Raw genomic sequence first — 60,948 nt, 5'->3', positions numbered from 1 at the left:
AAACAACATAACTAACAGAAAGCTTAATTATTTGACAAATATTGTGAAAGATTAGAATAAGGAAATGAACAATAGATAGAACACAGAAAGTGTTAAAACTTATGGAATCTAAAATAAATAAATAATAAAACAATCTGTAAAATTTTCAAAAGTCTTACTATATGGAACTAAAAACTCTAATGTAAAAATTCATGAGTGAATGTATAATTATTTTTAAGGCAGTAATCAGTTTTTGTTTTACACACTAAACAGATAGCTGAATACAATGATAGATTTAAAAACTGGTTTATAGAAATATAAAATGTTTATTACACTAAGGTAATTTAGAAATGAAATAAGAAAATTTTTAAAGTTTATTTTAAAGCTCCAAAAAAATCTTTTATTCTATAATGTAACAATAGTTTTAAATTTTATATAAGGAGTTATCAGTTTGATTAAAAAAAATAAGATTGAAATGGGGAGAGAAAAATGTAAAAGATAATTATTTTAAATCTAACTTGTTTTGCACAAGCTATGTGTAATATTTTAAATTATTTTAATAGTTAGTGTTTTACCAAGTATTCAAAAAAAAAGTTAATATTATGATTATATAGTATTTATGAAATCTTACATTAATCTTTTAGTTCCACAGTTATCAATGCTTATCTATAATATTTTTTACACCTTTGTTCAAAAACCACTTACTAAAAACCATATTTTAACTATTAAGCTTCTTAATGTTGTGTTTTGGATAAGTAAAAAAATATTATAGATAGACATTGATAATTGTGGAATTAGAAGATTAGTTGTAAGGTTTTATAAATACAAAAACAAGATATTTTTTTGATAGTAAATATTTATTTTCACTTTTTAAAATTCCAGTTTGTGAAACCTTGAAAACTTTTAAAGAAATTATTTCTTGAATTATAATTATCTCTACTTGAAATTAAAACTGATCGATCTTAAGAGGGAAGTAGCCACTTTACTTGGAAAAACCTGGAATTTGACAATTTAGGTTAAATAACCTAGAATTTGATAAATTTTGAAAAAAACCTAGAAAAATCTGCAACTTTAAACAAAATCACCAAAAAAACCTGGAATTTTTACAATTTTTCACATGTTCAGTTATAGAATTTTGATATGACTCAAAAAATCCTTCATATAAATAAAAAATTTATGTTATCATCGAAATTATTTTTTATTAAAAAACATATTAAAAGTAGCTTTCTGTATCTTTTCAATTTTTTATACTAGTTAACACAGTTTCTTACCTTAAACTTAACTTTAAACTAAAAATAAACCCAAAAATGTGTATTTTTTAAAACCTGGATGAAAGTTGTAAAATATGAAAAAAAAAAAAAACAAATGGCAACCATGTCTTAAGCAAAATTTTATTGCAGAGCTAATTCATAAACAAAAAGTGTTTTTAATTTTTATTATTTTAGGGAAACAATTATAAAAATAACATAATTTAGTATTTTATTAGGGTTCTTATGCTCTATAGCAGTGCTTCTGAACCTTTTTTTAGTGGCGGAACCCTTTTCCAAAGTTCAACTTTTCCGCGGAACCCCTAATTTAATTTAACATAAAATGTTTAATATAATATTTCCTGCAAAAAACAAAAGAATTTCAGTGAAAAACGAATTTTTTTGCAAAACTATATCATTGTTAGAAATCATACCAATTGTAATAGTATTAAGTCGAGTCAAACTCAAAGTGCGCCAGAGGCAATATGTTTTTTATGATTCTATAATAAATAAACTAAAACAAACATGATTAATCTCAACGTCATATAAATATTTCCTTGCATAATAAAAACAAAATGAGAGCTACAAACAATAACGAAATGAACATGAACCTAATCGAATTCACAGATTACTTTAAAAAACGGGTAAGATGCCTAACGAAAAATAAATAAAAAACATTTAGTGCGAAACTTGAACTTGTCTCTTAGCAACAAGCATGTCAATGCGCGGCTGGATTTTGGATAAACTGTGACGGAGACAGGCAGATAAGGTTGGAGTCAGCATACAGTCAGTCCCTTTGCTACGTTTTAATGTTTGTTACATGCGAAAAGCTGGACTCGATAAGTGGTGGTGAATGGTAAAGAAATTTTACTGCACGCTTTGCTAAGACGGGGTACTCAGAAATTGCACATATCCAAAAACCTAAAAGCTCCTTTCCTTTGAAACTCAATTTTAAATTACTATCTTAAGATAGTTGCAGCAATCCGTTTTCTGTATCTGTAGGAAGATTCACTTCTTCTGAAGCAATATCACACATAAAAGGAATCAAAATCCATAAATTTCCGATGCAAACATCTTCAGGAAAATATTGTTTAAATTTTATAGACAAAAGTTCAAGGTGGTTGTATATTTCGTCAGAGAAGTTGAATTCTATGCATTTTTCATGGGCCTCATCAAACCGCTGAAACATCGCAAAACTACCATTGCCAACCTTTTTCTTCCAAAAGTTAATTCCATTTTTAAACGCCTCAATCTTGTCTGTCATGACAAAAATGGAATTTTGCTTCCCTTGCATGCTTAAGTTCAAAGCGTTCAATTCTTCGATAATATCGGTGAGATAAGCTAGTCTGGCCAAAAAAACATCATCTTCAAATAACTTCACTAATTCTGAGCCTTCATCTTTAAGAAAGGTGAACACCTGCTTCTTTAATTCAACGACACGAACCAGTGTCCGCCCCTTCGACAGCCAGCAAACTTCGTTGTGATAAAGAAGTCGCAGATGGTCAGCATCTAAACTTTCACAAAGTTCTTTGAATCATCTGGCCTTTGTGTTACTTTTCTTTATAAAATTAACAGTTTTAATCGACGCTGAGAGAACTTCTTGTAAACAAGAAGGAAGATGTTTTGTTGCCAAATTTTCTCTATGTAAAAAACTATGTATCCATTTAGCTTCAACTGCTTTATCCTTCATTTTCCTCACTACACCATTTTTGGACCCAGTCATAGACGCTGCACCGTCAGTGCAAATGCCGACACATTTATTCAACTCTAAACCCTTGCTGATGAAATAATTTTCGACACATTTCATTACTTCAACAGAAGTTGTTTTTGTGGGTAATTCTCCACAAAATAATATATCTTCGTTGAATCCTTCCTGCCCACAATATCTAACAAAAACGAGTAACAAGGCTTTGCCGCTTACGTCAGTAGACTCGTCTAGTTGCTCAGCATAAAATAGGTTTATGACAACTTTTATGTGTTTTATTTTTTTGAAGTTTGATGATTTATGTTTTTTTTTTCTTTCAAATTTATTTCTTAAATTTCGAAAGGCTTTGCGGAACCCCTGAGAGGCGTCGCGGAACCCTAGGGTTCCGCGGAACCCCATTTCAGAAGCACTGCTCTATAGAGACTAGCTTATAGTTCTTTCCAAAAGCCTCTATGAGAGACTATGTAAAATATTGTACATAAATCCTAGCATCCCCTATGGCCATAATAGTATTGAATATTTTTTGTAGTGTAAAAGTAAAAATTTTTAATTGTACATTATCATATTTTTTAGTTGTAATTGCAGTAATTTTTTGATCAGATTCTACGCTTATGAGTAGAACGTGTAAAACAACTTGATAAACCCCCTAATGGACTTGAACTTTTTATATTCAATTTCTCTATATAACTCACTATATAAATCACTAGTTCAACTTAAAAAAATTGTTATATCAGATTTTAATATAATATTTTTTATTGATTATTTAAATATTTGTTATTAAAATAGATTAGCTTAAAAATTTTTTATTTAGTTTTTATTAAAAATGTTACAGCAAACTTACAAAATAAAAGTTGGGTGAACAAGTAAAAAAAAAAACATATTTTTTTAAATAATGCATACGTTAGGTATGTAAGACTTCTAAGTATAAAACCACTAGCAATTTTCATTTAATTAATGATGAAAAGTAAGGTTTAACAACTTGTAGTTCAAGTTTAAAGCAAAAATTTCCTGTCTGCAAGTTTAAACTAAAAACTCTAAACTTTTTAGCTAAAAATCACTTAATGTATGTTGTAAAAGAAACCAGTTTAATCCTTTTAATAGTAAATAATATTCCTTATTTTTTTTTCTTGCGAGTAAACTGTGATGCATGCTTTTTTTGTTTTTTCTTTTTCAATAAATATTTATCCTACTTGATAATTTTTAATTTAAAAATACTTAATCCTGTGATGGTTTTTTTTATTTTTTTATGGCTTGCTTTTTTTTAAAGGGGATCTGAACTGTTCCTCATAGTAGAGTTGTCCTACTCTTGATATCAAAAATAAATAGTTGAGTTTAAAATTTTTTTATTGTTATTTATGAATTGAATTTTTTAATAAGTGTCTTTAAAAAAAACTCAGTTAAAAATTAGCTGCTGCATATAATTTTATGTACTTAAAAACTGTAACATGTTGATTTTTTTACATCTTATAAATAAATGTTTTCTTTTTTGCTTAATTTAACCCTTTTTAGTTAAAAATCATTATTTTTTCTTGTAATTTTATTTCTTTTATTTTGTTTTCAAAGTAAATCCTTAAAAGTTGCTAAAAATATAAGCATACAGAACTCAATATTTTTTTTAATAAAAAAATTAATGATTCTTTGAAATAAAATACATTACAAATGCACTACTATGAATTATATACATATGAAAAGTTTATATTATGTGAGCATATAATTTTTTAGTTGCATAATAAATAATTAACTTGCCATCAAACTTGAAAAATTTTATGGGTTTCATGTGTAATTAAGAAAAAGATCTACATACAAATAGAGTAAATATAATTTTGCACAAGTAAAAAATTTTTGTAAATTAGAAATCAGTATTTTTTTAATTAAATGTAAATTATAGCAAAACACTATTAAACTAATTTTTAATGTTTTCATAGATTTAAAAGCAAGTTATTTTAATTTTTTTATGAGTTTGATAATGCTAAAAGGAAATATGCAGCACATGTTTATTAAATTTTAAATCATGATATAATGTAATGTAAGTTATTTAAAAAGTATTTATTGTTCTAACAGATTTAAAGCAATTTATTGTTATTTGTGTAATGGTGTGGAGCTTTGCAATGACTAACACAAACAAAAATCAAAAACAAATGACAAGGTCCAACCCCCCTGGAACTAAATCTGAAGTAAGTAGATTTTGATGTTTCTTTTTATTTAATATATGCTTTTTGTAATAATATTGTATTATTTAAGTTTCTGAAATCTTCCTTTTGGTTTGTGAATTATTATTTGTCTTTATCTTGTTTGCTTCATATAAAAAGTTATTACGCTTCACATTAACTATAAAGTTTAGAAGTAACATTCATTTTTGTAAAAAATATTCAGTATATGCTTATTGAAAAAAGCAAAGTTTATAGATTGTATAAGATAATAAAAATCATATATTGAGAGAAATATTTTTCTTGAAAAATTTATATTTAATAAGTTTTTATTATTATTTTTGAAACATGTGATGAGATCCTAACCCCTAGCACTAAATCTAAAGTTTGTTATTTTCTAGTTTGTGAGTATATATATATTACGCTTATATAAAAAAATTATTTACAAGTTATAAAAAGTGTTTCAGTGTTTACAAAAGTATGTTAAATATATAGTTTGTTAAGGGCATAGGGGTGGTCCAACATTTTTTTACAAAAATTTACTAAGGCTTTTATATAAAAGCTTAAAGTACAAACTACAAGCCAGTTTTAATAGATTTCTATAATATCATTTAACTTTTGAGATGTTTTAATTTTTGTAAAAAGTTTCCGATACAAATGTAACCTCAAATTTTTGGAGTCAAAATTTTGTAAATTTTAAAAATCACTAAAAATCTATCTCCTCCTTCATTTTTCAAGCAATCTTCTACAAAATTTAAGGAAATGTTCCTTATATTATAAGTAAACAGCATTACTTTTGAATTTTAATAATTAAGAAAAATTATGACAAAAATAATAAAAAAAAAAAAATTCCAAAAAAAAGTGTTCTTAACTAAAATTTTTAAATGTTAAAGTAACGTTTTTTTTATTGTATAAAGATTAGACTATGAAAATTTGAAAAAGATTACTTGAAGAATGTAGGAGGAGATAGATTTTAAATGAAATAGTCTTTTTTGCTATTTATTTTTCCAACTTCATAGGGAACCTGTTATGCGGGGAGACTTTGACCTGTCATATCTCAAAAAATAATTCGAAATTTTTGAAACCATAAAAAGCAATTTGAAGCTTAGTAAAAACTTTATTAAAAAGATCAACTTGTAAAAAACTTGTACAACCCCCCTATGGCCTTAAATATTATTAATAGTCTTTTTGACTTTTATGTACAGAAATTTTAGTTGCGTAAGTTAAACAGTTGTATTTAAAAGAAAAACTAATTAAATACACAATTCTATTTTTGTTAAAATAAATTTTTTTTTATGTTGACTAGTTTTGTTTTTAATTAAATTATAGTTTATCACTTTGTTTAAATTCAAAAAGTAAATGTTTAATTTTAAATTGCTTTATGTATTATTTTAAGTTAATTTTTTTTGTGTATTTTAAATTTGTTAATGTAAAGTAGTCTAGTTTTCGTTGATTTAAAAGTGAATAAAAATAAATTTTTATCCTATAACTAACTATATATATAATAACTTTGACATAATTTGCTAAATTTTGTGTGTGTATACGAATATTGTATGAATTGAAAAAAGTTTTTGTAATGAAACTGTTTTTTGTTAAAATTCTGTCCTTAGCATGTTTTTCAGTTTATGTTTACTCATGCAAAAAAAATCTATAGCATATAAATTTTAAGTTTTGTTTGAAAACAGTATAGTGCTTTATTTTTTTTTTTACAGTTTTAAAAGCTTATATAAATCAGCTTTGACACAATAAGATTGATTTTACGTCTTGTGCGCTGCATAAAGTATTGTGAGTTACGGCACTTGAGAATTTTATCTTTGTTATTTCAAGTGCCTTTTCTTGCCTTGAGTTGTGTAAAGTATTCTATATATAGCCGAATTTTAAGTTTGAACTGTTTTTATTAGCATATAGATTATTATCCATAATCTCTTTGTGTTTTTTGAATGTGTTTAGTTAAGTAATATGAAAAAAAAGATTTTTATTTTTTATCAATAGTAAAAAACTAATCAATTTAAAGAATAAACAGAAAAATAACAGTTTTTTACAAACAGCCGGGTTTTGAGTTTCTTGGGTTTTTTTATGTGAGTTTAGTTAAACTTGCAAAATTATTTGTTCATGTTTTTAATAAATTTTTCATTAATTTTTACAACTACGATTAAACATCAATTTGTGCACTTGAGTACACTTAATCAGCACTTAATATCAGCATTTATGCGATGATATCTATTTAGTTAATCACATTTTAACCACAAACTTAATTTATTTTACATAAAATTTCGGTAATACTTGTTTAGCTGGTTATGTTAAGTTCAACTGGTTATAGTTTTAAATAAACTGTTGGTTTTATTTTATTTTTAAGTTTAAGGCGCCCACTGACTTCTTTTTTAAACAACAAAATTATTAAATATGCTGTTTTCTATTTATAAGGTTTTGGTTATGCCATAAATAAAAGTATTTTGTTTTAAATTATTATTTATTGTTAGGTTTAAACTATGACGTAAATATTAATTTGATAAGAAAAGCTATATGTTTACTTTTGTATTGCTCAATTTCGTTCAATGTTTGTTTTAGTGTTCAATTCATTATTGAAAGCTTTGTAGAGTTTTGCATGTCAATTATGCAACTAAAAACACTGTAAGTTTAGTTTTAAAGAAACGAGATAAAATATTCATGTAAGCATTTTTAACTTGTCATTTATAACCTCAGTTACTTGTGTAAGTGTTGTTTTTAAGTGATTTCACAAACTTAAATGTCTTAAAACATAAATATTTCACAATCCATTTTTCTCAAGTGTAAGTCTGTAAAGTTGTGTATATGAACATTTCAAAAACTGAACAAAAGTGGTTATAATAAGCAATCTAAACGTTTTTATTATTAATTGTTTAAACTTAAATGTTTTAGAACATCTTAATTTAATTTGTCATTCATTTATATTTTTGAACTTTTTTAAAAGTTTTTCTGAATGGAAATTTAGTGGTATCTATGAACTCAACAAAAGCTGAAAATGTAATTGCAACAAACTTGAACATTATATTAGATAAATGTACAAGCTTAAATGTGTAAAAACATTTTTATATTGTTTGTCATTCCGTTTCAATTAGTAATACACTACAAAGTTTTTTTTAAGTTTAAATTTAGTGGTATTTATGAGTTCAACAAAAACTGTTCAATTGTAATTATAACAAACCCACACGTTATTTTGAATAAATTTACAAACTTAAATGTATTAAAACATTTATGTTTCATTTTTAATCAGTTTCAATTTGTTTTATATATTTCTCAAGCGTAGTTCATTTTATGAAGGCAACAAAAACTGTTTACACAATCACTTATGTTGACTTTAAAATAATTTTACTAGTTCAAATATCTTAAAACATTTACTTCATTTACCATTCAGTTTCAATTTGTTATATATTTCAATATTTTCTCAAGAAAAGTCAAGTGGTGTTTACGAACGCAACAAAAACTGTTTACACAAAACAGACCGCTATTTTCTTTGAACGTCATTACAATTATTTCGTATGACTCATACAGTAATTGATTTCGATTTATTTATAGACTGTTTTCAACTTTTTCATGAAAACCAAATAATTTTGAGATCTTTGTTTTCACTTACAATTCAGTAACAGTTTGTTTTGTTGTTTAAACTTTTTTTTAAAGCATTACATTTTTGCTTTTAAAAGTAACACTGATTAAGATCATAAGAATTTAAAAGTTATTCAATTAAAAAAAAATAGTAAAAAGTAAAACTAATTTTTTTACTGTAACTTTAATCAATAAATAAATTAAAAAATCCGTTCCAAGAGCTTACAGTTAAACAAACTGTTTGTTTTTTGCCCTTAAAATCGATACACCAAATCAAACAAGACCTCGTGCTTAATTTTCTCAAAAGTAACAATCAATCACCATATAACATTGAGAATAAATCAATTTGAGCCATAGGTAACGTCTAGACTTTTAAAACCAGGAAAAAAATTAAAAGCGCAGTTCGAAATTGTATCATTGAATTAGTAGCGTGTAAATTGTGTAATCTCTGTAAATTTTTGTAAGTTTTGTAATCTGTTTTTTATCTGTTAACTTTATAATTTTAAAACATGTGTTTTTTTTACAACTTGTGTAAGCTCTGTAATTTGTGTAAATATTATAATCTATGTAATCTCTTTAAATTCTTGTAAGTTTTCTTATCTCCGTTAATTTTAAATCTGTCTAATTTTCTAAGGTGAAACCGTATTCTTATTGATTACTCAATTGGCTGCTTTTAATGCACGGATTGCAAATAAATTCTGGTTTAAATTTCGCTCGTGACATCTGTAATGTTTGTACAAGATAAGAATTAACTTTGTTTTGAAACTGCTATTGCATTAATCAATAAGTTTCTTTTGACTTTGTTTTACTGATTAATTTTTAAAATGATGTATGTACGTTTTATTAAGTATAAATTAAAAAAATCATTAATTGATAATTATCTCATATATATATTTGCTTCTCCTGAGCTTTTTAGTTTGCATTGTTTTTATAGCTGTTTAATGCTAGAACCAAATAAAGTTAAATTTTAAAGCACGTTTTATATATTTAATTGTTTCAAATACCAACAAGCTAAAGAATATACTTTATTGATTATGCTTGAAAATTCATAGAAATTTGTATGTAAGCATACGCGTTCAAATTTCTCTTTAGTTGCGCTTCTATGTTTTTATACATTAAAGTGTTCTAATGCAAACAGAAAGGGAGTAATTCAACACTTGAACTACATTTTTGTTATTATATAAATTGATTAAGTATTTTTTTAACTAAAATAAAACACTTCAGTCAGAATTTACTGCATTAACATAAGCGATAATTTTATATTTAAAAATAATGATTTTGAAAACTATTACTTTAAATTTAAAAATTATTGTTTTCATTTGATTAAAAATATTAGATAGTTGAATTGTTATATATCATTATTTTTAAAATTTAATTGTTTTATATACAAAAATACTCTAATGTAACAGTATGGTTCATATTTAAGTTAAAAATAGTTAGCCCACAAATAAAACTAAAATCTTAAAACTCAATTTTCTGTAATGCTTTTAAAAAGTTGTAAGAGTATTTATATAAAAGTTGTTTAAACACACTGTATTTACTTTTAAGTATATTATTTCTTTTCAGAGTTCAAAAAAAACAATTTTACTCTTTTGTTATATTTTTCAATTATTTCCATTGTATCAGAGTTTTGAATATTTAGTACACAACTCCGTAAGATTAGAACTGTGCAACTGGTTTTCTATAAAACATCAGTTCTACGTAACAAACTATTTTTCACAAAAGACTTCTACAAATGACCAGTATAATCTTTAAGTTTTATTTAAAATATTAATTTCACACAACATGACTTCTACAAAATATCCTTCGTTTTGAGTACAAACAGTTATTTATCAAACATCCACATGTACAAGCCAGTATGATTTTTTTGAAATCTAAAAATAATTAATTTAAACTGACTAATTTTTCAACAAATATTGTCACACAGACTTCTACAAATGTCAGCCGCAATTACTTTGTTAAATAATTAATACATTACTTTTCAATAAAATAATAAGTTATTAAAAATATCCTAATATAAGTGTACAAATTATAGTAAACATTATATTATAAACTCAGGACTTCTACAAATGGCCACCACAACCACTTGAGGAGATGGAATCCACACTGGCGGTTCAGCAGTACATACAGCAGCAGATAAGGAAGGATTACAAGGATTACGAGAACATACTGAAGATGCCGCCAGGTCAGGACGAAGCCGTGTGGAAGTATGAACAGTTGAGGTGAGGATAATTTATACTTGTATAATTATTGATTTTAGTTAAATTTTCAAAATTATTTTTTTTACTTAATATAATTTTATAAAGGTTTGTATATTATTTTGAATTGTTTTCTTTTCTCTCCTTAAATTTTTATTTCAAAGTGTGGAAGTATGAACAGTTAAGGTGAGGATAATTTGTACTTTATAAGTTTTGTTTTAATAATTTAAAATTAATTTTTATCAGTGTATGCATATTTGTTTTTTAAATTAAAATTATCAAATTATATGAATTTTAACTACATTTTGACATTAAGAGTGTGAGAAATCTGAAATTAGTTTGGGAAAAGTTTTATGTTTGGTATTAAGCTAACCTAATAATTTTTAAAAATTGTTTATAAACAAATTGTTTTCACTACATTTTTTATCATTTGAGTGTAATTTAGGGTTTATTTTTTATTTTTAGCCCAATATCATTTTTAAGTTCATTATTAAGCCATGAAAAATTCTTCATTTAAAAAATTTATGAACGTTTATTTACTAACTTTAAATTAATGTTTTATAGAACTTTCAAACATAACAACCGTAATTGTTATTAAATTAGTTTTTTAAAGAATTCAAGGTTGGTCAAAAATGACAATACTTAAAACGTACTTGAAATAATTAAGAAACCAATTGTTTATTTTTATTGCAAGTTTAAAGCTGTATTCTCAACTTCTAGTTTTAAATATTTTTTTCTCATTTTATAGTTGGTTATAATTTACTATAGTTTATTTACAAAAAGGTTTTATTTTTTAAACCTTAAAAAAAATATTAAGTTATTTGTAAAATAAGAACTTTTTTTTCTACTTTAAATCTACACTTATTAATATTTCTACCAAAATTATGTTTTGTTATTAACAGCTATAAGCTTACTCGGAAGTATAGATAAATTGTTTTTTTCTTATTTAATAGAAATTAAATGCTTAATATTTATATCTAAATCATTGATTATTTATACATTGTTGGTAAGCAGAACAGATTACGAATTCATTTAAATACTTGCAAATGGCAAACACAAATCACATGCTTTATAAACTTTATTGAACCGAAGCGTTTCCCATACAAAAGTTTATTTAAACATTTCTCAAAACCACATTTTTTTGCCAATAAAATTTCAACATTTTTTATCAAAATTTTTGTACCAGTGTCTGGAAAGTTTCAGATCAATGTTTCACCGTAATTAAATTCTACGCCCTTATAGTTTAATTACTGTTTTAATTAATTAGTCTCAGATTTTATGAGATAAGGAACTTAATGAATATTTCATTTGGTGTATATGGTACGCTTAATTATATTGGAACTTTTTTGATTTTAATTTTAAAAGCTTTTAAGCAACTTTTTATTTAAGCTTTTAAAAAGTTTGGTTTTAGAAATTTTGTATTGGCAGTTTTTTTTTATTGATACTTACAATGAAATCAATGTATATGATAAAACAAAAAAGTTTAGGATATAAAAATAATAAAAAAAGAGTTAAAAGTAGTATAAAATGGATCATTTAATAATATTATCTCAAGAATAAATATAATATAGTATAGTAGACTATTTAAATATGAAATTATTCTAAAAAAGAAAATCTATCAAATCATAAAGTGTAAGTAGTTTTATTAATTATAGTCTATGAGTGAAACTTGAATTTCGTTTTGACCATATCAAATTTTTATTGTTTTTAAATTTTTCAACCTAAATTTAAAGTATTCTATCATGAGATTCAACTTTATTTCTTTCAGTTTTTTATGAGTGTAAATTGTAAAAGTTTAATTGTAAAGTCATAATACTTTGTTTTTATTATGTTAACATTACTGCTTTTCTTATTATTTACTTTTATTTCATTGTTTATTTTATTATTTTATTTATATCAATTGAAACAAAATTTTTTTTTTTAAAACTAAAACAAATTTAAAGCAAAGTTAAACAAAATATTCATAATCATCAAAGACACTTTTAGTGTTAATGTATAAGAAACATTAAAAAAGCAGTTTCATTTCATCCAGAAACTTTAATTTGTAACTTAAGAAACACCAGATCCAACCTCTAATGACATTAAACTTGGAATTTTCAGCCGCAACACCATATACTATATACCACACAACACAATACTATTTTTTTGAGTTTTTTTTTTTTTGATTTAAAATAAAGCAAAAGGTATATATAAAGTTTAAAAAAAAGTATAAGAAATAATCAAACAGCTTCATTTAATCTTTTCATCTGCACCAGATGCAACCTCTAATGACGTCAACCTCATATATACCTGCAACAAAATGCTACTTTTTGAAGTTTTATTTTTGATTAAAAATGAAGCAAAATCTAGATATAACCTAAAATAAAGTTTAAGAAATAATCAAGCAGTTTTATTTAATCATTTCATATATAACAAATGCACCCTCTAATGACATTAAACTTGGAATTTTTACCGCAATACAACATAAATACTATATACCCGCAACAAAGTACTACTTTTTAAAATGTTGTTTGATTTAAAATAAAGCAAAATCTAGATATAACCTAAAATAAAGTTCATAAAACAATCAAACATTTTATTTAATCATTTCATATGTAACAAATGCACCCTCTAATGACATTAAACTTGAAATTTTTACCGCAATGCAACATACATACTATATACCCGCAACAAAGTACTACTTTATAAATTTTTTTTTTGGTTTAAAATTAAGCAAAATCTAGATACAAGCTCAAATAAAACTTGAGAAATAATCAGTCAGTTTCATTTAATCATTTCATATGTAGCCTCTAATGACATTAAACTTGGAATTCTTAACCACAAATACCACTATATACCACACAACACAACCGTTGTATTAGATTGGAATTCTTACGTCACAATGCTATTTATATCAGGTTCACACGCCTCGTGCGATTGTGATGTCATAGTTTATTGCGCGGAATGTTTCGGATTGTTGTTAATATTTATACTTGTCAAGATTTTATTTTGCTGTGCTGCGACCTTTTACCGATGCTTTTGGTTTACCAGGATTTAAAGTTTTTATATTATTAATGACAGCTATATTTTTTACTGACAAACATGTTTCATTTAGACATCTTAGTTGACATCATCATTAATAATATTTTAATAATTTATACTTCTTTCCTGAATTTATTAAATGAGTTTATTTTTCCATCTAAATTCAACCTTTGTTACGTCATACGCCTGGTAGTAGCTTTGTGTTTTGTTAGCTGATTATTGTGTTTTCATAGGAATATTTCAACAATGGTTGCAGAAAAGTTTTAGCTTTTACCATTGCAAGTTTTTTGTGACAACTTTGTTGTTATAAAATCCGGTAGAAAATAAGTTATGTTTTCATAATAACACTACAAAGAAAGTCAAGACATATTTAAAAAAGTTGACCTTTATTTTCTTTTGTTTGAATGTTGTCCGTTTGCCTTGTTGTACACAAGTTGGTTGAACAATTTTATAATATTATTATTATATTTCTTAAATTAAAATTCTTGTATTGTTTTTATTATTAAATTGTTTTATAAAAGTTAATCTGAAAAAAAAAACTTCTTTGTGTATTTATGAGTGTTGTATAGAGTGGTTAAATGTGCAAAGTAAAACTAAAAACAATAAACCCTCTATGTTTAAGTTCTTTTAACTTTGTTCAAAAAGAATTTACGCAAAAATCAAAAACAAGTATATTTGCAAAATAAATATCAATACAAATTAGACAACCAATAACCAACGAAGTTTTTCAAAACAGCTTAACATGGATTTTTTGTTGAGAAAGTGGCATTAAATCCCACTGTTGTGTTCAAATGGTAGATTATGAAAAATACTTGCATTATTCATGAAAGACTTATGTAAATGAAACTTTTCTATTACGTATTTAAACTTTTTTTCTTTAAAGACCTTATTTATTGATCTGCTATTGTTCCTTTTAAATTTATATAATAGTTTTTTCCTCAAAAATAAACTTTTAAAAGTTTTACTAGTATAAAGAAATGTATTTTCAGTGTCTTTTCAATGCAATTTAATTTTTAAGCTGTTCAACCAAACTTATTTGTTAGTTTAAAACACAATTTATAGAAACAACTTTACTTTAAACAGGTATTTTTGTTTTTGTAATTTTTTTCCTGGTTTATAAAATTTGTTAAAAAATTATTGAAATTTTTATATTCAAGTTCATTGTAAAGTTAATTAATGTTATTAATTCTAGTGATTAATAAGTACAACATAGTTAAATATGACGTAAAAATAAAAATTTTTAACTTTTTTTAAATAGTTTAGAATAAATATAAGATAGTTTTATATACATACGCTATAGATAAATTATAGTATTAAAATAATATCTGTATAATACTGATTATAAAATAGTTTAGTTTTATAAGTTAAATTAATTATCTCAAATTAAACGTATTTAGACTACTTAGATTTTGTTTTAGTTTAAAATTAAACTTTTTTTTAACTTCAATTAAAATAAATAAAAAACTGTAAAGAATTAGTTTTTGTTAAGTATGTTTTAAAACGGTTTTTATAATGATATTTATTTAATTATATATAGAACCAAACTTTGAAATTCGTTATGTGTTTTTTTCATCTTTATTTTTGACATAAACAGGTAATACTTGGAGTTTTGAATTAAAATCCTTAAAAACCTGGAGTTTTAAGCAATTTTTACATCTTAAAGTTTCAATTTGGCACAAAAAATCTATCATTTAGATAATAAAATTTGTCATTATCAAATTTTTTTATTTGAAAACAATTTTAAGTAGGTTTACAGTATCTTTATACTAATTATTTAAAACAGTTTTTATCTTAAACTTAGTTTTAAACTAAATATAAAACATAAAATCTGTACTTTCAAAAACGTGGGGAAAATTTGCCAAAAATTATTGACCACCCTGGTTTTTGCCAATTTAAAAACTTTTTTTTATTACTAATAAATACTTTTTCTAACCTGAAATAAAGTAAAAGTTAAAAAATTAAAATGAACAAAGCAGTTTTTTGCAGTTGTATAGAAAATGAAGTGAATACAGAAAACAGTTTTATTCAAGTGACTAAGAACTTGGAAATGTAAATATAACATTACGTACACATGACAAACTTGTACTTGAATTTTTGTTTGCTTTTTTTAATGTTATTCATTGTATGTTTGTTTTCGTGTATTTTTGCTGATGTGCTCGAACAAGTTTGTGAAGTCTATTTACATTAGGTAAACGTTTGTTTTGTATACTTGACAGTTTTCCGTAATACATATGGAAACTTAATTTTTTTAATTAAAACCAATTCTAACCAGTTCTTAAAATACTTATGAAACTTTGTTTTTTTTTAGTTGTGATCAACTTATTTAATAGTTCTAAACATGTCTTTAATCCAAATGTGAAAATGATTATATTTTAAAATCTATACAGTTTATTTGGATAGGTAAGTTGGTATGTATATACTTATATCAATTTTGCTTTACCTTTTAAAAACTAAAAGAAAAGTTTACCCATGCTATGATAAAATGTTTATATCCATTGATCATTTATAACAATTTTTTTTTGTAAATTAGTTGGTTTGGAGATGAACATTCTTGATGCTTATTTACAATAAGAATGTTACCCTTATATATATGCGAATGTTTGAATTAATATTATAATTTATAAAACTAAATAAAATTAAAAAAAGCAACCTACATAACAGGGTATTCCGCTTGTGGATCAAATTAAATATGATACCTTAAGATAACCAGTTATTCTCAATTAATTACTTGAAAGAGACAATAATAAACAATTAATTCTGCCTTGATTTAAACCTACTTACCATCTACTGAATGCCCTTTTATCAACATATTGTTAAATTAATAACAAAAATAATTAAATATTTTTATACTATTATATAATTAATATTAATTATTGTATAATTATAACAACCAAAATAAACCACAAAACAAGATAAACTCTACTTTATTATCTAATGCACTGAAACACACAGTTTACATACTTGATTAATTTTGCAGAAGTTCGGCTTTGGTTTGAAACTTTAGCAAAATATTTACAAACCAAATTACTTATACATCATATACATAAAATATAATTAAAATTCAACAGACAATTCTGCTTGGAACTGAACCTTCTAGCCACCTACCTCCAGTCGGAATGCCACCCGCACACGTGCGAGCAAATTAAATTAAGAAAATTAAATAAAAATTTGCAGACAAATCTGCCTAATGTTGAACTTATAAGCAACTAGATGCAACATAAAAACTAATTGCTTCATATCAGGTTAAAATGACATAAATGATTATTTTTCAGACAATTCTGCCTCGAGTTGAACCTTCTAGCCACCTACCTCCAGTCGGAATGCCACCCGCACACGTGCGAGCAGATGACTGCCACCGACCAGTGGGTGTTCCTGTGCGCCGCCCACAAAACCCCCCAGGAATGCCCCGCCATCGATTACACGCGGCACACGCTGGATGGCGCTGCATCACTGCTTAACAGCAACAAGTACTTCCCGAGCAGGTTTGTTTCTACAAATATTAGTATTAATTTTAGCTATGCAATTTTCCATTTTAATCAGTGTATAATACTTTCTGATTTTTTTGTTTTAATTTTAATTTGAAACAATAAATGCTGTCAGTTTATGTTCTATTTTTAAAGCTTTATTTGAACAAGTTATTATGTTTTATTAACTCACTATTGAACAGCAAAAAGTAATTCCCGAGCAGGTTGGTATTTTAAGGGCATAGGGGGGGGTAAACACCCTTTTTTGGTTTTTGATCTTATTTTATATAGTTTTTACTAAGCTACAAGATGCTTTTTACAGATTAAAAAAATTCAAAATAATTTTTGAGATATAGCCGGTTAAAGTCGGAGGCGACAATAGGATCCTTATGGGAGGCGCAAACTAAAACGGCAAATAACTAGAAATCACTAAAAATCTATCTCCTCCTACGTTTTTTGAGATAACTGCCTCAAATTTTCAGGAAATGTTCCTTGCAGTATTTAGAAAATTCTGTCGGAACAGATTTTAAAAAAATTAAAAAATAAAAATTTTATAACAAAAAAACAAAAAAAAAAACTGTTTTTTTTGTTTATTTTTTATATAAAATTTTTATTTTTTATTTTTTTTAAAATTCCTTCCGACAGATTTTTCTAAATATATCAAGGAACATTTCCTGAAAATTTGAGGCAGTTATCTCAAAAAACGTAGGAGGAGATAGATTTTTAGTGATTTCTAGTTATTTGCCGTTTTAGTTTGCGCCTCCCATAAGGAACCTATTGTTGCCTCCGACTTTAACCGGCTATATCTCAAAAATTATTTTGAATTTTTAAAATCTGTAAAAAGCATCTTGTAGCTTAGTAAAAACTATATAAAATAAGATCAAAAACCAAAAAAGGGTGTTTACCCCCCCCTATGCCCTTAAATGTTTACTATTTAAACAATAAAGAAAATATATTTATCTAAAACTTTTATAACCAGTTTTTCTTTGTAAAATACCCTTTACTACTTAAATAGTACTTTACTTTTGGGAGAATGCTGAACAGCAACAAGTACTTACCGAGCAGGTGGGTAACTATATAGTTAATGTTCAAGCTAAGGTTCTAATTATAAGTAGTAAAATTTCAACTAATATTTTTTATCATTAAGTTATACTTGCAAAGAAATTGTTATATTTTATATCGAACCTGCTAAGAGAATTAATTGTTGCTGCGAGTCTGTTGAACAGCAACAAGTATTTCCCGAGCAGGTGAGACTAAAAATAGTAATAATACTTTAATGTTTCATTTCAATTCTCTATTTAAATCAAAGGATTGTATTTTTGTTTAGTTTTTAGTTTTACTTTGAAACAGTGACTGCTGCCAATTTTTTTGTTTGTGTTTTGGTAAATGTAAATTTTTTATAAAAAAACATAGCTATTTGTACTGCTTGTTTATTGTTAAGTATTCATTCTGGTGTGCATTTATGTAAAAATTATGCTTTGAGCCTTACTTCTTATATTTAGTCTGCTGAACATTAACAAGTACTTCCCAAGCAGGTTTGATTTTATAACGTAGAAAAATAATTATCTATGATATACACGCGTAGTTTTAAAACTAAAACTTGAACTTAAAGTTACTTTCCAGGTCTGTGCTTTTTATACAGCAAAAAAGCATTAAAAAAATCTTTAATTTTTGAGTTTGTTATTTTCAACTATTTTAACAACTAATTAACAGAAACAAGTACTTCCCTAGCAGAACAAAAAATCTACCATTTAGTTTCTATTATAATGCATACGATAACAAAATTTACTAAAAAAATAATTAGTAAATATTTAGGCACTTAATTTTTCCGTTTTCAAAAACAGATAATGCTTTCTGTTGTGTTTTTTAACTTTATTTTGAAACACTAAATGCTGCCAATTTAAGTTTTAAATATTAAGGTGAAATACACTCATATATTCAAAACTAAGCAGTATTCTGACATGTTAGGTAGTATTATTGTTTTTTGTTAATCAACTGCTCAACAGCAACAAACAATTCCCTAGCAGGTTGATTATCTGTAAACAAATGTTTATGTGTAGTGAACATAGCGCAGATTTTTGTGATAAAACTTAAATTTCTAAGTTATTTTCCAGGCCAGAGCTTTTTACAAAGCAAAAAAAAACATTAAAAAAAATTAATTTGAGTTAAATAGTTTTAACTTTTTTACTTGTAGGTAAGCTTTGCAATGCTGGAAATGTCTGTAAAAATTATATAGTTGCTAGAAATTCTAAAAGCACTTGCTTATTTATTATTTAAATGTATTTTAATATTTCAAGTTCAAAAATTCTCTGAATATACTAAACTTTTATATAAATTTCAAACTTAAATAAGCTTAATACTGTTTTGTACAAAGCAAATAAATGCTAGAAGTTGTATGAACACTTGCTTTTTTGTTATTAAACTTTATTTTAATAAAGTTTTAGATTTCAAATTCAAAAAGTATCCAAGTGTACTTAACTTCTGTATAAATTTTAAACCTAAATAAGCTTAGTATATTAAGTACATATACAAAGCCTAAGTAAGCTTTAGTATAACCTTTACATTCACGATAATTCTTCTTATTATAATAGAAAGGCGCTTTAATCTCTACAAAGTTTAAATTATCCTTTACTTCCTGTTCACTTTTGAAAAGGTTAAGCTGGTAGTGAACTAAATGTTTTATTCATGTTTGATAAGCTTAGATTTTTAAAACCCATTAAATAATTATAATCGTTGACGTTTTTATTCATTTTTTAAAGTTTTTAAAAGAAAAAATTTTGGATGTTATTTTACTCAAAACTAGACATTTTTTGATATAGAATTATTATATTTTTATTTTATATTACATGATTATTTTTATAAACGACTTACAACAGAGTGTCAATAAAAGAGTCATCGATAAGCAAATTGGGAAGTGTCTGCAGAAGAGTTTACAGGATATTTTCACACGCATACTGGCACCATAGAGAAATATTCGACCAAGCTGAAGTTTATATTATTAGTTATATTTAAGTTATTTTTACTATGTATTGTTTTAATTGTTATCACATACTCTCACACGCATACTGGCATCATAGAGATATATTTGACCAGGCTGAAGTTTGTATTTATTAGTATTGATATTCATTTTTTATTGTATACTTTAATTAAGTTTTACAATGTATGTCTGTAAATGATTTTTATATTTTTTCACACGCCTATTAGCATCATATAGAGATGTATTTAACCAAGATGTAGTTTGTATTTGTTGTTTTATCATTTTATTTTATTTATATAATTATTCATTTTAGTAGTTATTAATTTAAATTGTAATTTTTTTTACACACGCATACTTGCATTTTGTTCTACCTGAAGTATATTTAAATGTTAAGCTTTATAAAAAAGTTACTAATACCATAAAACATAAAATGTTAAGTAAAGTCAAGCAGTTTTTATTATGGTTATACTATTTTAAATAAGAATTTGGGAGCAATTATGTAATTTTATTCTACTTAATATACTTTTACCTCTGTATTTTAGTCTCTCTATTATAATGGAACATAAATATTTCTTATATAAATATTTGATATCTTAATATTTATAATAGCATTCTAATATAGCAGTATATATAGTTTTGTCTTATATTCTAAAATCTAAGTATATATAGCTTTGTCTGTCTTACTTTATGGAGTTTTTAATCGTGATCATTGCGTTTGCATGAAGCATCGTGTTGAATAAAACTCTCAATCTGAAATTGTCTAATTAATGCTTATTCGCTTCTTTCTAGTTGAGCTCTTTATTTTGGAAATATAACTCACCATAAAGTTAATACAATTAACATCATTCTCTAAATACTTTAACCTTTAATCCTATTGATATGTCGACTGTAAAGTTTTCAACCTACAAGCTCAAACATTGATTGTATCATATATAAACACTCAAGTACCAAAAAGCATTTTTACAAACAAAATAGTTTTCTCATTTATTTTTGTTAAATATTTACTTAAGAACAAGACAAACCTCATATTAATATTTTGTCTATTTTATTAATACTATTTTTATAACAGAACGAGACGTACCTGTGCAGACGCTTCACTCGTTTCGTCACCCGCTACAACCTTATGACGTCACAGAACCTGATTGTGCCCATATTCGAAAGTGAGGACAAGCCCCAGCTCACACAGTTTATAAACAACAACAACAGCACTCAGGATAAGGTTTGTGTAGATGATTCAGAGTTGCCACTTTACCTGGAAAAACCTGAAAAAAATAGGAATTTTTAACATGTTAAGTCGTAAAATTTCGATTTGACTCTAAAAATCTATCATATAAACAGAAAATTTTTGTCATCATCAAAAAAATTTTGATAAAAAACGCATTTAAAATAGCTTTAGAGTATCTTTTCAATGTTTTTATACTATTTAACTCAGTTTCTTACCTTAAACTTATCTTTAAACTAAATATAGACCCAAAAATTTGTACTTTTAAAACCTGGAAGAAATTTGGAAAACCTGGAAAAAATTTGGAAAAAAACAAGTGACAACCCTGATGATATTAAACTATAATAGTAATAGAAAATGTAATTAAAATGTGGTTTAAGAGTTTTCAATTAAAAACACCTTATTATTAGTTTAACAACATTTTACATCAATTTTAGTTTAGGGATTTAGACATTTTGTAAAGTATATTAGACATACCCACAGAGCTTATTATTTTTATGTTTATTGATTCTTTTTTTTTTTTAATATTTTTTCAATGTCTGAAAAAATTGCTTTTTTTAATAAAATTCTTTTTTTATATAAATACTTTTTACAACAGGTTGCCAACATACTGAACCTCCCGTCTGAACTTATTGGTGAAGATGATGACAATGGTATTGATGAGGTACTTGATTTATTTATTTTAAATTGTTTTTATTAAATAGTTTACAGAACTTATTTTTATTTGAATATCATTTAAAGTTCTGTTGATTGTTTTATTCCTAATTTTTTATATAAAATTAATTAAGTATCAGAGCAACAAGTTTTATATACAGTTTTTATATTTTTGAATTTAACTGGGTACAATAAACTTTAATGCGTTGCTATTTACAAAAAAAAATAATGAAAAATATATAAAATAGAAAAAAACTAGACTTTTTATCTTAAATAAATTCCCTGTATCATAACAACTTGTTACTACAGATGGGGACAAACATAAAAAAAAAGCATTATAGTAAACAAATTAATATATTTGCTAACAGGTAACGACGGATTTCGATTTCCTTCAGGAGATGGAATCGGAAGGTGACGGTTTTGAAGAAGCTTCAGATTTCGACTTCAGTCCTACTTCAGCAGACACATTTGCCACCCTGAAACCTGGTAGGAAGAGTGTGATTCCTAACTACAATAACAACAATGATGAGACATTAGTCGAGCAAGGTTTTTTATTTTTTATTAACATTATTACTATTGTTGTTAGTTTTATTAATTCCTAACTACAATAATAACAATTATAAAACATTAGTTGAATAGGGTTTATATTGAATTTAGTACTATTGTTTTTAGTGGTTAATTATTTACTTTTTTACAATAAATGAATAAAATATATTAACTTATAAGTGTAAATATGGTTTCAAAACTTCAATTTGTAAATATATTTATATAGCTGTGTTTCATTATTAACAGTTCTCAGTACTTGAGGCATTATTTATAAAACAGATATAAACAGAGACTTTGAATTTCAATTGTGTATACCAGGGTTTACCCAACTTTTTTCATGAGGCTCCCTTTGAAGAAATAGAAATAGCTATTACCCCCTCCAACAAGATTTTTTTAAAAACTACCATTAAAAACGCCTAAAACCTTCTTTTTTTTTCTCTTCATCATCCACTCCAGAAAATTTAATGTCGGTTTCAAATTATGATCTCATGTCCTCCTGTGGCCCCTTTACTACTTACATTATATTCACTTTGGGAAACCCTGGTATAATAATGAAAGTTCTATACAATTAAACATTATGAAATAACTACATTTAGGTCACAAAAAATAGCAGAACTTGTTTTTCACTAGTACAACAGTATCAGTTAGTTTTATGAACTAAATAAGTAAATTAAAGAAAGTTTTAAATAGTTTAACTAAAAAAGCCAACAATGAACAGAAGTAACAGCTAAAGAAGAAGTAAAAACAGAAAGTAGTTTGTTTAAAAGCAGTGATTTTTTCAAATTTGTCAAGAAAATATGCAGATTAGATACAAACAGTGCAGTAGAAAAAGAAAATAAAGTAGATACAGAAAAAAGTTTGTTTGAAACAAATGTTAAAGTTAACAGAAAACTTAAATATAAGCTTGGTTGCAAAATTTTCTTTAATATAAATTATTTGCTAAAAATAAGATAAAAGACCAAAACAAAAGTTTTATCATAAAAATTAATTTACAGAAAACAGTAGAGTAGATGCAGAAAACAATGCAGTAGTAAAAGAAAACAGTGTAGATGAAAAAAGTTAGTTTGAAAATTGAATTAAGCTAAAATATAAAAGCACAGTAAAAAATAGCTTATATGATATTATATATATGTAACCACAGTAGAAAATGATAGTTCAGAGGAAAAGAGTTCGATTGAAACTAAAATTGTGGTAAAAAAAAACGATTCAAAACTAGGCACAATAGAAAAAATAGGCTATAGAAAACAGCTGCTTTAAAAAAGTTAAAGTATGTACCAAAGTAGCGTTTTACCATAAAAGTTACTTTAGTTTTTCTAAACCACCTATTTAAACTAAGCAGCTCATTTTGACTAAAAAATTGAGTTAGTTTTTAAAACAAACCACTTTATTATTTATTGTTGCATTTAAAGTTTTTTTTGACGCAACGCCTTCAGTTTTATGCTGAGCAAAAACAGCAGAGGAAGTTTATTTATAACTTTATACTGACGTGTTTGTTCAGTGAGGTGTTGTTTTTTATCAACGCAATATATACCATGTGACTGGTGTGATAAAAATAAATTAAACTTATTTTTGAAAAAAAAAATTCATAACTTTGTTATGAAATTTTTGTATTTTATCATAAATAATTTATAAAAAGATTTTGATAGTTGTTTGTATTTTTTTTTACATATTTATTAAATATTTATTGATGCATCAAAGTTTTTTTTTGGTATTTGTTTATTAAAAATTGACGCATTACCTTAAACTCTAATGTTGTTAATGTTTTATATTTTAGTCTATGTATCTGTTCTAAGTTTTGTCATAAAATTGAGATTTTTAAATGAAAATAAGGTATGTATGCAATGCAAGCAATAAAAAAAGTCTATCATCGTTTTTTTGATGACAAAGCATATTAAATAAAAAGAATAATTAAAAGTTTTAAGTATTCCAAGGTTTTTTTAATCAGATGTATATCCTCATTTTGATACTTATTTTATAAATAACTTTCAATTGGTAGAATGTTTATAACTAGCAGATAATTAATTTTGAACTGAATCCTTTTTAAGCTAGTTTTTAAACAAAAATAAATAAAAAACTTTGGTATAATATTTATATTTGATTAAATATTTAAAAAGTTAAAATATTATGTTTATACTTTATTTAGATATGACATGATAGTAAATGTTATTAAAAAATATGAAAAAAATTTAACCATTAATTTGTAAACAATTCTAATTTTAAACAAAAAGGCCCGCCATTATTCATATCAATTTATAAATTCAAAGGTCATGTTTTAACAACAAAACAACTTAAGTTGACAACATAAAAAATAACCTTCAAATATTCAACTCACTAACAATTTTCACTTTATATTGTAATGTTCCAAAATATTAATAAACTTTCAAATTTGAATAGATAATTATGATTATTACTAAATAATTTAATAAGTTTTCTAAAATATAGTTAAGCACTTTATGTTCTTTTCTAAAGTTATCATGATTTCTTCCAATCATGCAATAAAATAATTTCACTACAAAACAGTTTAATATTGTGTTTTCGTCATAAAACAAAATAAAATAAATAAACAAACATTTTATCAAATAATATATTGGCTTTCTTTTTATTAAACTTTAATATTGTAAAAGATATCAAAAATGTTGTAAAAATTTTACTGGATAAAACAAATAAATAGGTGATAATAAACTTTTTTTTTATTTATTTATGTATAACTTGATTAGTCATTATACACATAAATCAAAATATTTATTTATTTTAACTAAAACAAAGTAAATAAACAAACAAACAAACAGATAATTACGATGAAGACGTCAACCTGACCCTCCGGGAATCGGGTGATTCCGACAACCTGTCGACTTCGATCGACGAAAACACAATCGGTTTGGAGGTGTCGGCGGGAGACTTCGAATCCACCCACCAGAAGATCGAGGACATCGACGAAAACGCTGAGAGTGAATGTTGAACGTAAGAATTTTCCAGATCAGAATATTTATTTGTCAGAACGTTTTGTGATGAATTCTGTGTAAGAATAAGTAAAAATCGAAAGTTTTTTTTTTTGTTTTTGACAAGAGCTTATGTTGAGTGTCGAAAAAATATGTTTTCATTTTCTGTTGTTGGGTTCTACAAAAGGTTGTGTAAAATTTAAGCATTTACATGGTCAATTGTTATAAGCATTTTTTTTAATATTCTGTTTTTATCATAATATCACTGGTTTTTTCCCCAAAATTTTAAAGGGATTTTTTGGTATACTCAGTTTCTGTAGTTTTGAAGGTTCATGCTTTGCACATTTAAATTGCTGAGTTTTTAAAAAATATAAAACTTAATTTTATGAAACAATTTGTGAATTTTGATAAATAAATATTCCAGATGTTAAATTTACTTTTACACCTTTTTTTACTAAACTTAACAAGAACTGATTTTTCTTGAGAAGAATTTTTTCAGCTATTTATTATAAAACGATTTTAGTTTTATTTTATGTTAAAGCTAGTTTTGTTTTAAATTTTTTGCTCAAAAAATTGTAAAAAATTTTCTTATTACTGTATAACGTTGTGTTTCTCGTTTGTAAAATCAACATGGTTTATCATAAAGTTTTCAAAAGTTGGAGAACTAAAATCTATTTATGTATTTCATTCTAAATTGTTTTTATTTGGCGCTCTAAGCAACATCTAAGATTTATTTTCTCTTTGAATATACCAAAATATTTTCAGAACATTGTAATTTTTTTTTACCTCATTCATTGTTCAACTGTTGTTTTTATAAATGGACTTTAATGAGAAATTTATACTAGTACTGGTATATTACTTTCAAAAACTATATTCTAGATTGAAAGCTAAATTAGAGCGTAAGTTTTTTTGTTCTGAAAATACTCTGTGAGCTTGTTTTATATTTGTTTTATTTCGAACATTTTAATTTTTTGTGCGAATTATTTTTTATGTCTTTCAAACTTACAGCAAATTTAAGGCTGCTAAAAACTGTTTTCGATAAATTAACATTCACCCACAATAAATAATTAAAATTATGGGTTTCTTTATTTTACAATGTAAATATATATATATTTGTTTAAGAAATAAGTTATATAAATTATAGGTTTTATTTGTGTTTTTACTTATACATTTTTATAGTCAACGAAAATAATGTATTGGTAGCATCACGATTGCATGTATAAACCGTTTGTAGATTGAAGACTGCAAGTTCTTCGGTTGTGACTGACTGATGAGTCCTAATGTGGACAAAACCGGTCTCAGTCTACCGAAGGCTTGTAGTCTGATGATCGAGTTGGTATGATCAACCCTTATGTTAAATTTTTAGGAAATTTTTTTGAGAATTAATTTTGAATTTTTTTATTTGTAACTTATTTTTATAGACTTGGTTAATACTTACCTAAAAGTTGTCAAGAAGGTAACAGTTTGTATAACTTTAACCTGATTTAAAACCATCAATTTTTTATACAAATGAATTTACAATTAACAACCTTATTTTAAGTTTAAAGTATAGCTAAGTGTAAACAAATCTAAAAATTTCAAAATGTATTGGATAGTTTTTTTTTAAACTAACTGTCTTTAAAAGCAGTTAATTATTCAAACTCCTTTTCTGGTCAGATTAATTAAATAAATTTGATTTGATAATTGTTTAATTTATTATTAGTATTTTATAACTTTAGCAAATAAACTACTATCTTGCTAAACTAAAATCAACTGTTTTTGTTCATCAAAAACTATTACAGGAACTTTTTGTAAAATTTTAATCATTTCCATATAAAATGTTTCACATGTAAAGTTTTTATTTTCAAAACATAGAACTCGTAAACGTTTATTTTTAAAAAACATAAAACTCTAACACTATTGTTTCTAGCTCGATGGCTTACAATCACTGTTACTCCTTATTCTTGCTCTGTAAGCGGTTCCTTCTGTCAACTTGGTGAGCTTGTAACCAATCTAGGTTGTTAGGGGTAATTAAATGGGGATAGATATGGGTAGATAAGATAGATACATCTAAGATACTTAAAAGTACACAAAAGTTTATTTACTAATTTATAGTAATCACACGACACACTAACTAAAACTACAATTGAACACAAGAAGTATTTTAAACTAAAGAAAAGGAAGCATTTCAAACTTAAATTTAAACATTTTATAATACAAAATTACAAACTACACCAACTGCGAGTAAATGCAAGTAAAATTCCGTTTTATAAGCACTGAAACAAATGTAACTCTTTTAAGTAAACAATAATGTTTTTAGAATTATAAAAACTGTTTTGGAAAAAAATTGTTTAGAGAACAATGAAAATTGTTTTGAGAATAATAAAAATTATTTTGGAAAATCTTAAGAGGATGTTTTTTTAGAACATTTATTTTTAGTTTGAAACAAATTATTTCTTAAAAATATAAAAATACATGCCCATTCGGCACAAGCTGACAATTTTAGCGGTGACTTTAACAAGTTGACCGTGTAAAAATAACGCTTTGCGCAGATTCCGTGCAAAAATGACACCTGTGCAAAACTACCACTCAAAGTTGACCCTTCGTGCAAAAGTGTCTTCATGTAAAGTAAAAGTAACAACCTATCGGTTGACTTGTATATATTTGATTTTAATTATAGTAATCAATGGCAAAATTTTTGTATATAAGAAAAATACCTTAATTTGAAACTTCTTTGTTAGCTAATTTATGAACTTCCCAAGTATACAGCAATACATTAAGTAGCTTTTAAATGTGTTTGCTTATCTATAATGAAGAATATATACAAAATATAGTGATAAATACATCAACTATTCTGAACGAAAACAACTATTGTTTTCAAAATAATGATAACATTCCTGTTTTATAATTTATCAATTGAATCTCTTCAACTTTTTTATTTTCCAAATACTTAACAAAACATCGCAAGGTTTGCTAGACTAAAATTGCAGTAATTTTTTGACGGACCTTTGGGGCTTTAGATAGCTTAAAAATGAAAAAAAAATCATTTTCAGCTTGGCTATAATTTCAAAACATTTTATTTTTTGAAACTAACAGTTGAAAATTTTAACATTTTTTTGAAGAACAGCATCAAAAAAATTCGTAATATTCGTGCAATTAGAACAAACTTAATGTTTGAACTCATATTTGGTCATTTGAATGTAAAGAATAAAAAATATATATAAAAGTTTTTAACGTTAATAATTAAATGTAATACTGAAAATAACTAAATAAAATGTTGATTGAAACTGTTTTAGTTAGTGCAGGATCTTTTTATAGTTAAAATTATTGGAATGTTGCTCAAGTAAAACTTTTAAAGTTATTCAAGTTTTAGTTAGTCTAACTCTATTTAGGTTTTATTTAATAAATTCTAACATGTTTTTCGCATGATTATTTTTTTAACGAACAATTCTTTGAATATGTTATAGTTCAAAATTTTTTTACACCTTTTATGCACACCTCAAAAAAAAGCTTAAAATATTTTTTTTTGCCTATTTGTAATGTTTTGTTTGTTATTTAGCTTAGTAAAAACAAATTTTTTCAATTTTTCTTCTTTGCTGCTTATTGAGTAAAAGTTGTATGTTTTTTTTTTAATTCTAAGATGAAAGATCATATTTGTTTTTATACACTTAGTATGTCTTTAGAAACTAAAGTAAAACCATTGTTTGGTTAAATATATGATCATAAGAAAGACTAATCAAACCACAAATATTTTTTTAAATTTGCAATACTGTTAATATTGCATAAGATTAAAGTTCTGAATTTGAGTAAATTATTGTATTGTTTGTTCTGTATATTTTTTGCATAGTTGTAAAAAGTGCTTTTCTCAGTGCTATATATTTTTATACTATATTTCTTTTTTGTAAAATAATGCTAATAATTTTCATTTCATAAATTACTTTACATGATTTATTATAGTTAAGATTAGACAAACAATATATACATATTATAACTAATAGAAAAAAAGCATTAAATCTTAAAAATGAAACTTAAAGCCAAAAATTACTTTTGAAATGGGTCGGCTGCAATTCATTAAGGTTTTGGAAATTTTTCAAGTCATTACACTACGCGAATAAAAAAAAAAGTAGCAGTATATTAATGATATCTGAACCCGTATTCCTAACCGTATTTAACCTAAATTTTTAATCTGTACCCGTATCGCTAACCCATTATAATCGATTTAAATTAGTAATTTAATATTTTTATAAATTAATATAGTAATTAGTAATTTAATATTATAATGTTAAAAGAAAAAAATATCAGCAATTGCTAAGTGCTTTTACGGTTTATAGTCTAAAGCAATGGTCAGCACGCTACTTCGAATCCGTGAACCCTAAATTACAAAATTAAAAGTCTGTGCACCCCAATTTGCATTCTTTAGCGCCGCTAGTGTTTAAGAATATGTTAACACTTTTTTTCGTTTTTTTTTACTATTAATTCGGTAACACCTAGTTAATTTTTACACGCTAACTTTGAATTTACTAGTTTACCCTACCCAAGTTAATAAACTTTTAATATCGATGATCTAATTCTCACAACTATATTTACTTGTATCACCCAGGTCTAAAATACTAACTAGATTAATTTAATACATTGCCACTACCCCAATTAACAATCAGTAGTCTTGGTACTTTTTATTGTATGGTAAACTTAAATGAATTTATTGAATGGATTTGCTCACTTCGGTTGTTCTTTGGGCGGCTAAGGGTGGAAGAATTTTTACATAATGTAATAGAATAGAACTAGGAGAGTACAAAAATGGTCGTTTTTTTAACAACAAAATGGTCAATTAGATATCAAGGTTGAATATGTCTTAAATGTAGAAAGATTAAAAAAAACTTTAACATAGTTTCTGCACAAAAAAAAATCATGTACCCCAAAATAAGTTTTATGGACCCCAAAAGTCTCGTGCACCCTAAAAGAAATTTCATGTACACTAGTGTGCACCAGTGAACACCGTGCCGACCATTGGTCTAGAGTAAAACTTTATTTTACTAATTTTACTAAACTAACTAACAAAGGTAAATTTCAGTTTCATAAGTTTGTCTTTAATAAGTAGTTTAGAAAAGTATACAAATACTCTTTAAATTTCTTTGTCTACATGCTTATTATACTTGTTACTTAGTTATAGCTTTATTTTTTAATGACATAAGATTATCAAAATAATAAATGGTTGGATGGAAGAGTATTTAGAGATTACAGGTTAATTAGGTCTAAAAGAAGCCTTATCATAAAAAATGAAACCAAAATTTTACCGTGTGTAAATTAATAAAAATAAATCATAATGTAATCAAGTAAATAGTAATTAATAGATTATTAGGGAATTACCTAATCTTAAAAATTTTTAAAACCAAGATTATTTTATGAGCATTAACTTGACTCGAGTGGCTGTTTTTGGAATTTTTTGTACCTAAAATATCTTCAAATAATTATGAATTATATTTATTCAATATAACGTTTCTTAGCCTTGATTTTAATAATAATCTGTTCGGATTGTGGTCTAATTTTAAGAGCTGTGCCATTTTGAAAAAAAATTGTATATGTATACTAATAAAGAATTTGTCGCAAAGTAGAAAAATAGTTTAAATCTTGTGTTTCTGATGTAATACTAAGTTTATGCTTTAAACACTTTGCTCTTTTTGTTTTCAAATTTATTAATTCTTTAAGACATGACTCATGCAACTTTTACATAACTACATATACATAGTATTTGAGCAGGAAATCTCCTAAATAAAGACTTATATTTGTTTTGATTTAAGTAATTCCCCTACTTTAATAATTTTATATATGAAGATGAAGACAGTTCTTCCACAGTTAAGTAATTGAAATTTATTTTTAAGTTAATAGAGTAAAATAATATCATAATTCCCAGAAACAGCTAATATAAAAATTTTATTTTTAATTTTCATTGTCAATATAGTTTATAACACTATCATAAATAAACAGATAAAATGCCAAAGAAAACTTCTCTCAGCCAAAGAAAAAGGTTTTGTGATAGTTTAATTGCAACTAATTACTATCACAAAATTAAAACAACTCCCAAGCTTGAGTGTTTAAGGTTACTTGCTCTAAATTACTTTAGTGTCAGCAACTCTGTATGCCAGAAAAAAAAGGTACTGGCCATGACAAATAGGGGTTTCCCAAAGTGGGCCAAGTGGCCCCTTGGGGGCCATAACAGATACTCAGGGATACATGAGCAGTAAAGGAGCCACTAGGGGGTCATGAGTACACATTTTTTTTAAGGTAGAAAAACTTCAGAAAATACTCACTCTCCCCTCTGCAACAATAAACGTTTTCTGAAGGTCAAGCAAGTGAGTTTGAGCTCATCACATGTTATTCCACATGCCCTATCTTTAAATTTACTAAGAAAAAAAAATTACCTTATAACTAAAAACAAAACTAAAAATGTCTATGTAATAAAAAAAAAATTAGCTAACTGAAATAAAAACTAATCCTAACCCTTTATTGAAAAAACCTCTGGTAACATGTCATTTGGCAAACACTCACAACGTTAAAATCTCAACACTAAAAACCACAAAGTGTGGGAAAATCATGAAGCTCAAATCCCCATGTCCAAGTTAGTATTTGCCAACGCTACAACAAAAAACACACCAACAATCCAATCATGTGATCACTGCCATCAGTGTTAACTCACAATCAGCTGTTGTAAACTCAAATGAACCAATATCTAATTTTAAGTATTTAGTTTTAAAAAACAAAAAAAAACTAAATAGAATAAATAAATACTGTAAGTAGGAAAAAAAGATACTATTTGTATTGAAAAAAATAACATATGTATATCAACAATAGAGTCAATAAATAATAAGAGTTTTTAAAATTTGTTAGTATTAACTTTGTACAAGACTCAAAATAAAAATAAAATAAATAAATAAATAATAAACAAATAAAATAAGTGAAAAAATAAAAAATAAATACTAAATAAATAAATAAAAAACTAAAACTTTTAAAACAAATAATTAAATGTAAATAAAAATTTTGTGAAAAATTTATACTTTTACCTCTAATTTATAATAAAAAATATAAACAAAATGAGTTATCTTAAATCTAACATAATAACTAAATTAAAACAAGTAAAACAACTTAGCAATAAACAAATTTTATTACAATAATTTATAACAATCACTCTTTCATTACCAGGACATTCATAAAATAAAGATCCACACATTACAATCTGGTCCCAAATAACATGGATCAAATTTCAAACAAACATACATGTAGAAGCACTCTAGATCTACTCCATGTAGTTATTCAACCAAAAGTTTTATATCTAAATTTAAAAGGATCTTTTTTTAAGTTTTTAAAAGTTTCAGGGACACTAGACCAAAACTTGGGACCCAAATACCTAAAGCAGCTTCGGCCAAGTCTTGTTCTAAGTCTTTCAGTTATAAAATTAATTTTCTTGAAAATCTTGTATTGTGTGAGTAAACAGAGCTAGCAAGTGTAAATCTATTGTGTTCTACATCAAACCCTGTTATAGTGATACACATCAACTTACAAATTTATACACATCCTTTAATTTTAGCACACCAGTTTTTTTAAATAATGGTTTGTTGTGGTGATTCAGGCACACGACAAACATACCTGATCACTCTTTTTTGCATACAAACAATTGGTTTTAAGTAACAGTCAGCAGCACTACCCCAAACAGATATACAATATTGGATATGCGAATAAAACAAACTATAATATACCATTTTAAGTGTAAATGTGTCCAAGTAGTATCTCAATTTTGACAAAACATAACAACTCCTAGACAATTTCAATTTCAGAGAACTCAAATGTTTCTTCCAATTCAGCTTATCATCCAAAACCACACCTAAGTATTTTATACTATCACTCTGCTCAATAAGAAAACCATTAACCTTAACACTAAATTAAAAATTTTTTGAAGTTTTATTAAAAAGCAAAAATTTAGTTTTTGAATAATTAATAAAAAGTTTATTATCATGTCACCATTTATCAACTTTAACCAACCCCTTATTAATAGTTTTATTTAAATACTCAGGATCACTGTGTTGGTAGCTCAAGCAGGCATCATCAGCAAACAATCTCATGTTTATCTCAGTAGAGGAAAAAATATCATTAATATAATCATCTTAAACCATAACATCTTGAAACATAGACTAGATAGACTAGCTAGACTTCTGGAGTAGCTGATAAAGAGCAAAAAAAAAAGTCTTAGGTGTTTATTATGGTATTTTTTGAGTAATCTTGGTACAAGGGGGCCATAACTTTTTTAATTTCTTTGAAAGGGACCATTTGAAAAAAAAATTCGGGAAAACCTGGTATAGACTGATATTTAAAGATAATGAAAACAAAATAAATCTTTATTTTGCTACGCATTACAATAGCCCAACTTTAAATCCTCCAACAGAATTTATATTTATTAAAAAAACTCAACATCTCAGAAATATAAAACTTGTCTCTTAAACAAAACATGCCATTCCAAAAGAAAAAGCGAGGGAGGACTAAAAAATATGGTCAGTACACTGTGGAAGAATACTGCCGAGCCATGGTGGACTGCAAGATTTTTTTGAGGACTTATGACGGTGAAAGTGCAAAATCTTGTTTCAGACAAATTGCAATGGTTTTTGACACACTTAGCAATATAACAAGAGAAAAGAGGACAAAAGTGACCAATCGTTCGGCTGGGTTTATTAAACAACACAAGGCAGAAATTGAGAATTATTTCAAAGCAAACTACAGTGAAACAAAATACCAGTCAGATGGTTCAATTGAGTATCAAAACAACAAAATTTCCAATTTGTTAGGTAACTTTCATTTGATTCACTCTTTTTGAAATATGTAAATTAATTGTTAACTTGAAATGAACTTTTATTGATAATTTTTAACAATAATTAGTATTTGTTGTGTAGCACCATTATTAGAGGTGAACTGTTTTCATAAAGCTTATCAATTATTTTTAATGTAAATAAACATTTAATAAGTCTAACTTTAAGAAAGTAAATAAAAATACCAACCTTGAAAAAAAAGTATTAATGTATTTTTTACTTTTAGGTTCAGAAATGGATTACATGGCGTTCTCAATATGGAAGGACATACAAGGAGATTTTGGTCTCTCAAACACTTTTTTAAACCCAATTGATCCCTATTTGAACATTCTAGGTAAGTTGTACAAATTTTGACTTAGTTTTCTTGTAAAAGTATTTCAAGTTGTAAAATCTTGAGTTGTTTAGTTGGATTTGGTTCAATGATCAATAAAAATATTATAAGTTTTCTACAAAAAAAAATCATATGCATCAAACTGTTTTTATTTTAATTTAATTGTTTAAATTTTTTTTCCATGACTGTCACATATCTTTTAGATTTATTTAAATGACGTGGTCTTTGACAGAAACTTAGTTTGTAAAATAAATTATTGAAAGAATAGTTTATTATTTCTCCTCCAGTAGTTGAGATCTCTCTATTTGTTTTCTTAAAACCAAAACATATAATTATTAAAATAATGAGAAAAATTGTAACAAGTAAAAACGAGTACACTATGGTCAACATGACACCCAGTTAAATTAACATTTAACGATGCCTTGTATCAACTTATAAGCTTTTGAAACTTACACCCAGGGTTGCCACAAGTCAAGAAAATCAGGAAAAGTTAGAAAAAACAAAAAAAAAAAGACATATAAGTCTGGAAAGGTAAAGAAAAAATTGGAATTAGAAACAAAAGTTGTCAAAAATTGCCAGGTCAAAGTTTTAAAAATCATAAATGATGTTTGGTGTGCCAAAACTAGTTTTTAAGGTTTAACAAACTCTGCTATTTTACTTCCATCGTAGCACATTTTTATTTCAAATTGTAACATTGATATTTATTAATAAAAACTGTTTAAAAATTTTGTAGGGTTGCAAGTTTGGCAAGAACTGAGCATCAAAGAAAAAACTGCAGCAAGAAAAATGGTGCTGACTAACATCAGAAAACAAGCTAAAGAAGTGAGAATGCTTATCATAATAATTCTTATTTACATTAAGTATAATAAGTTTGCTCCACTTATTTAGACTTCAATAAACAGTTTCTAAAGGGTTTACTTAACTTTTATTTGGTTGATGTATCATTTTTAAAAACAGTGGTAGCAAAAATTTAAATCAGATAACTGAAACTTGTTTTGGTTTTCAATATTATTTAACAACTGGGAATTGATTATTGTTAGGATATTTTATTTTTTAGTGTTTAAAGTTATAATTTTTTAACACAAAATGAACTATTAAAAAGAAGTATTATAGATAACAAAGTAGTTTAGTTATAATCACGTAATAAGTAGGGGTAGGGAGTACTGCACATTTTTTTGGTCCTAATGTAAAATTCATATGAGTACATTTGATTCGGATGTGTTTTTGCTTAGTTAAAAAGAATCTAAAAAAGAAATTATAATTTTGCAAAATAAAAAAGTTGCTACCTAAAAACTGATTTCAACCCCAATAATCACATATTTTTCGATTTTTTCACTTAAACAGCAATAAATTCCCTTATAAATGTTCTAGACTTGAAATTTATGTCTTAATTTAGTACTTATACTTATTGACTTATATTTAAAGACATATTCTGCTTTTGAAGTATTATGACGTCATAATCACCCTAAATGTGCAAATTTTTTCTGTAAAATGTAGGGGTAGGGATTACAGCACATTTTTTGGTCATATTGTAAAATTCAAATAAGTACATATGATTCGTATATGTTTTTGCTTAGTTAAAAAGAATCTAAAAATAAAATTATAATTTTGCAAAATAAAAAGTTTTCTGCCAAAAAACTAATTTCAACCCCAATAATCACATACTTTTTGATTTTTGGACTTAAACAGTAATAAAATTACTTATACATGTACTAGACTTATAACTTGTATCTTAAATGAAAGCTTATAATTATAGGCATCAATTAAAGACTAATCAACTGCTTTTGTTGTATTATGATGTCATCATTACACTAAATCTGCAAATTTTGTCTGTAAGATTGTACTTTTTTTTCTAATATAAATAGCAAACTCTTCTGCTGTTTTACTTTTAGTTTTTGATTTAGAATATAAAATGTGTCGAGTCAGCTAGACGTAAAGATATTACTGATGTAATGTCATTTCAATTGCATATTGATATATATATAAAATACATTTTAAATCACTTTATGTTGTTAGAAATTATAATTATTAAGAGCACCTGTCTAAGAGTAAAAGATCTAGACTTATATATCATAGAAAGTGCATGTAAATTTATTAAAGTTAGTTTAATTTTATTCTTTAAATTTAATTTTTTTATTTAATTAAACAATAAATGTTAATCTGTGTAAATTTTATTTTAGCTTCAAGTATGTTATTGTTTTCAAAATACTATTAGTTAAAATTTATAAAGTATTCTACATATAAATAAATTAAAACTTAATTAGTTAGTTTGTTTAAATATTTTAGTTCTCTAAATTCATAGCTTTTTATCAAATCTTTTTTAGTTTTAAACTCATAGCTGTTAATAGTTATTGAATTAACTTATATAAAATTCTAATAATAATTATAATTTCTAATAACGGAAACTGATTTAAAATGTATTTTATACACATATCAACATGCAATTGAAATGACATTACATCAGTAATATCTTTCTGCCTAGCTGACTTAACACATTTTATATTATAATTCAAAAAACTAAAAGTAAAACAGCAGAAGAGTTTGCTATTTATATTAGAAAAAAAAGTACAATCTTACAGACAAAATTTGCATATTTAGTGTAATAATGACATCATAATACAACAAAAGCGGTTGAAATGTCTTTAATTTATGCCTATAATTATAAGCTTTCTTTTAAGATTTAGATTATAAGTCTAGGACATGTATAAGTAATTTTATTACTGTTTAAGTCCAAAAATCAAAAAACATTTGGGTTGAAATCAGTTTTTTTGGGCAGCAACTTTTTTTTTTGCAAAGTTATAAAATTACTTTTTAGATTCTTTTTCACTAAGCAAAAACACATCCGAATCATATGTACTTATTAAAAATTTACAATATGAACAAAAAAAATCTGCTGTAATCCCTACCCCTACATTTTACAGAAAAATTTAGCACATTTAGGGTGATTATGATGTCATAATAAAATCGAAAGGTATGTGATTTTTGGGGTAAAATTAGTTTTTTGGGCAGCAAACTTTATATTTTATTTTTTTTTCAGATTCTTCTTAATGAAGCATTAAACACATCCGAATCAAATGTACTCATATATCAAGCAAACATAACCCTATAATAAATTATGTTTTGTAATATATTTAATAATTAAAAATTTAAAATTTTCAATTATTTACTGTTAAAAATTAATAAAATGCAGTTTTACTTTTTTTAAATTTTGTGAATTGAAAATTAATAAAAAAAAATTTTACTTTTATACAAAAATGTATTGTTTTCTATCTTTCTTCATTTAGAAGTGTAAACCGTTTTTATATAGCTAAATTAAAAATAACTTATGTTACAGATTGAGAGTTAAACAAAAGTTGTAAAAGTGTATCAAAAAAATATTTTTACGATACCTTTATTGCAAAATTTATAATTCTTTACATCTTTTGCTAACTTGACTTGTTTTATAGAAATAAGAAGTGTAATGGTTTTATATATATATAAATATATATATATATATATTTTTAATTATTATGTTTGAATAAAAATCTTAATAAAGATTTAGATTTTCAACAAGTTGAAAGTTTTATTATTTGATAAAAAACATCAGGGAAGGATTTCAAAGAAAGAAGCTTTGGAAAAAATTGACGTATTGGCTTGTGACATATACAAATCTGAGCAAAAAGAACTGGTTCTTCAGACAGATCCTCTGTTTAATCTTGAGTTGCTTGAGCAAGTTTTAAGTGAGATATTTATTGTTTTTTAACATAACATATGATTATAAAAATATAAAAGTAAAAGTGTGAGATTGCTTTAGTTATTTTGAACTATATTATATACTTTTAACAACATTGATCAAGTTTTCTTTCCAATAAAAATAATGTTTAAATAATAAATTACACATTTTCATGCTTTTTAAGTTTTAGAATACAACAAAGGTTTTTTTAAGCTCATGCAATAAATATTTAGCTACCCAATGGGAAGGATTGTGTAATCGAAAGAAGTACTCATACGAAGCTGCAAACGCATCTGTAACCATATTAAAAGCACAAGTACAAGAGTTAAATATTTGATAATTAGCTTTTGGTATGCTATCAAAATCCACCTGAGTTTTTTATTTATTTTCTTTATTCATTAATTTATTTTTTGCATTTTTTGATTTTTTTTTGCTATCACTGTTGCCCCTAAACCTTACCCTTGATCGGTAGGCGGTTCTCGAATTTGACTGGGTGGACTTTGAACATGTCCCTTAGCTTTTATATTTTACACACAATTTGTTAATATAAAAAAATTGTGTTAACCAAAACCAAATAATTTTCATTTAAATAGGAGAAACTCAGTACTGAAACAAACAAGAACTCAAAAATAATTACAGACGTATCTAAAAGAGAAGAAACCAAAAAAGTGAGACTGCCTTTTAATATAAGTTGATTTGAAATTATTAAAACACAAAGGAAATTGTTCTTTATATTTATAATAAGGCCATAGTGGGGGTAAGCCATGGTTTTTACAAGTTAATCTTATTTTATAAAATTTTTTTCTAAGCTTTAAGATGCTTTTTATGAGTTTAAAAAATTAGAATTATTTTTAAAGATATGACCAATCAAAGTCGGACCGCATAATAGGTTCTGTATGGGAAGAGAAAATTAAAACAGCAAAAAAGACTATTTTGTTTAAAATATATGTCCTCCTACATTTTTCAAGCAATCTTCTTCAAACTTTCACAATCTAATTTTTAAACAATAACAGAAAAACGCTACTTGTGAATTTGAAAAATTTTAAGTAAAAATATATTTTTTTTGAAAAAAAAAAAGACTTTTTATCTTTTGCCATAAATTTTTTGTTTTTTTAAATTATCAAAATTCATTAATAACGTTGTTTCCTTATAATGTAAGGAACATTTCCTGAAAATTTGAAGATAATTGCTCGAAAAATGAAGGAGGAGATAGATTTTTAGTGATTTTTAAAATTTCTGAGAAAATTGACCTGTAAAATTTCCGGTCCTCACATTTGTATTGGAAACTTTGAAAAATGAAATATCTCAAAAGTTAAATGATATTTCTGAATTCTATAAAAACCGGCTTATAGTTTTAATTAAAGCTTTCATATAAAAGCCAAAATTAAATTAAAAAAAAGTGTTTACCTCCCCTATTGCCATAATATATAGTTACCCTGAACTAAACTTATAATTCACTAAATCCACACATTAAAAAAAAATAATTGCCTTTTAATTTAATCTAGTTATTGTTGCCAGTTTAGTTGTTACAATACTCTGGAATTTTCGTTAAATTTTGTATCATCTTTTAATAAAAACCACAAATAAGGTGTAGATTATCAGCTTTTAAAAAATTTATACATTTAACAAAGTATTACAGAAAAAGCTTTTGAAAAAAGAAGCGTTGGAAAAAGCGGAGAAAACAAACTGTGAGTTGTGGAAAGCCGAGCAAAGAGAACTGATTCTTCAGAAAGATCCTCTTTTCAGTCCTGAGCTGCTTGAACAAGTTTTAAGTTAGTTGACATTTATTTGTTCACATTACTTTCAGTTATAAAAATATGAAAAAAGTAAGATGACAGCTAATAAAAACTGTTTTAAGAACTTGACAGCAGATACTTAGTTTTAAGTAATATGAATTTTATTTATTGTCATAACAATCAGTAATAAAGTGATGAAAAACAGTTATGTTTAATAATAAAAACTGTTTTTAAAAGCTCAAAACTATATGTTTTTAAACTCAGTTTTAGCCTAAAATAAATTTGTTAGTTGTTCTATTTACTTTTGTACTTTAAATTTTAAACTTTGAAAATTTCATTCAAATAACTAATAGAAATTTTTAGGTACACAATGGGATAACTTTTCTGGCGCAAGAAAGCATCGTTACAAACATGGAACTGAAATTAGAACCAATTTAAAAAAAGGTACAATGAACTTATGTTTACCCATCTAAGTTTTTGATTTTACTTTGAGTGCTTACAAAACTTTGAATAGTTATAACAAGCATTGACAAGTGAATGTGACTTCCAATTAAATAAACATTTATATTTTTTTTTGATAGACACTCAATCCAGTCGCAAATAAGAATGCAGAAGTATATACAAACGAATCAGAGAGTGAAAAAGCTAAAAAAGTGAGATAACTTTTCTTAGTATACTTCTGAAAAAGCTTCTGAATATTAAAATATTATTCGATTTTTCATGTAATTAATACTGTATTTAAAATATGCATATGGTTAATTATGTCAAATTGTTTCTTTTTAATATTTGTTTAGTTAGTTACTTTGTAAATTTTACCCAAATATTTTTTTGATAGAGATGCAATCCTGAAACAAATGATGACACAGAAGTAAGCACAAATGAAACAGATCAAAACTATTATGAAGTCACAATAGTAAGTTGTTTGAATAACTTACACAAAATAAGGTGATTTTGGTCATGAAATAAAACCAATGTTATTAAAGTTTTGTATTTTATTTATAAAGCAAGACTCATTTTTGAAATTAACTTTGAGATTGGTTTCAATAAACTTTAAAAATATATTTTGAAATGTATATAAATGATAAGTCTTTACCTTTTGTTTGCCAAAACTAAACTTTCCCTTTTTTTTTAAATATATAACTAAAGGAAAAACATTTGCATTAAAGTTTCAAGTAAATAAGCTTAGTCGGTTTTGTATTATAATTTGACTAACAAAAATGGTAATAAAAAAAAATATATAGAAGTTAAGATACTAGCTAAGAAAATTAAAACAAAACCAGTTTTAGAAAAAATACAAGTTGGACCTTGTGATTTTGTTAAAATATATTTCTAAATATCTTGAATTACAGAAAAAAAAAACAATGTATTTTTTATTACCTGTGTTTTTATTACATTAGTATTTTAAAGTTTTTACTTTTTGTAACTATATAGTTATTTGTCTTTACTAAAAAAGATTGCGCAATTTACTGAAATATAAATAGCTTATCTAATTAAAAAAAAGCAAATTTAAAATTTTATTTACTACCAGGTTTTGATGGCAAAAAAATTACGATCTTATCAAGTACAATAAAAACCACTTTTTGTAACTATAAATTTTATGTCACCTAAAAGTTTATTTTGAAAAAATTCAAAGCTTATTCAAACTTTTTTACAACAGATAGGAGGTGACGAGCCAAAAACAAGTTCAACTTCAACAATTCAGATAATCAATAGACTTCAAAAAAGAAAAAGTCAATCAGCTCAAGATTATACTAATAAAAGGCAGAAACTAGATTTTGCTACAGAAAATAATCAAGTTTGTGAGATTAAGTTTCTTCTTATACCTTTTTTTTACCTTGGTTTCTTCTTATTTGTATGTTGGTCTTGAAACAGTTTTGAAAATAAAATTATGCTATAAAATTTTAAAGTAAACAACTGCTTTTATTTGTAAAATTAATCGAATAATATTTAAAAGGAAGAAAATAACTGGAAGTCAAAATATTTCTTGATTTTCGATCAAAATTGTAAGTTGGTAAAATCCAATGATGAACATGTACATCAAATTAAAATGATGGAAAAGCAACTTGATAAGGTTTATTTAAAAATTTCATTATTTTTTGATTTGTTGTTAACTGATGATAGTTTGGTTTTGAAAGTCTATTACAATATTAATACAAGATGTTTTTACAGAAGTTGTGTTTACTTTTGAAAACATGTTAAAATTAACAGCACAATCAAATATTTAAGCACTGTTTACGAAATTACAGCTCATAAACATATAAATAAATATTTAAAAAAGTCTATATCACAAAAACTAGTTTTTTTTGCTTATATCAAAGTCAGAGTTGCTAAAAAATCTGAAATATAAGAAACACCTGGAATTTTAGGATTTGAACAAAAAATCCTGTAAATTGAAGAATTAAAAAAAAAAAATGAAACTGAATTTTGATCAAAAATTATTAAAAAACTTGGATTTTAAAACTATTTTTACATGTGAAGTGAGAAAATTTTCATTAGACACGACTAATATATCAAAAAGGTATTTTTTTAAATTTGTATCATTTAGTTTTTTTTTTTTGTAAAAAATACACACTTAAAGTAGCTTTAATTATCTTTTCAATTCTTTTAAAACATTTTTTTATACCATGAATTTAATTTTTACTAAAAATAGTCCAAAAGACTTGTCTTTTAAAAAACCGTAAGAAATTTATAAAACCTGGAAGAAGTTAACAAAAAGTTAGTTGTCATAGTAGATGATATTAATTTTTTCACTTATAATGAAGTTAAACTTAAATAAACTTATTAGTTTATTGTGTCTCCATAAATTTAAACTTTTGCAACAACTTCAACAAATGCTTAGTTTTTCAGTTGAAAAAGGAAAATGAAATCTACAAAGAAAAATTAAACAAATATGAGCCGGTATCAGTTCTCATTGAGGACGAAATTCAATTCAACGATGAAGCTGCTTGTAGCTCCCATGATCATTCATATGATTCCAGTAATGCAGTACAATCTACTTCTCATAGTGAAGTTTTATCTACTCTTAGCATCAGAGCTCAATCTACTCTTCATCAGTGTGATGAAGTTTCAAGCAATTCAATTGTCACTTTTGATAGAGTGGTAAGTAGATACATTAAGTTTTTATTGTTTAGTATTTTTTAAATCACCATAACAGAATGCTATTTTTAATTATTCAGGCTTAATTTTGCACCCTGATTTAAGACTAAAGTCACATTTAATAAAATTAAAGTTCTAAAGTTTTAAAAGTATAATTTACTTTGGACTATAAAAAAAAAGGATTCTGAAGAAATATTTACTTTTGTTTTTTGTTTAAAACTTGTTGTTATGTCTAACTTTACCAAGCATAACTGGGCTTATTTAAAATTGTAATTTTACGGTTTACAAAGTTGAAAATAAAGCTGAAGTTTTTTAAGTTCAAATTTTAAACCCAGTCTGTAAGTATATATATTTTTAAAATCAAGTCTATAAACTTACTTGTTAAAACAGTCTTTTTTTGCAATATATAAAATCATAAATATTTTAGTTTTCATGTTAGTAGAAACAGATGCTATAAATTTTTTGAAATCGAATTGCTAAATAGTTTTCAGTATTATTATTTTTCTTAAAAATTTTAAGTGTAGTATAGATTATACGAAATATGATTTTTTTTTAAATGTGAATATTTTTATAGCAATACATTAAGTGTAACTAATTTTTTATAACTTTTTTTTTATTAAAAAAAGCAACCATTGAATATTTTTACAACTATATATTTTTTATAGTTGTAAGTATAATTAGGTTGCCCAAGTTTCAAAATACAAACAATTGACTTACTTTTATATTACTTAATTATTAATTCTAAATGTAACAGGTATTAGAAAATAATGAAGAAACTTCACAACAAAATCAAACAAAAACTCCTAGTAATCAAGTTAGTTTATTGTAATATTCTAAAAACCATTTTAATAAAAATAACCAAATGCACTTGTTTCTCTTAACAAGCAAAATTTAAAATTGGTGTCAGAAAATTTTCAATTGTGTACTTGTTTGTATAAACTTTGGTTGAAGGAATAAAACTATATGTATCTTTTTTGTTTTTGGTTACTTTAAAAGATTGTTATCAGTTGAAATAAAAACTTTAGATAGTTTTTGTTTGAAAAAATAAATTTTTCAGGAATTGAAAAGTGAAGTGGATTTATTGAAACAGCAAATGTATGAGATGCAAAAGTTTCTATTTGCAAAAAATAAATACTAGTAGTATTATTAGAAGTTGGATAACTCGTATAGTTTTTTCATTTTTAGGTTAATTTCTTTTAAACTGTTAAAGGTTTAGTTCCTTATTTTAAGCTAACTACTAAAATAAAGACTCTTTTTCAAAGTTTTATGTAAATTGTCTTTAATAACTTTCTGTGATGTTTCGTTATCTAATTTTGTTTTAATATACTACGTAATTGTATTAGAAACTTGCTATTTTACAGTTCTATTTTTAATTATTTATAATAGTGTTTAAGTTTCTAATTGAAAATTGATAATAAATAGTTTGCACATAAATTGAACATTTGTAGTTTTTATAACAAGCTAAACAGTTGATATTTTTTTATAAAGTTAAAGTAAATTTCTTTAGTACTTATAGTTTTAAATCTTCAATCTGAAATTCATCAAGTTTTCAACAATATTTTACAAAAAATGTAATTTCCATATGAAAACTGTTTCCCGAGTTTGTTTGTAATTTTTACTTAATTGTGAACTAAGTTAATTTTTTAAACGTTTTTAGTAATAATTAACTGTTTTATGATGTTTTATTGCAGCTTGATTTTTAATAATTTTTAAATTAAGATTTTTTTTTTAAATTAAGTGTTTTTTTAAACGTGTTTAGTTAAAATATAAGAAAATATCAAGTTTTTATTGACCAAAAAATTAATCTCAAAACTTGCATTTTAGTAGACTGTTTTTCTTTTAGGTATTTTCATTCGTTAGTTGTTTATCTACAATTTTTCGTTTACAGTAAATATTAACACATCTCTTAAATAATGTTATGACAAAGTTTGAAAATGTTGATATTTTATTTTTTTCAAAATTTTGTTCTGATTACGATATAAGTATAAAACTCATAGAAACTGATTTTATTCGTTAATTTTTTGTTTTTTATCTTAGATCTAATTTTTTTTTAATAGTTTTCTTATTGCTCTGATGTAAATATCTATCTTTTTTTTTTTGAACAAACTAACTTAAATAACTCATAGGTTCTGATTTTCTATTTAAAAATAAAATTTTAAGCGTTTGTTTTGAGTTCTGGTTTTCTCATTTTCAATAAAACTTTTTACACGTTCGAAATTTACAATTTTTATTTTAAGAAATAAACTTGAGTAACTTCCATTACATGTGGTAGTTTTAGTTAAATAAAAAACATCATTTTTTTAATGATAAAAATGTATGTTTTAAAGCTATTTGTATACTTGGATATTGTTTTTTTAAATTATTTTTAAATTCGTATATATTATTACTGAACTAATCAGAAGTCAACAATTTTTTTAACTTGAAGTTGTAAGTTTAAAAACAAAAGAAAGTTTAATGCATATTTTTTGATACAATAAGACTTTTAGTTGTAGCAATAACATAGCATTTATATATAATAAGATTAGAAACATTACCAAAATAAAAATTTACTGGTTTTCGACCACCATGAACTAATTTTTGTTTCTAAAGGATGTACTTACTTAATTAAAACACACATTTTATACTTCTTTTAAACCATTATTTAATTAAAATAAAGGATTATGTTCACTTGTAAAATTTTAGTTAAAAATAATGTTTTAAATTGATTAAAAGAAGAAGTACTCAAATTGAAATGAATTAAAAATTTTTGACTGACTTTCAGTGTTAAAAAAGGCACAACTTAATTTTTATACTAGATTGCCTTTTTTAAAGTTTTATGGTAATATAACAATATTATGAATAAATAAAATCCTTTTTTTTTAAGAACAATAGCTAAGAAAAGCTGTTTTAAACCAAAAAAACACAAAAATTTAAATGATATAAATTTTAAAAATGTACATTGAATTTTTTAATAATTTAGATACTTTTCAAAATCAAACAAGCTTCAAAAGTTTTAATTAAACTGTTAATTTATGGTTAAAATAAGGAACCTAACAATTAAGGTTCTACTGATTTAAATATCATTCTAACATTATGTTACATAATATAATACTAACATCATTTAGAAACATGATTTTAGTTCGTTTTAGTAAGAAAATTGATTTATTGACATTTTTATGCCAGCATATTTAATTTAAGTTATATTAACATCAACTGCAGTTGTTTGAATTAATTTAACTCTGCTTATAACAATTAGGGTTCAAATATTGTAAGAGTACTAATAAATTAGGAATAACTTGCATGTCAGTATGTTATTTTCTTAACATCTGGTTCTCTAATCGTTCGGTGCACTGCAGTTTTTGGAAACATACTTTTGATCTTTTGGTTATATAAAAATAGATTAAAAACAAATATTTTTTTTTGTTTGAAAATATTTTATAGATCACTACACGCACAATTTATAACAAGAATTTGAAACTTGTTAAACTATTATCAATCAGAGCTTTTGTACTACTATAATTTAATACCAAATTTTAGTTATTATATTTCGAAAAACGATTAAGCAAGATCAGGTTTAATATGACCGAGTTTAGCATTATTAAATTTAATATTACCGAGTTTATAATGGTCGCTGATTAAAAACAATAGTAAAGCTTCTAGTCGTAGTAAAAACAATTGGCGTCAAAATATTAAAACTTAATTTTTCCTGAGTTCCAGAAATAATCAATACATAACTTTTCTAATAAAATCACTAATGTAACTATATTATATTTATTAGATAAGTCCTTTAAATTGCTTCAATTTTAATATTTAATAGTAAGTTACAGTTTTAAAGCATTTTGCACAAACATGCATTTGCTTAATATCATAATGCTTCCTCACTTATCCGTCTGGTTTTAGTCAAGAAAAACGTTTATTTAAATTCAATTAAAATTAGTGTCAGCTAAAATTTATTAATAAAAACATGTCTAATTTAATAACAAAAACTATGCAAGCAGTTTATATTAACGTAATAATTTGTAAAAAAGAACTTATATAATCTAAATTTTTTGCGCTATAAAAATATAAGAATATACCCGGAGCTACTTTGAAAATATTTTTTTATTGTGATAAAACCGGGTTGTATTTATGAATGTTGCATTACTTAAGCATTGTTATACAATCGGCCGGATGAAAAAAAAAACCAAAAACCACACCAGAAAATGTTTCAAAACTTATCCAATTCCGTGAGTTTAATGTAAAGAAAAAAAAAGTCAGACAAATCTTCATTCTTTTTTTTTAGAAAGAGTTTTGGAATCAGTTAAACTGTTAACGAAGTAATTTGTTTTAGTTAAAATAGTTTTAAAACTCACAAACTTTTTGTCTTTTTTATTTTTGGTTCATTGAAAAAAGTAAAAATGAATTTAATTAACAGATAACTAAGTTTACATCTTATTATTTGCATAGCATTTTGTAATTGAGGCATGTTATTAAAAAAAGTTTTAGTTTTTATCCGGCAATATTTACAAAAAAAAAACCATGCTAAACATGGCTGGACAAGTGAGTAATCACTGTGATTGGTACAAACATGGCATCAAAATTTTGACATAAAAAAGAATTCTGGAGCTTATAGGTAAGAGATGTGATAGAAAAAAAAAATCAGTTAATACTTTTTAATTTTTCGTTATCCGGGCTTTCGCTTTATAAGTCAATTGGTTTTTATTCTGTAACAAAAGTTTGATTTAGTTCAATGTTACTTTAGTTTAGATATTTTTGACAACTCTACATATATATTGCATTAAACTACTGCTCAAACTCGTACACTGTTTTTACCATTTTCAATAACTGTTCGGAGTTCAGTATCCTAAATCAGTTTATTACTTAAAGTAAAATTACTTAAGAGATTATTTTTGTCATTTACTAATAAACAGCGCTTATCAATATACATAATTATAAACCCCTATCAATATCAACACGCATCGCCACTGCTACCAAGTGCAAAAAAACCATTTAATTTTAGATTAATTTTGTACAAACTATTAGAAAAAAATATTTGTAAAAAGTATTAAGTAGTTTTATACTTTGTGAAGCTTGTTTTATTGGTATTCGTATAATGATACAATTTATTATTCCTAGGCTATTATACTTTAAGTAGACATTTTACTGTAGTACAATACAAAAGCAGTTAACTAAAAATTAAAAAAATAAAATAAACTTTTAAAAAAACTTTATTATTAATTGAAAAAGAAATTCGAAGAGATAAATGAAATTGTAAATTAAAAATAATCGATGTTGAAGTGGTATAAATAGTAAAAAAATAATATGAAAAACAACTTGAAAAAAATTTGTTCTTTTACTGTAGAAATATTACTTAAAAGATTTTATCAGAATCCAAGCATTTTAGAAAAGAATTAAATTAAACATAACTAAATTATCGAAAAACTTGAATCGTTAACTTTAAACTTCTTTTTTTTTTGTATTTACAAAAATAGATAAGTTATTAAGCTGTAAAAAGCTAACGAAACATTACACATTAATAAACATTTGTTTTATCTCGCACAAGCCGTGAAAGTCGCCTCCTTCCAAGTTCACTGAGTCGCATTTTACATCGTTGAGCGCTCCGAGTCGTGGAAAATAATGTAAACAATCTTCGTTGCAAGAACTGTTAGGTTCGCCTGCTGCAAAGTAGTAGAAAAGGGATTGGCTTTTATACACATTCACCGTCTCACCGTTCAAATATCTGAAAACTCCTTCCGTTTGACGATCTGTAATGCCTACCCAAACATGCTTTCCTGATGATTCAACTATTTTTCGGAGTGCCCTGATATAATAAAAAACTTTATGTAATTCAGTTTTATAAGTGTTACATTTTTAAAGCCTGTTTACAATATTTTTTAATTGCTAAGTGTTATGTTAAATGTTAGCACTCATACTTTTTATATGATAATTATCTATTCAAAAAAATTGTTTAAATTTAAATTTTATTAAAGGCTCATTTAAACTAACGAATGATACTTGATACCATCTTCACCAAAATTAAAATGTATGAGATCACCTTTCATATCTTGGCATTGTTTACGACACTGGTCAAAGTTTCCTCTATTAGGTGTTATCATGAAGGTGTAGCTAAATGCTTTTGTCATAAATTTCAAGTTGTTTAAAGTCATTAAAAAAAACAAAACACTTTTGATCTAACGATTTTAAACAATTAAAAAAGAGTTTTTTTTTTTAATAAAACTTTAATATATATACATAATTTATTTATATTTTTTAAACGGTTTTACAATTTTTATACTTATTTACTTCGAATGATTGATTTATCTTAATACCTTCAATTGTCTTGTTTAATCTAGCTTCAGTATTATTTACGGCTTGTTCCAAAGTTGAAACTTGCTGACTCAGCAATTTATTTTCTCGATCGAGCATTTCAAATTTATCTATGACGTCACAATTAGCACCTGGTTCTCCTTTTTCACCTAAGAAATAACAAATATAAGTCTACAAAATATTTTCTTAGTCTGTAAAGTAATGTATAATTTCTCTTTAACTTAAAAATAAACACATAAACCAAAACTTGTCTAAAAACTTTCTAAACCTTTAGGGCCATTAGTGTGTGTAGTACTGTTACAAATAAAATTTGCAATCGCTGCAAGTTTTGATTCATTATCATCACAAGTAGTAGTTTGACTTAAAGCTTCGTAAAAATAAACCAAAAAATAATAAATAAGAGCTCTATTGTAACCAAACTTTAAAAACTCTGTAAAAGTTTGTTTAAATTAGAAACTAAATATATAAAGTAGCTTTAACATTATTAAAATTCAAAAAAGTCTTTCACTTATGAATCACAAGAAATATATGATATGTGATAAATGTTTAAATTTACAGTTTCGTTTATAAACTATTTAATAAACAAACCAAATACTTTAACTTGGTTATTAGTCTATTGTTGTTACTAAAGGTACAAGTTTTAAATTGTTGCTTTCTTTTGTTGTTTAATATTATAACTTTACGTTAAAAATTAAAAAAAAAAAACTAAAGTTAACTGAAAATGATGAAACAATGATAGATACAGAACACTTATTTACATAAATTTAAATATTTTCTACTAAAAATAAATATAATAAATAAAATAGACAACTCTACTCTAAAATTTTTTTCAAAAAACAAACTTACTGCAAGCTGTTTAAGTAAAACTAAATTGTTTTAGCTTAAAATAGCCCAGTTATAGCAAACATGATATTTTGAAGTCACTATGGTAAAGTTTAGTACAATATTTGCGAAAGACTCTTTTGTTTATTCATTACAAAGAAATTTAATTCACACGTGTTTACAAAGTTACACCTTCCTTAGTTAAATTCACTGAGTAATCAAAACTAGCATTGATAAAAGCTTGTTGAAAGTTTGATTTTATTAAAAGCAGTACATTTACGTCACACATTTCGAGTTTACTATGAAAATGTAAAGGTAAGCAAAGTTGAAAAGACTTCAAATACTTTATGCAGTGGGTAATAAAAAGTCAATATTTGTAGGTAAGGGTTTAGTTTATAAGCAATAAAAAGTTTCAAATTACTATGGAAACTAATGCAAGAAAACATACACAAACCTTTAAATGTTTAAAGCGTACCGAATATTTTTCAATTATTTATAAAATAAAATTTTAACTATTTTTTAGAGTTACAACATTATATAAAAAACTAGTCCTTTCTTAGCGACCCAACAGGTCTTTGTTCATATATAAATTTATTAACTATATTTTTAAGTCTTAATTTCTTTATTAAATTCTATAAGCTTATCTAACTAACTTAGTTTGCATTAAAAACTAATTAAAATTTTATTTTCTGTATTAAAAAATAGAATTAAACTATGTGTTAAACATGCTACTTCTTAATAAAACTAGTACTTATTAGGTACACACTTTTTGTTGAAATACGAAACTTTTAGCTGTGTTAAAAGCTGTATTCACGCAATATATTGCAGTATTCACGCAATATATTTATTTAAAAGCGAATGTTGTAAACTGTATTTCACAGTTTTCATAACGTGCTTCTAGTAATAAAAATAAACAGTTTTTTTTATTAAAATCAATCATTTTATTTTTTTAGGAGCTATTATTCATTTCAATGCGTATATATTTGCGTTTGTCTTTCAAATACGCACTTAGGTGAATAATTAGTTATTCCGCACATCAAGTTACGATTCATTAAGTGGTTTCGAGAATCAAGAAAACGTCTACATTGCTAAATTGATGTTAATATTTTATGGGTGGGTGTCACTTTTGCACGAGCGTCACTTTTGCACGAACGTTACTTTTGCACGAGGGGACACTTTTGCACGGCGACACTTTTGCACGCAGGGTCACTTTTGCACAAGGGGACAATTTTGCACGAGCGTCACTTTTGCACGAGGGGACACTTTTGCACGACGACACTTTTGCACGGAGGGACACTTTTGCACGGCGACTCTTTTGCACGGAGGGACACTTTTGTACGGCTACATTTTTTCATGATGACGGCAGCATTGTTGCACAACGTCACATTTTTACGATGAAATTTTTGCACAGCGACATTTTGGCACGATGACTTTTAAGCATTGAAAATCAATTTTGCATGCAGGCCGATTAAAAATTTTTTGGTAACTACCAAGTCTGTAACATAAAAGAAACTGAAAACTAAAATTTTATAAAATACCTATATTAAAGGCAAAAATTGAAATGTATAAAATCTGTAACAGTAAAAGTTAATGTTAGAAACAAACTAACGAAAAGATAAATTGAAAATATATGTAAAAGATTCATACCAAAGACATTAAAGTTAATTTATCTAGAAACTAGGATAAAAAGTACTTTAAGTGTTAGTAAGTTGTTTAGTTTATTTTGAATTTTAATATATTAATCAACAACTATGCCTTTTTATATATTTTACTATACGGTTACAAGTTTATTGTCCATATGATAGATGGCATCAAAACTTAGACCACTTAAACTGGAAGACACATAAAGAAAAATAAAATAACACAAATACTTTATTTATTATAACAAAGATAAACAATTTACAAGTTAACATAAACAGCAAAACTTTAACCACAAACTTATATTTATTTACGCTTTGATATAGAACGCTCAACATCAAGTATTTAAATGCATTAACCCAAAAAAAAAAATAAAAACCTAACGCTCCAAGGACATTAACGTTAGGCTCTTATTGGCTTATTTCATGATCATGGAATGCTTGTGTAAGCATCTCTTGATACTTTTGATGAACATAAATTCAAACTTCCAAATGTTACTCTCTTATTGACTTATCATGATCATGAAACATTATTGTAATAAAATAATTTAATTTTAAATCATGAAAAATACGCTAGTTTATTGCTTTTTTTATTCTCACGCTAAATTAAAAAATTAAAATAAACACCAGGTAAAATCTGAAATAACTTTACACTTCATAAACTAACTAAATCTTTATTTTATTTAATGGTTGGTTATAATAAAAATAAATTAAATTATTTTTCAAATAGCTATATAAGGCTAATAATAATATCAAGAGAAAATAAGTAAAAATAATACTTAAAACTCGTGTTTTGAAGCCTTACTAAATTAAGTTTATCTTTCTTTTTAAAAAGTAATAAAATTCAGATTATTTTCATTTAATGTATTCAAAGTTAATTTTATATAAAGTTAAAAATGTGTATTCAACTATGTTATTTAAATTAAGCTAATAAATATAAATTAATGAAATGTGGTACGTTATTATATTGTTCTACGTAAAACTTAAAATAAAAACTTTACATTAAAATTTCTATAAATAATTACCACATTTTATTTATTCAAAACAACTTGCGTTTAAAAGCGAATATTGTTTAAGTTATTTTTTTTTAATTAAAAAAAAAAAGTCGCCGTGCAAAAGTGTCGACTCGTGCAAAAGTGTCACCTCGTGCATAAGTGACCCTCCGAGCAAAAGAGTCGCCGTGCAAAAGTGTCCCCTCGTGCAAAAGTGACCCTCCATGCAAAAGTGTCGCCGTGCAAAAGTGTCCCCTCGTGCAAAAGTGACCCTGCGTGCAAAAGTGACGCCGTGCAAAAGTGTCCCCTCGTGCTAAAGTGACGCTCGTGCAAAAGAGTCGCTGTGCAAAAGTGTCCCCTCGTGCAAAAGTGACGCTCGTGCAAAAGTGACGCGTTCCCGTATTTTATATAACATTACGATTATTTAAACTTTTTATAGATTTAATCTGTGTCGTGACTTAATAGTTTCTTTATTCACAACTAATAATTTTTATTGAAAATAAAGTAAATTGCATTTATTCAAAGTCTGTTTTATTCAAAAGTTAGAAATAAGTTTGTAACTTATTACTGTTAGCATATTATTTGCTACTCGCAAGTATATCAGTTAGTAAGTTACTAGAGACCACGTAGTTAAAACGTAAACATAAAAAACCAATCTTAAATATAACTTATTTGGTTAAACTCTTACTTAAAAAAAAGAAGTATACTGAAACTTAAAGTGACTAAAATACTGTTTTATAATAACCGTATCTTTATAGTATTTTTAGTACTTACAAATTTAGCTCAAATTTTACAGCTTACAAGATACTTCATTTATTTACAAACTTTAATATTTTTGAACGCTGTACATCTCAAAATAAAAAAATCAACTTATGTTAGATATTATTACTCTGCTGTCACCCGGGCTATGTGCACAAAAAATATTCCCTAAAATAGACACCCTATCATAGTTACTAAAAGTTTTCTTTAAAAAATATGAATTAAACACACCTTTTGTGAATATAATGAACTAGTAGAAATATAGAATTCATCAAAAGATTACATCAATCAAACATCAGTATATTTTAATCACACTTTTTATAGTTAATTTTGCACTGTTATTAGAAATAGTGTAAACGAATTACATCTATTATAGCAACTTAATACATAAGAAAAAAAGTGGGTATGTTATCAAGCAATGAGAAGTTTTAAAATACTAAGTACATTTACAGTACGATTTTGACATATTGTTTCGTTAGAAACATGTAAACTATTTCAATAGGAAATACTTCACTTAACTTATTTTTAAAACTTCGTTTAAATATTAACAGTAAAAATTGAAAGTAAAAGATGCATCGAGCGAAAAAAGCTGCTCAAATTAAAAAAAAAGACTTTTTATTAAGTTATAGAAAGTTAAAAAACTTACTACTAAATTTAAAACCATATCATACAAATTAAAAAACGAATTCACATATTCTTACAAAGGCTTCTTATATTTAGTGTAAGATTTGTATGATTTGATTTTTTCTTACTAATATTTGTAATAATTTTAGTAGTCAATTTAATGAAATCATTACAAATATATTGCTGTCCTGATAATTTAAACAAAACTTTTACTTTCTAGCTATATTTATAAAGTTTTTCTATAATTAATTAAGCTTATATAACATTTTCTTACTGATAACATTTAGTACAAAACAGGTAGTTTCGTTTTATACATTGGAAAATAAAATATATTTTCAAATTTTATAATTTAATTTGAATTTTATTCGTATCAGTAAGCTAATAATATTCATATACTGTTTAACTAATTGACGATTTTTTCTTGTCAGTAGTTTTATTAGTTTTTAAACATCTTTTAGGCACTTTTTATTGATTTAAAAGCAACTGATTCATTTAAATATTAATACCAGAGGATTAAAAACAACATGAAACAATTGTTACTTTGATTTCTAAGCTTGCTTTTTAAAAAGATATACTGAAGTTTTATTGAAGCAAAATCAAATCAGTGATAAAAGAATCATTTAACTAACTTAATTTTTTTATTACACATTTATGACCTAGACAAGACGTTAAAAGGTATTCAATATGTGTGGGAGTCTATAACCGATAAGTTCGTCGTGTACCAAGTCCTGTGAACATACATTTTGAACGTTTTTTGTCTCTTAATAATCTAATAGTATAGATTTTTAGAGTTGAACTAATTCTGGTTTAATTCACTTAAATAAATGAGCTTTCAGATTTGTGAAAAAATGTGTGGACGTTCGGCTTGCACCTTCTCAAATATAAACATTCTTAATTAACTTGAATGCGTTATTAAAAGGGCTGCAATGAAAGTAATTGAAACTAAATCCATAGATCTACTCCATCATCTTTAACAAAAATTGAACTTTGTTTATAAAAATTTTGTACTGAGATATTAATTCGCGCTTTTTTTAGTACTATATTTTTATTGAATTTAACTTGTTTTTTCTTATTAAAACAAATATAGCTTTGTAACAAAAATACATACACAGTTATCTGTTGTTTCTAATTTTATAGCAATTATGTGTTTTACTTACAAATATATTTATAAAGTTAGTACACGTATTAGTTAGTTTATGGTATTTTTCGTTTTTTTTTTATTTAAATCATATGGCTTTTTTAACGTCGGTTATAGATGTTGTTGATGTGTTTTTTATACGAATGACATTTGTAAAAAAATACGAAGTTTATTTAATTTGATTACATTAACTAAAGATACATTCTTAATGAATAAAACTATTTTCTTTAGATAATATTTTGAATATAACATTTAAGCTTTAGTTTTATTAATAAACTTTTATAAGATAATTTTTTTTTTGTAAATTGAACAAGAATTGTAAGCTCCATTATTTTTTTACGAAAACTTGTTTATAGCGAATAAGTGTTCAAAAATGGGAATGTATGATTTTAAATATCTGCGAAACTTCAGCTTACTTGTTTGTTGTTGTTATTTATAAACTTGCATATAATATAAATATATATATATATATATATATACATAGTATTTGATTAACTATCATCTTTCAAAGTTTTAAACATTACTTTTCAAAGAATTATTTACGTGTTAATGATACTAGTTGTACATTAGTGGTAATTTTGCAAGTTTATTAAAAAAAGAATTGTAAAACTACGGTTTTCTAATGTAGTAAAAATAAGACCAGTATGTGATATTGTTAAAAGTTTGAAAAATGATAAATGAAACCTTTTGAGTTATAAATAGTAAACAAGTAAAAATTTTTTTATCTTCTGATTGCCTAGTAATAAGTGAAAAGGTTGCTTTTACAAATTTTGAAACTTTAACAATTTAACGTTTTTCTGCAAAACAACTTACAGTACTACTCCAATTTAACGTATTTCTTCAAAACAAAATGAAATAAACAAACTTTATACAACAAAGTTAACATTAAATTGTCAATTTGTTGTAAAGCATATTAAACTTTATTGTATTCAATCACTTTTCTATTACGTTTATTCCAGTTTGTTTCAAGTGAACCAGTCAAAAAACTCTCCTGCTTTTTAGATAATTACTTTTTTTATATAGTTTAACTTCACTTCTGTATAACCCAACATTTGTTGCCATTTAGTTTTTCATTTACGTCCTAAAGGGCTGTTTCTAAAGCGCAACATAAGCTAGATTAAACAAACTTGTCAATTGTTGTATTCAAAGAGTTTTTAACATTAAGTTGTTAAGGTAATGTTCTTTTTAATAGCATTTTTGTCTTGTACAAGAACATTTTTATTTTGAATTTTACAACAAATTAAGTTTTAAATATAATTGTTGTTAACTAATAAATGTTATAATTATATTGTTAAGTAGATCATTATTAAAACATCCATAAGTAAAGTATATTACACTTCTAAAGGCTTTATAGTTTGACTAATTAAGTTTATATTTTGCCATAAACTATTTTAATAAATATCATGTATATTTATTTGAATAAAAAAGTTATATGTTATTTATTTCAGTTCTATAATTCTCTAAGTAAACATATAATGAAGACCAAAACCTACAGCTCTAAACCTCCAGTTTTGTATGAAAATCGTTATTGCAATCAAGATGAATTTGATATTGTTATTTGTGGAGGTGTAGATAAAGAAAGTGTTTCAAATGAAGTTATAAAACATAAAAAATCTGAAATTAAAACTTCTGTAAAACTGATTCCATTGTTAAATAAAACTAGTTCAAGCAAAACAGTTGGAATTGGTTCTGATATATATGTAGTTGGTGGATTCGATCAAAAATATAGATGGACATCTTCTTTTGAAAAGTATTCTGGAAAGACGAAAGTTTGGAAAAAGTTAAAACCATTTTTTGATCAAAGGTTTCACTATAGTGTATGCTCATTTATGAAACATGTTTATGTTATTTCTGGGTGTTTTGAAAAGAATTATTATACATACTATTGTTTTAAGTTCAACAAAAGACTAAACAAATGGACTAAGATAGCAGAAATACAAACAGTAAGACATAGCTCAGCCTGTACAGTTTTCGAAGGCAAAATTGTTGTTACTGGAGTATATAACTACGATGAGGGAACGATGAAATCAGTTGAAACATATGATCACCATGATAACAAATGGACATTTTTACCCGATATGATTGGAAGAAGATGTGAACATTCTGCAGTTAGTATGGGTAATAAAATGTTTGTTATTAGTGGTTGCTCTCCAGAAAACTCTGAAGTATATGACAGTGTTTCCAGAAAATTTATCTTGTTCAAAATTGACCTACCAAAAAGTACACCTGGCATTAGTGACGTAAAAGCAATTGGTATTGGTAACAACTTGGTTCTATTTTTCAACTGTTTTTCAAAATGTAAAATGATTTTTTATTTTTACAATGCAGATAAAAATGAATGGGATTTCGGAGATCATTTTAGGAAAGACAATTTGATGCTCCCTATAGACTCAAAGTGTCTAAAAATACCAAAAACATAAAGTAACAACTTAGATTATGTATATAAATGTTGCGTTCAACTTATTGTAAGAATTATGGTTGACAATAAAACTTATTTTTGTTTGGTCTCTACTTTTTTGTTCAGTTTTTGAAAGTTTTTTGTTGAAATAAAAATGACCATGTTTGAAAGACTTTTTTTTTTAAATGAAATAATATCAATTTTAATATAAACAACGGTATCTCTTAAATTTGTAAAGTTCTAAAATAACCATTATTTCAGTTTAATTTACACCATTTTCTTAATGAAAGTATACCCATTATAAAAGAGTAAATATATTAAGTAAAGATTTTATAATGGGTATACTTTCATATTTATATTATTATTATATATATTTATTTAATATAAACGTATTTAATTAAATACAGTATGTATTTTTGCTATAGTTTTATTAAAAAAAAACAAATCAACAACAACAATCGATTTTAAGAATATTTTCTTTTATAGAAAACGTTTTACAGAAATTTAACTAATTGACACCTATACCTGTTATAAAAATACGTCGTAAGTAAAATCTTTATTACCAAATAAATTTATAAAAAATCAGATAACCTTGTATGTTTAATGGTAACGAAGTAAAAAATAGTTAAATTAAAAATCAACAAAGTAAATTTCTATAATAAAAATACAGTAAAAGATTAAACGAATTCTGATTTCAGCATAAACATCTCACGTATAAACTCCAAATACCACTAATTATTAGGTCGCGAGGAAATGCTACTATTTGTTTGGTGTTCTATAACTTTTATTGTACTCCATTTCATTGTATCCAAGCTAGATAAAACCAGAAAACGGAAGGTTTTTAAAGAAATTTATCATTTGAAGTAAACTAATTTGATAAGCTAAAAAGTCATTTAAAGACTAAGAAATAACTCATAAGGATGTTTTTTTAAATTTTAGGAAAATAAAAAAGTCTTTGAAATGTTACTTTGTATCAAATGAATTTATACAACTTGAAATATTTGACAAAAGTATTTAGCCACACGTTCAAGATCACACCAAGCAGAGATACCTTTGACGAGTGTCGTAAACAATGCCAAGATATGAAAGGCGATCTCATACATGTAAATTTTGGTGAAAATGGTATAAAGTATCATTCGTTAGTTTAAATGTGGCTTTTAATAAACTTATAAAACTTAAAATTTTAGTAAGCGTTTGTTCGTACCGTTTGAAAAAAAGTTAATGTTTGAACGTACCAATACGATCATCAGTACACAAAACTTAGGTAGAATGAGACCGGTTTCGTCCTTTTAAGGACTTATCAGCCATCCACAGCCAAAAAACTTGCAGACATCAATCTTCAAACGGTTTATTATTATCAGGATCTCTAGACTTTCGCCGATGTTTTCGTTGATTGTATTGAATACGAGTGTAAAATCTGTTTTGCCTAGTGAATAGTTTATCAGACGTTGCACGTCAAAAGACAATACTAACGTCACTGTCCAATACAAGCAAACGATTGCTTTATAATTTATCATCATAAACCGTTTGTAGGTTTATGACCCGTTTGTAGTTTTTCAGCTGAGGATGACTGATAAGTCCTTATAATGGTGAAGCCGGTCTTATTGTGCCAAAGCTTGTGGTTTGTTGATGGAGCTGGTATGATCAAACCTTTGTGTCCCACTTCATACGAAAGTCCATACTTAGGCTATGTAGACTTTTGCTGGTGTTTTCGTTGAAAAATTTATATGAGTAGTGTGTTTTTAAAGTTCTGTAGAGTTTACAGTTAATGTTCTGGGTTTAATAGAATTAACAGTTTTTAAAATTCTCTAAACACTGTAAAGTTACAAACGTCAATAATTAAAAACTTGAAAACTAACAATAAACATTATTAACAATACTTTGAAAATATTAACAGAAAGGCTTTAAAACACACAAAAGTTAAAAAAACTAATTGTTTGTTATCTCAGGGCAATTTGAAAAAATGGTCAATGCTTCAGGAAAGAAAGTTTGGGTCGGAATATATCGCCAGACAAGAGGAGTTTTCAAATATTTCGACGGGCAAACGGTGAACTTCAACGAAGGGGCTTCGTTTTTCTACCACTCTGAGGCGGGCGAGCTAACAACAGCGGAGGTCGCGAAACTGTTTGCATTACTTTCCGCGACTCGGAGGGCTCAACGATGTGAAATGCGATGTTGAAAAAGGAACCGACTTTCACGGGTTGTGCGAGATTAAACAGATGTTTATTAACGTGTAATGTTTCGTTACTGTATTTATTATATGTTGCATCTATTACATTTATTAACGTGTAATGTTTCCTTAATGTATTTATTATATATTGCATCTATTACATTTATTAACGTGTAATGTTTCGTTAATGTATTTATTTTATATTGCATCTATTACATTTATTAACGTGTAATGTTTCGTTAATGTATTTATTATATTATCCATCTATTACATTTATTAACGTGTAATGTTTTGTTAGTGTATTTATTATGTATTGCATCTATTACATTTATTAACGTGTAATTTTCCTTAATGTATTTATTATATGTTGCATCTATTACATTTATTAACGTGTTATGTTTCGTTAATGGATTTATTTTATATTGCATCTATTACATTTATTAACGTGTAATGTTTCGTTACTGTATTTATTATATATTGCATCTATTACATTTATTAACGTGTAATGTTTTGTTAATGTATTTATTATATGTTGCATCTATTACATTTATTAACGTGTAATGTTTTGTTACTGTATTTATTATATATTGCATCTATTACATTTATTAACGTGTAATTTTTCGTTAATGTGTTTATTTTATATTATATTTATTATATTTATTATATTTCTCAACGTGTGATGTTTCGTTAGCTTTTTACAATTTGGTAACTTATCTATTTATCACAAAAAAAAAGA

General features: G+C 25.3%; 3 protein-coding genes across 3 annotated transcripts; 1 reads left to right on the top strand and 2 right to left on the bottom strand.

The window, feature by feature from the left end:
• Nucleotides 1–2,025: 2,025 nt before the first annotated feature.
• Nucleotides 2,026–3,033, bottom strand: LOC145834500 (SCAN domain-containing protein 3-like). The gene is made up of 3 exons (XM_082941947.1): nt 2,880–3,033; nt 2,427–2,753; nt 2,026–2,162 (listed from the first exon to the last, which is right to left on the bottom strand). Exons 1-3 carry the CDS (start codon nt 3,031–3,033, stop codon nt 2,026–2,028), a joined length of 618 nt encoding a protein of 205 aa, XP_082798073.1.
• Nucleotides 3,034–4,996: 1,963 nt separating this feature from the next.
• LOC145829315 (MOB-like protein phocein) lies at nt 4,997–26,118 on the top strand. The gene is made up of 8 exons (XM_082937116.1): nt 4,997–5,105; nt 10,719–10,882; nt 17,152–17,361; nt 20,220–20,331; nt 21,390–21,539; nt 22,141–22,206; nt 22,565–22,742; nt 25,532–26,118. The coding sequence occupies exons 1-8, from the start codon at nt 5,022–5,024 to the stop codon at nt 25,699–25,701; spliced, it is 1,134 nt and encodes a 377-aa protein (XP_082793242.1). The 5' UTR covers nt 4,997–5,021; the 3' UTR covers nt 25,702–26,118.
• Nucleotides 26,119–48,871: 22,753 nt separating this feature from the next.
• LOC145834491 (perlucin-like protein) lies at nt 48,872–49,771 on the bottom strand. Its single transcript, XM_082941935.1, has 3 exons — nt 49,675–49,771; nt 49,352–49,478; nt 48,872–49,166 (listed from the first exon to the last, which is right to left on the bottom strand). The coding sequence occupies exons 1-3, from the start codon at nt 49,769–49,771 to the stop codon at nt 48,872–48,874; spliced, it is 519 nt and encodes a 172-aa protein (XP_082798061.1).
• Nucleotides 49,772–60,948: the final 11,177 nt, after the last annotated feature.

The sequence above is a fragment of the Thalia democratica genome, chromosome 1 (genome assembly GCF_965202585.1).
Source record: "Thalia democratica chromosome 1, ktThaDemo2.hap1.1, whole genome shotgun sequence".
Classification (NCBI taxonomy): Eukaryota; Metazoa; Chordata; class Thaliacea; order Salpida; family Salpidae; genus Thalia; species Thalia democratica.
This window is presented reverse-complemented; position numbering and strand designations above follow the sequence as displayed.

What these genes read in the sequence shown, in the direction of transcription:
- LOC145834500 (XM_082941947.1), bottom strand. Translation starts at nt 3,033, where the DNA reads ATGAAATGTGTCGAAAATTATTTCATCAGCAAGGGTTTAGAGTTGAAT. An exon ending in TGAAGCTAAATGGATACATA is followed by an intron (nt 2,754 to 2,879) that starts GTTTTTTACATA and finishes GATGATTCAAAG; the next exon opens with AACTTTGTGAAAGTTTAGAT. An exon ending in GAAGAAAAAGGTTGGCAATG is followed by an intron (nt 2,163 to 2,426) that starts GTAGTTTTGCGA and finishes TGAGTTTCAAAG; the next exon opens with GAAAGGAGCTTTTAGGTTTT.
- LOC145829315 (XM_082937116.1), top strand. Translation starts at nt 5,022, where the DNA reads ATGGTGTGGAGCTTTGCAATGACTAACACAAACAAAAATCAAAAACAA. An exon ending in AACAAGTACTTCCCGAGCAG is followed by an intron (nt 17,362 to 20,219) that starts GTTTGTTTCTAC and finishes GACTTACAACAG; the next exon opens with AGTGTCAATAAAAGAGTCAT. An exon ending in ACAACAGCACTCAGGATAAG is followed by an intron (nt 21,540 to 22,140) that starts GTTTGTGTAGAT and finishes TTTTTACAACAG; the next exon opens with GTTGCCAACATACTGAACCT.
- LOC145834491 (XM_082941935.1), bottom strand. Translation starts at nt 49,771, where the DNA reads ATGCTCGATCGAGAAAATAAATTGCTGAGTCAGCAAGTTTCAACTTTG. An exon ending in ATTAAACAAGACAATTGAAG is followed by an intron (nt 49,479 to 49,674) that starts GTATTAAGATAA and finishes TTATGACAAAAG; the next exon opens with CATTTAGCTACACCTTCATG. An exon ending in GATGGTATCAAGTATCATTC is followed by an intron (nt 49,167 to 49,351) that starts GTTAGTTTAAAT and finishes TTATTATATCAG; the next exon opens with GGCACTCCGAAAAATAGTTG.